Source organism: Dioscorea cayenensis, chromosome 12 (genome assembly GCF_009730915.1).
Source record: "Dioscorea cayenensis subsp. rotundata cultivar TDr96_F1 chromosome 12, TDr96_F1_v2_PseudoChromosome.rev07_lg8_w22 25.fasta, whole genome shotgun sequence".
Classification (NCBI taxonomy): Eukaryota; Viridiplantae; Streptophyta; class Magnoliopsida; order Dioscoreales; family Dioscoreaceae; genus Dioscorea; species Dioscorea cayenensis.
In genome coordinates this window covers 15,332,207-15,404,295 of record NC_052482.1, presented here as the reverse complement: position 1 = coordinate 15,404,295, position 72,089 = coordinate 15,332,207, and the positions used below count along the sequence as shown (strand labels likewise).

The 72,089-nt window shown below is 35.4% G+C and overlaps 2 protein-coding genes and 1 non-coding gene across 12 annotated transcripts; 2 read left to right on the top strand and 1 right to left on the bottom strand.

The window, feature by feature from the left end:
• The first annotated feature begins 31,571 nt into the window (after window positions 1-31,571).
• Window positions 31,572-42,798, top strand: LOC120273674. 10 transcript variants are annotated; one of them, XM_039280359.1, is made up of 13 exons: window positions 31,572-31,910; window positions 32,854-33,044; window positions 33,737-33,875; window positions 34,084-34,193; window positions 34,275-34,374; window positions 34,972-35,034; window positions 36,673-36,745; window positions 39,858-40,695; window positions 40,828-41,157; window positions 41,242-41,368; window positions 41,749-42,042; window positions 42,139-42,243; window positions 42,362-42,798. In XM_039280359.1, exons 8-13 carry the CDS (start codon window positions 40,592-40,594, stop codon window positions 42,395-42,397), a joined length of 996 nt encoding a protein of 331 aa, XP_039136293.1. In that variant the 5' UTR covers window positions 31,572-31,910; window positions 32,854-33,044; window positions 33,737-33,875; window positions 34,084-34,193; window positions 34,275-34,374; window positions 34,972-35,034; window positions 36,673-36,745; window positions 39,858-40,591; the 3' UTR covers window positions 42,398-42,798. The 10 variants fall into 10 exon arrangements, with proteins under 10 accessions (XP_039136293.1, XP_039136294.1, XP_039136288.1 ...); XM_039280360.1 differs by lacking the exon at window positions 34,972-35,034 and having other exon boundaries at window positions 32,888-33,044; XM_039280354.1 differs by lacking the exon at window positions 34,972-35,034.
• Window positions 42,799-47,808: 5,010 nt separating this feature from the next.
• Window positions 47,809-48,799, top strand: LOC120273023 (probable calcium-binding protein CML10). Its single transcript, XM_039279661.1, has one exon. It carries the CDS (start codon window positions 48,088-48,090, stop codon window positions 48,631-48,633), a length of 546 nt encoding a protein of 181 aa, XP_039135595.1. The 5' UTR covers window positions 47,809-48,087; the 3' UTR covers window positions 48,634-48,799.
• A 14,274-nt stretch (window positions 48,800-63,073) lies between these two features.
• LOC120274311 lies at window positions 63,074-63,180 on the bottom strand. The gene has a single exon (XR_005540840.1). It is a non-coding gene; the product is annotated as a small nucleolar RNA R71 (small nucleolar RNA).
• Window positions 63,181-72,089: the final 8,909 nt, after the last annotated feature.

Sequence of the window (72,089 nt, the reverse complement as noted above, 5' to 3'; positions counted from 1 at the left end):
TATCATCTATCTCCTCACCGATTCACCATCTCATCCTAACTTCTCTAAAAGCCCTAGACTTTGGAGGGAAGAGGAGACAAGTCTAGAACCACACACAAGCTCTCCTTCAGCTCCTCTTGCTTCTCGCCCACTTTCTGCGAACCTGTTCAAGCACATTGTTCAAGCACCTCAAGCCCACCATCAAAACCTTGAAACCCACCGGCGGCAACACTTTCGCCATCAAGAACTTGATCCAGTTAAGAGTCTAGTACCTGAGGTTGCTACTCCTACTTTCCTTTATGTTTTCTGTTTTATTCCTTTATATTGGTTCAATTTGAAGGCATTTTATTATATGATGTTGTGTTTTTTTATTGTTCTTTCCTTCTTGCTTTTGATGATTGTTTAAAATGGTAGTCTTGTTGGTTCTTATTGGTAGATTGGATGATTTGAATGAAGTATGATGTACTTTGACTGATAATAATAATCCGAGATGAGCTCCATAAGGTGTGAGTAAATATGTCTTTTTAGGTTATTGATCTCCATAGATGTTAGAATTCTAGTTTTTTTTTAATTGTTTTATGAATATAATTTACTTTGAATGCTTTTCATATTGTTCATAATGATTAGTATATTTTATCTTTTTTTGGTTACTAATAAGTTCTAATTTAAACAATTAATTAACATATATGCATATATTTTCTATAGAGAAGTGATAACATCTCAAGGTGGTAATTCTTCTAGTCCGGTTGGTAGTAGTCAATCCGCTATAGGAATTGATGGCTTATTAACTCCACTTGATTCTCCTATGGAGTCACCAAATGAGTCACCTATAGACACTCCTACTCAAGTTAGTGAAGAAACAACACCAGTGGGTGAGAAGAGATTGAAATCAATTTGGTTGGCAACATTTTAAAAAGATCAAAGTTGGTGAATCCGATAAAGTGGAAAGCAATTATTGTAAGAAATTGCTTGGCGGATGAAGCAAAAATGGAACAAGACACTTGCATGACCATCATAAAGTTTGCAAAATGAGGCCTTTTAACAACATAAGACAAAAAATATTAGTGCAACAACAATGGAAGGCGGATGGGAAAATGTGTGTAAGCAATTACACATTTGACCAAGAATCTTCAAGAAACGATCTTGCTAGTATGATAATAATGCATGAATACCCAAATTCAATGGTTGAACATTATGGGTTCAAAAAATATTCTGCGAATCTTCAACCATTGTTCAAAATTCCTTCTCGGTATACAATTAGAAATGATATCATGAAGATATATGGCTATCATGGGACATTTTATTGACAACAATTGGAATTTACAAAGTTTGGTTTTGAGGTATGTTTAATTTATTGACATTCTAATAGTTTATTTTATTAAATTATTTTGCATTGTTATAATTATAAAAGTAAGCTTATATGCTATTTTATTTTTTATAGTTATGCAATTTTTCTTAACTTATTAGGTTTCTTTATGTGCCTTGTCCACATACATCGGCCGTTCTCTCTAAAGAATTGTTGAAATGCATATTTGATTGGAACATAGAAAGAAAGTTGTCCACTTTGACAGTTTATAATTGCACTACTAATAATGCTATGGTTGATATCCTAGTGTCTAAGCTCAACCCTAATAATCTCTTGTTGCATGGAAAATTGATTCATATTCATTGTTGTGCACATATTTTGAATTTAATTATTCAAGATGGGTTAAAGCTCATGGGTGATGGAATAGAGAGGGTGCTGCTTTTTGGATGGCCACACCAAAAAGGCTACAAACTTTCAAGGAAAATGTGCAAATTTTGAACAAAAACTATTCCAAACAATTGATGCTTGATTGCAAGACTTGAAGGAATTCTACATATTTGATGCTTAGGTTTTGCTTTGGAATATAAAAATATTTTTTATCGTTTCCAACAAATAGACCCTCATTTTATTTCTACACCAACCAAAGAAGATTGGATGTTAGCCGAGGAGATTTGTAAAAAGTTACATGTATTTTATACCGCTTCAAATGCATTTTCCGAAAGAAAATATCCCACATTCAATGTTTTCTTTCCATTGATGTGTGAGATTAAAGTTTCTTTGAGCACTTGGGTTAAATCTCCTATTGAAACTATTAGAAATATGGCCACAAGTATGTCAATAAAGTTTGATAAATATTGGGAAACAGTTTATGGAATCATGGGAGTAGCTACCGTACTTGATCCAAGATATAAGTTGAAATTAATGGAATATTTTTTTCCTCATCTTTATGGGCATTTGGCCGATTATGAAATTTAAAGGATTACAAGTTATTTTTATGACTTGTTACATGAATATGAAAGTTCTACATAAATTAACAAAATTACCCGGCGAACTTCATGTAATGGCCCAAAGGAGAATGATATTATTAATTCAAGCTTATTTAATGGTTTTGATTCCTATGTGAGTGATTCAAACAAAAATATAATGAAGTCGGAGTTAGATCATTATTTGGAGTAAAAATTCTTCCCAAGAACTCCGGATTTTGAAATTTTACCTTGGTGGAAAAGTTGTGGACTCCGTTATCCGATTTTGCAAATAATTGCTAAAGACATCTTGGCTATTCCAATTTATACAGTGGCTTCAGAATCAACTTTTAGTAGTGGTGATAGATTGGTGAGTCCTCATCGTAGTAGGCTTCATGCGAATACTTTGGAGGCATTGATGTGCACGAAAAATTAATTGTTGAAAGATATTGAAGGTAATCAAATTTACTTGCAAAAAATTATAACTTTCATATATTTTGTATTAAATGAATATTATTTTTTTTTATAGGTGAGTGTTCCAGAAAAGAAGATACATATGGCACTATTAATGAAGATTTTGAGAGTGAAGAAGAGATGGAATAAATAAAGGTATATTTTAATTATACTATGTGGTCATCATGGGAGTGCATTTAAATGATTGACCTTGAATTATAAGATCATGTATTATTACTAATATTGTACCTCATCACAATTTATTACTAATATATATAAATTTGTTCTTGTTGTTTACTACTACAACAGGAACTTGCATTACAACTGAAGAGTGTTCATTGAATCCAAATAGGAATATGCATTTTGAACTGGCTATCGTGGACCCATAGTGTTTCAAGTGCTTTGTTAAGTTTATGATTTAAGGTTTTGATTTATGTTTGCTTTTACCTTTTTCTGTTAACTATGTATGGGAGATGTTAAATTTAGCTTATTATCTGATGTTTTCAATACTCAGTTGGCCAGCTATATTGTTTCCATTCTCATGCTCTTGAAATTTGAAAAGTTAGGTTTCATTTTATTTCCATTCTCAATGTTCAGCTGAATGAAGAAATTAGATTTACATTTCTTTTATCAGATATTTTTATTGGTTCCTTTAAATTATTGAATGTTTTTTTTCTTTCAATTATTTGACTTGTCTAACATGATTTTTTCTTTTGCTTTTAAGGGTGCTTTTTTTTTATGTCAAGTAGAGTTGTTGAACTTTCATTGAGTTATGGGAAATTTATAATATAATATAAATTATATATTAAATAATAATAATATTTTAATTTATTAATCAGGGCCGAGGAATCACCGAAACCAAAAAATCCCCTCGGGGACAAGGACGGGGAAAAAATTCCCAGTATTCGGGTTCGGGGACGGGGTTTGGGATGGGAGTAGAAAATCGGGGCCGGGCCAGGGAATGTGTCCCTCAGTGAATCCCCGCCACATTGAAATCCCTACTTCTAATGGGAATATTTATAAGAAAACATCATATTGAATGGTTGAAAATTTATAAGAAAATATTTGCTTTTGTCATTTCCACCATAAAATGGGTCATTAAAACTTACGGAGAGTTTAGTATCAATGGAATTTCCTCTTATTTGTAAGAACATAATGTTAGTCAAATATGTCAGCTCACAAATCCCCATGCATCTAGCTAATTATGGTGGAAGTGAATGGCTAACAGGACAAAGCGTGAGCATTGTCGCCACCTAATTAAAGATTAATGGCTAATTATGGTTTAATTATTTTCTTTTCTTGCTTATAAATAGACATGAAGGTTGAAGTCTTTCTTTGCATCAATTCGGAGAAGTGAATGAGAGTGAGAGTGAAGAAGTGGGAGAGGAAAAATAGAAGAGTCGGAGGAGTGAGAAAGAATATTTTGAAAGTTAGTATATGTTATCTTAATATAAAAGAGAGTATTAGTTTTCTTCTTATTATTAGAGAGAATTTGTAACTTCTAAAATTTTCTCACTTGGTAAATTCTTTTATCTTTGTCTGTGGTTTTTTACCCTAATTATTTAGGGGATTTCCCTTTAATATTTGCGTATCTTTTATTCTTTTTAAGCATTATTTTTTTTTTTTTTGGTATGACCCTTGCTCTATTTTGTCCTACATTTTATAACACATAAGAGAATTTTAGTTTTGATTAATTGTAATGCCTTCCAATGCTCTCATTGTATTAAAATAAAACACTACAAAATTCACATTTATAGCAAGTGTTTTTGATATCCCAATCGTCTGCATAGAATTTATGAAGGTTCTTTACTATTACAATTGATGGGGACGCAAGCGTACATACTGATTAATTAGTAAAGTGTGCATAAGAGCAAGGTATCGATTCACAAGGAAGATTGAGATTACTAGTACTAACCCTAATCTCGAAAGTTAGCCTAATCAAAGTTGTGATGTTGTGCAAAAGAATTAGAATACAAAAGAAAGAAATATGAAATAAAGGAGTAGAGAAATAAAAGAAAGAAGCGATGTCCGGGCATAGCATCCCTCTAGGGTTTTGTTATCTCCTGGATAAAGGTTGTCTAGTCATGCAATTCTATTTGAACCAAGAGACTTCTTAAATTATACTAAACCCCTCTAGCAAGGGTAAATAGTAACTGAATCGGTACAGTGCTAATCTAGTCACCACACAATCGTTTTACACTCTATGGAAATCTCGATGTGAGTTAACAGAATTTCATAAGTAGGTAATTCTTCTTGCATAAGGATTACCCATAATCCGAATATAGAATAGAGATGCGATTTCTCCTAAAATCTATTCTACATGATTGCAAAGAGCAGGGAAATAACTTGTTAACCCATTATAGAGGATTGAGGGAGAAGGATTCTTCAAAGTACCATATTGCTAGGGTTACTCACAATCTCTTCTAATTGCGACATGTTTATGTTAGGTGGGTATTTCTACTCGCCACAAAGCATATCAAATACGATAACTAGGGCTTTCTCCACGATAGCAATCAAACAATATAAACATACAATTAGATTGAAATAACAGGGATTACAATTAAGAGACAACTAAATCATAAAGATCCACAACCAATGTCAAAAGATAAAACGGTAGAGTTTAGCTATGCCAAAACATCTACAAAATGAACCCTCCAGTAATGGAGGGTAGGCATTCAAATTATAAGATGTGAAGAGAATAAACATAAGAATTAAAAACCCATTCTCAATCGTGGCGAAGGTTGATCGTCGAAAAACTCCAAAGGATCTTCCGCGAACGCCACCAAGGTAATCTTGACAGCTATGATCTTCCTCTCCTCGATGATGAAACCAAATTTCCCTAAAAAATCACCTCTAAAACCCTGGAGATTCACCTCCTTTCTTCCCTAGCCTCGCCTCCAAAAATAGAGCAAAAGATGCCCTAAAATTCTCATCAGATTTATTTATACCTTGCTTCTTGCTGGCTTCTTAAGGGCATAAGGACATGGTCATAATGAGCTGGAGATGATGCGTCATGAGCCTTATAGGAACACTTACAGGCCTAAGTCCCATTAGTGAGGTCTTTTGTCTTATGCTACGGTCCATCTTATCACTGTAAACGCTGGACCGTAAGCTTTTTTGTATTGCCCTTGCGATCGCCCTTATGGGCGTAAGCTCTGCTCGTAAACTCCTCTGGATGATCCTTACTGGCCTCCTTATGGGCGTAAACCCTACTCATAAGGTCCTCTAGTTTTACTTTATACTCCTCTTTAATGGTATAAGTATGCCCACAATATTCTCTAGAAGAGGCTTATAGCACTAAGCTAGGTCGTAAGCTGCCTGTAAGCCATCTTATTTACCTTGTTCTTAATCAATTGATACCGAGAGAGTTCCATCTTCTTTGTTTAGGGTCTAGAATGCTTCTTTTGGTTCTCTCTCATCTTTAAGTGTTGCCTGAAGCTTGAGAATACAAAACACACTATGTTTAACGTCGAATTCCACAATATACTTCTAATACATGCCTAATGAGTGTACAAAATGATATAAAATAATGGAACATTATACACTCATAAGAAATTCACATAGAAAAAAAATATAATTCTAAAATATTGATCAATTTAAAAAAATATATATACCTTTTTTCTAAAAGTTACTGAATTCTACTTCATGATCCAAAAAGGAAAAAAAAAAATAAAATAGTTAATGAATACTCAAATCATAAAATCATTTATGCTTCTGACAATTAGCATTTCATATATTAACATTAATAATAATTTTCCAATTATATTTGTATTAATCAAATCTTGCCAGATGGATTCTAAAAAATTTTGATTTTCTACAGCATTACAAACAAATTCAACAGGTTGATTAATCATATAGATTAAAAAATAAATAAATAAAGTAGTAAACTAATGAGTTTTTTTAATGTTAAACTCACTGAAATTGTTTAATTGCACTTAAATAACCAGTAACCCTTAGCATCGATAAACAGTTCTTAAATTATAACTCAACTTAAAAAAATATTATTAACAATAATGACAACAAGATATAATTTTTTAGAAAGTAAACTCACAATTTTTTAAATTGATATTATTTTCTAATAACACTTCACATACACGTGGATCTTATGAAACTTTTAAAATTGGATTAAAACCTTTAACAAATAATTTCATTACATCTGATGTTGTTTTCGTTGTATTACTACTATTACGACACTACACCAAAAGAGGATTTTATAGGTGGTTTTCAAGCCTTATAGAGGCGGTTTAAACCATTTCTATAGCTATAGCATTGGTTTTTTCATCTACCTCTAAACTGCCTTGTATCAAGCCACTCTACACTTTAGAGCCGGTTTGTACCAACCATTGGGGTAAATTTTATCTACGGAAGCGGTTTTTAATAACAAGTGTAAAGGCAGTTCTAATCGCTTCCATAGCTAATAGGTTTTATCCCTACTCAATAGTTTTACAGCTGGTTATTACCGCCTCTATAGCTAATAATTTCTTATTGGTTAGAACCGCCTTTATAGCAAATAATTTCTTATCCCTTTCCACTGATTTTAATTTTTATGACTCCTCAAAAGTTTTAGAGGTGGTTATAACTGCCTCTATAGCTAATAATTTTTATCACTACTCAAAACATTTAGAGGTGGTTATAACCGCCTCTATAGCTAATAATTATTATCCATCCTCAATAGTTTTGGAGGTGGATATAATCGCCTCTAAAACCATTATTTTTCTAACATGTTCATAACTTTTAAAGACGGTTGTAACCACCTCTAAATTTTTTCATTAGTTTAATTGAATTTTAATTTATTTTTCTACTGATAATAAATAAATTTGTTTAACCTGCTAATCAAAAACATGAATCTCTCAATATATTCAAAAGTATTCTAAATTCAATTTCATTGACTTTTATTGACAAGTAATGAGCTCAAGTGCAATGTATTTTGATTAATAAAAAAATGTAAAGAGTTTTACACTATTTGTCTACTTTTGTTACAAAATATTTTTTTTTGCTTAATTACACAGTAAAAGCTTCGTGCATCCTCTTAATCTTCAACCCTCTCGACCTTTAACCATGAATTCTCCTACATAAGAAAACAAATATTATCAAATAAAGAGCTATAATTGTAATTAAAATCAAATAAAGAACTATTAAATACTAAATTATAAAATCCACACCATGCATAGTTTGAAATATTTTTAAATGTAAAAGTGGGGAATAAAGAATATGCTCATATATGGCGCATTTATATACTTAAAGAAATTGAATGCACAAGAACAAACAAATTACTATTGGACTAGAAATCCGTATAATATGATCTAAATATATTTACTGTTACAAAAGGTTTACAAATCATTCTTTTGTAACGGTTTGTGGTAGTGAACAAACATATCCGACCATGCCTATAACAAAAAAATTTACATATCATTTTTTTCCCAAACTAAAAGTTGAGGGTTTAAATCCATGACCATACCACATTTAATTTCCAAAAAAAAAATAAAAAAATAAAATAAGAGCGAGAGAGACAGATCAAAGTTTGGTAAGCATATACATGCAAGTACACGGAAGGGTATTTTCTGTAATTCAGTAACATATAGGATATATACAAGAAAAATGAATAAATGAATAAATAAATAAGCAGTAACTTATTGGAGATTTTAAATATAAGCAATAGTTTTGTTTGACATAATCATTGCCCTGAATTAATTTGTCATCCTGACTGTAAACATTATTTATATGCTATCTTTCCATTGGTTAAAATAAAATTAAAAACTTTTGCATTGCCTTCATTCTTAATTTAACATAGGCTTAACAATATCTCTAAGCTGGACATAACTACTTTCATGCCTAGCTTGTATTAATTGTGAGCTAGGTTTAATGATACACTAGAAACTAAGTTTATTAAACTTTGTTTCAAATACCTATTTAGTCCATAAGTTGTACATCTTTATGAGCCACAGACTATAACAAATACTGCAGCTTGATTCCACCCATGAATCATTTTTAATAAACCATACGAAAGATAGGTGGAGCCTTAATTTGAAGAGACTTAAGCTGTGAAATTCTACCACAACTATTAAACACAACTTTTATTTTATATGCACCTTTTTTTAGTCTTAGTCGAAGCTTTTCTCCAATCATGGAATTGATTTAAAATCTCTCACACTTTGACACGACCGAATTACGTGTGTGTACCGCAAGTGTACGGGTGTTGAAGTAATAAAATACCCTGTGAGATGGGCAGTCGAATCCACAGGGAACTGAAATATTAATAGTAACCACTTCTCAGTTATCTAGTCGAAATCAAGATTTTGATGAATGAACTTAATTGCAAGAGTAAGAATATCGCAAGCAAGCAAAAGGGAAAGTAGAAAATAAGGGAGATCTTAATCAATAAAGGTGAGGTACCCGGGCAATGCTCCCCTTAGGATCTAGATATGAAGTGCAAAACTTACTAAATGTTCCTAAAGTGATTTAGATGAGTCGAGGTAATCTAAGAACAATCAGTCCCTATCTCCAGGCCATTGATACTAGTCCCCTATGAGGTCTCGGTGGAGAAATCGCTCAATCTCAACACCTCACACCACATATGACCGCAATAAGCTTTAGGGATACCTAGGAACGCAACCGATCCCTAAAGATAGACATAACCCTACTTCTAGGTGAAAGATCCCTAACCCCCTATAAGGTTCCGGAGTAGAAATCTCTCAATCTCACACCTCACACCAAATATAGTTAACGCTTAGGGAATACGGAGATCAGAAGCACTCATCGGAAGGAAAAGGAGACACTCCACTATCTCATAACTCACCCTCTCAACCCTCTTTAATCTTGGAGTTCTAACCCTAATGGTGACCTCTCTCTCACCAAGGAAATAGATCATGCATTACCAATCAATCACAAAGATCAATACGACATGCAAGCAATGAGAAAACAAGATTAAAACTCAAATAAACTCGGAATTAATAGAAAACATAAAGTAAGTCAATACAAAAGATAAGATCCTAGGGTTCACATGCCCAAATACCTACTAGGGTTTAGCCCTCCATAGGGCTAGTTATAAGGCAAAGAATAATGCAATAGAAAGCAATATAAACCATAGAGAAAACCCCCCCTCGAATTTGTGATGATGGCCTTAATGGCTCCCTCAACCTCTTAAAAAATACTTCTTCGAAGCTAAGTTGCCAAAGACCACCTCGATGATATGATGGAGGAAAGATCTATCAAAGTTGGTGAAGAACACCCCCAAATTCGCCAAACCAAAGACCTCCTCTTGAAACCCTAGCTATTTTGCCCTTCGAACGCTAGCAAAAAATCTCTATAGAATAGGGCAAAAAGGCTATTTATAGGCTTAAACCACGATTGTCACATGCGTCCATGTGCCCGAGTGAGATTTTCACGCATCCGCGTGAGCTGCAGAAATTCCCATGCGACAGCGTGAACAGTATTTTGCCATAGACGGCTACGGTAAAATGAACAATGTTTTTACTACAGTACTCTTTCTAAAAGCGGCTCACATACTCTTCTTTTGAGGCCACATGGTCAAGCACATGTCCACGTGCTAGGTTATAAAACTTTTCTTCGTTGACTCATCATTTGGAAGATCTTGCATTCTTCATAGAGTAGGGACATGGAAATGTGACTGCCTTTGTGCCCTTCTAACTAGCAAATCGGCTTGAATCCTCTTGGAAGTTGGCACACACCTCCATGTACATGAGCTCCTCTTGTGTCTTGATCCTTAGGTTGCACAAAACCTCCCAAAATGTGTCTTTATAACCTATCTTTACTTCTTTTTTTTTTCTTTCAAGGCATTCACAAGCTAATTGCACAAAAGAATGCCAAATACACTATATGAGACATAAACCATGGTAAAATGATGCTCAAAGCATGTAAAACATATAAAAAAATTATGTCTACTCATGTACTTATCACACTTCATATATATTGATTTAAAACTAGATGGGTATTTTCTCATTCAACAAGAGAAAGATAGTCAACATTTTTGTCCTCAACAGTACAATAAGAGTAACTTATTAGAATGCACCGTAAGAACTAAAAACAACAGCAAAAAAAAAGGTAAATAATACCTAATGAACTCTTCCTTCTGTACCATCCAAATGATCATAAAGCGCATACCAATCTGTTGATGATAGGATAGCTTCTTAGGTGGTTTGGTGAAATCAGCAATGTTTGTGATAGTAATGCCCCATTTTGAAGTTGGGGGCCCCAAAAATGAACTGAAGAAATAAAGAAATTAGCATGTTACATTTGGCAATATAAAAAAAATTTGCTAAATGTGCACTCCTTAAGACAAGCAGGAATCAAACCAACTAAGATTTTTTAACTAAATTGTTTGAGAATGATAAATCTAAAATTCGCATGCTTGTTCAATCAATTTTATTGATCACATTTACCATCTTAGTTCTTGAATTAATATCAGTAGGCTTATAAGAATTCTTAGAACTTCATATTAAAACAACACACTGACTAAGAAAAAAATTTTAAAAATCAACCTAAATTGTGACTATGTAAACTAAGAAAAAAGAAGCACAAAAAGACTGCTATTTGGTTAGAGAAATTGAAGGTCAGTGACACTGTTGGACCACAAATTAGTTGTTGTAGATGCTTAGCACCCTCGAATGTCCTTTACTAACTGAAAAGAGAAGCTCGTAGGTCTTCTATTTCTTAACCTAATTATTTTTTTTGCAAAATTGTTAAAACTGTAAAGCAACGCATTGAAACAAGAGAGAAAGAGGAATTAAAAGCAAGAGTATGACAATAATAAGAATAATCAAAATGTCATCTCTCTTAGGTTTTTGTTCAAGATAGAAACCAGAGATCAAGGAACTCATAAAAACACAGCATCATGCTCCATAGAATTCACTCAATGCTAACAGATTCTAAGTATATGAAGGAGAAAGAGAGAAGACACTGGCAATGGGAAACGTACCATATGTATAGCATAGAAGACACAGTTGCCAGAAACCTAGAACACAAAGACACCAAAAACAATGGGAAAGGTACTATATTTGACTTTGTAGGGACACTTGCTTGCTAATTTCGAGCATTCACTTTAATGTTCGCAATAATTGCTGTTGCAAGGAAGAGTCTTGCTTGTTGATGAATTTTTAGGGCTATATGTATCAACTACAAGATCCTGCATCAGTATGGATAAATTAGATAAAGTTCCCATCACATCTAAACCAAAAACTAAATCAAAATCACGAGCTAATTATATGTAGATGAACATATTAGTTTCACCATCCTATAGCACTCAGGCAAGAAAGAAGAGCATACATAATGTACAAAATAAGCTAATTAGAACTACAAAGCCAATCAAGCAGAAGTAGGATCACTTATAGAAACTGCAATTAGCATTCAATCCTTAACTCCTTTCACTATATACAAACAACAAATGAATAACTATGCTCACAATAGACCGCTTTCAACAACTTAAAAAAACACGCTACACACACACACACACACACACACACACAAGAAATGAGGCATCATATACAGAATCTTTAGATGATCATTTAAGAAAATCATTTGATTTGTATTCTTCCTCTTAATGAACCCATCTTTGTATTCTACATATTAATGTTATTGTTCCAACTTTAGATGGAGTTGATAAATTACATTATTGAGATTCATTTCAACTTTTGACTCTCTTTTGTGTGTCTGTTGGGGGGGGAGCTACAAGGTAGCTATTTATTAAAAGAAAAGGGGGCCACAAACAAAACAAACCCCACACAAACTGCTTACAAAGAAACAAAAGAACAAAAACAAAACGAGCAAGAAACCTGAGAAAAAAACTAGAGACCTACAACCAGTGAAAAGCATAGAACACAGAAAAACAAAGTTAGAGAGTAAAAAGCGAGCCCCATCTGATTCACAAGCTTCATTAACCATCACGGTTTTTCTAAACCCTGGTGGAACAAAGATAATTGTCTAACATTGATGCCCTGACTGCTAAGAGAGTTTGCAAGCTTATTCCAAGAGGTCTGGATGAGATCAATTTGAGGATTTCCATGAGTTGCTAGACCCCCTTCTAACTTCATTAATAATTTTGGAAGATCTCCATTGAAATGATGAGTCTAAGCTTTGAACGACCTCCACAAATCCTTGGAGCAGATGAAAATATTGGAACAATTTAACTTCATCTCTTTGAAATTCTTTAGAGCAATATTGAGGACATTAACCTCCATTTCCAGTTTGCCACATAACTCTAAAGGATAGAAACCTGTGCAAGCAATTGTAAAGTTAGAGTCCACACTAAAGAACCAAGCTCCAGCTTTACTTATCCCTTCAATCCAAACTATTGAGAAGAAAATTCCCATTGCTCCTTATCTGGGTCTGTTCTGCATATAAAAACTCAAAAAATTAAAATTATTCATTTGAAACAGAAATTCAATAACATGATTACAAGTATTGAAAACCATTTGAGGGAAATTCGGGTTGATCCTTCTGAAGATATAATCACATCTTGCTTTCCAAATGAACCAAATGGTAGCAGCAATTAAAGAAGCATAGTACTTGGAATGGCCATGCTGATTAAAAGCCAACCAATCACCATTGGCTATATGATCATTTAAAGTGAGGCTAATACCATAGAGCTCCTGCACCATACTCCAAACATACTGGCTGATGCGGGGTGTATTGAGGAGCGAGCCAGTGTCTTTCAAAACAAATGGGACATGGCCTAACAAGGGTATTCTGGTAATTTTTCAAGTGATGGATTTTAGTTTTTAAGAGTCTCACTTGAAGGAAAATGGGTCAACGAGCAATTTTCGGCCGAATTCTATCATCTTGGCCTCGAAAACTGTAATTTTCTCATTTTTGGAAAGATTTGATTTCATTATATATTAGGCTAGAAATCTCTTATTTGTAACCCATTTGTGGCAATAGTCTTTATTTTGTTAAACCTTTTATTTCTTGCTGATATTTGAGAATTTACTATTTTTGATAAATTTTAAAATTATCCTCTTTCCTATTGCTATTTTTGCCTATTTATTGTAAGCCTACGAGTAAGAGAAAATCAGTTTTGTAATCATCATTTTCATTGACTAATAAGATTTTACTCTTTCCCAATCCTGGTTATCGTTGATCAACAGGTGTTGGATGGCTTGTTATAGGGTATTCGTGCGTGAATCAACGATCTCAAGTACACTGCTGCATCAGTTTGGTATCAGAGCCGAATCGATCATGCCATCACAAGGATGAGGTGCAGGTCGGCCTACACAAAGGCTGGAGGAGATCTACGATCGGGATAACAATGCTAGATTTGTACAGCGAGTTGGCCGCCTCTTCGACCATAGAATGCAGCGGATGATGGAGGAGTTGACTGAATGGTTTACCCAAATGATGGGTAATGTCAATCAAAGGCGTGTCTCTAAAAGTTGGAGCGACGGCACCATTGAGGAAGACAATGGCTACTTTGCTGACGTTGCCCTTGCAGGGAAATGAGGAGGGCAAGATTGTGGGGGTAACACTTGATGCCACAACGATGAAGATAGGCGTTGGGAATTTGGTATACAGGTCGATATTCCATAATTCCATGGTGGACTACAAGCGGAGGAGTTTCTTGATTGGCTGACCACTGTCGAGGAGGTCTTGGAGTTTAAAGGGGTCCCGGACGATAGAAGAGTGATGCTAGTGGCAATGTGGCTGTGTGGGCGCGTAACAGCATGGTGGCAACAACTAAAGCTCAACCGTAGCAGGTTGGGGAAGGACAAGATCAACACTTGGGAAAAGATGAAGAAACACATGCGCTCCAATTTCCTACCGCACAATTACCAGCACATGATTTTCAGTCGATTGCATAATCTACGCTAAGGAACTCGCTTCTTGGATGAGTACACCACGAAGTTCTATCAGTTGGTGGCTCAGAACGAAGTTCAAGAATCAACAGATCAGTTAGTGGCAAGGTGCATTGGCGGCTTGCGGACCCAGATCCAGGAGACCGTCAACCTGTTTGACCCAGTCTCCATCTCGACGGCCTATCAACAAGCTTTGATTATTAAGCGGCAACAATGGTGTTTAGTCCCATTAAGTTTTGGGGGGATACCTGGAGGAGTCCATCCAATTCCCTCTACTACGGGTGGGTCGGCCGAAAGGGGAGTCACTTTTACGCGTTCCATGGGAACTAGCATGACCAGAGAAATCAATAGCACCATTCAGTGTTTCATTTGTGGAGAAAAGGGGCATCGCCAAACGGATTGCAGGAAGGCAGGGAAGAGAGTTATACTTGCCGAGGTGGAAGAGGAAACGGGAGACATTCTTCCACCTGTATTTGACGAAGATGTCCTTAATGAGGAGATTGTTGAGGGTGACGTTGGTACAACATCGGTTGTACGAAGGTCCTACTTGACACCCAAGGCTACTGAAGACGATTGGCGATGATCTAACATCTTCCAGTCCACTTGTCCTATCCTTGGGAAGATATGCAAGTTTGTGATTGATGCAGGTATTTGTGCAATTAAAGAGGCAATCCCAGATATTGTGAAGCTAATTGTAGCTGAATTCAAAGATGTATATCCTGAAGAACTACTTGATAAGCTACCACCATTAAGTGATGTTCATCATCAGATTGGTGTGGGTCTTCCAAATTAAGGTCAAATTCGAGGGCGAATTCTGTTCAACCTAGGGAGAATGATGCGGGGCGTATTGAGGAGCAAGCTAGTATCTTTCTGGACAAATGGGACATTGCCTAACAAGGGTATTCTGGTAATTTTCAAGGGGTGGATTTTTGGTTTTTAAAGGTCTCACTTGAAGGAAAACGGGTCAACAAGCAAATTCCATCATCTTGGCCTCGAAAACTGCAATTTTGCCATTTTTGAAAAGTTTTGATTTCATTATATATTAGGCTAGAAATCTCTTAGTTGTAAGCCGTTTGTGACAATAGTCTTTATTTTGTTAAACCTTTTATTTCTTGCTAATATTTGAGAATTTAACATTTTTGGTAAATTTTCAAATTATCTCCTTTCTTATTGCTATTTTCCCCTATTTATTGTAAGCCTACGGGTAAGAGAAAATCAATTTTGTGATCATCATTTTCATTGAGTAATAAGATTTTACTCTTTCCCAATCCTAGTTATCATTGATCAATAGGTGTTGGAAGGCTTGTTATCGGGTATTTGTGTGCGAATCAACGGTCTCAATTATACCGCTGCATCACTGGCTTTTTGCACAGACTCTGAAGAGATAATCAGCATATTTCATAACCAAAGCACACCAAACACACTGTTAGGAGGACCCAAGTTAGTATAATAGTGAAAATCATAAGTCTTAACAATTCCATACAGCAACAACCACACAAAGGTTTTAGTTTTAGGAGCAACGTTAAGATGCCAAACATGCCTCTAGAGTGATCTTCATATGATTAATGATAAGTGCTTGTACGATATGAATGCGAACCGTTCTTTCCTTATGTTGAGCATTACTTTTCTCGGGTTTTACACTAATATGTGAGTTTTCATGTTACTTTTATGCATGTAGGGTTGTGAAACCAATTATGAAGGAAAGAAGCCAATGTGGATCACAATGCACCGATTTTGGAGGAAATCTTGCTAAAGTTTAAACGCGAAGATATAAGTCGGGTGCGAGATGCTAGAGTGTGTGCCAACCTCCCCGTATTTGAGTTTGCACAACCATTTGGAGGGGCACAAGGGCAGTCACACTCAAGCATTCCGACTTATGCACATAGAACAAGATCTCCATCAACTTATCTGTCATTGAAGAAGCAAAGTGATCCACGGCATAAACGTGTGCCCGTTTATGTTACCTCGATGAAAAGTGGATTCGGGAGTATTTTTGGCAGAGTACTGTAGGAGGTTACTTTACTAAATCACTGTAGCAAATGGCTGTAGTAGTTACTGTTCACAGCCGGCCAAAAATCACAATTCAAGAGAATCCACACGGGCGTGTGGAAATTACCCACGCCCATGTGGAAATTTCATAGGGGCGTGTGAAAAATCCACAGGACTATGTGGATGCCCGATTCCAGCCCTATTTAAAGCCGAATTCAGCCCGATTTCAGCATTCTTTTCTCCATTTTTTCTCCAACTTGAGAGAGGGTTTCGGCTAGGGTTTTGAGAGGTATTGGCTAAGGTTTTGGAGAGGTTCTACGGCTCCGACATCGTCATTCCTTTGGAAGAAGGTTGGTAGGGGAGCTTCAGTCGAGGCGTATCCTATACCGGACAAGGGAATCCTTAGACGACGAGTAGAGGACTTTCCACAAGACCATCAACATGACTATCGAGGGGGTTTCTCTATGGATTCATTGCTTTTACATTCTATTTCTTTGATTGTGCTTAGCTCCATGGAGAGCTAAACCCCTAGTGGGTACTTGGGTATTTGTGAACCCTAGGATGTATTTGTTTCATTAAATCTCTTTATTATGCTTTCAATTAATTGATGTTTGTTGTGAGTTCCAGCCTTGAATGCTTGATTGTATGAACATTTCCCCTAGAGTGACACTAGGGTTGACAATTCATGTTGGTAACCTTGTGAGTGAGTGACACACCACGAGCGTTAGACAAAGCTAGGTTGGAGAGGGTTGAGAGGGTGAGTCTAGAGGTATAGGAGCATCCCCTTTCCCCTCCGATGTGATAGATTCTACCTCCGTTCCTCGAGTTCTTTGCGGCCATAATAGAGTGAATGGTCTAAGGGATGACCCTCCGATGGGGCTTAGTTGCGTGTGCAACGGAGTGAAGCGTTGAGGCGATCTTAGTATCTAGGGCTTAATCGTGGTTAGGGACCTTCCACCTGGACCAAAGGGTTAGGTCTATAATTAGGAAGAGATTTATCACTTGGAATCCCTAGAGCTCATTGCAACTCTATTCGAGTGCGAGGTTGAGAGGTTACCTAATCTCTCCTTCGGGACATGTATAGAGTTAGGCATAGTTGACCTTAGATTTGGGACTATGTATTTAAGGATCTCCACGACTCACCATTGCATTGATTAGGAAGCATAATAGAGGGTTCTTGCACTTGTAACGATTATCCTAGGCGGAGCATTATCCGAGTACCCCATCTTTATCGATTGTCTTACCTCCTCCTTTACTCGTGCTCTCTTACTTGTTGCTTTTACTTTTGAGAATTGAATCCTTGTCACACTTATCACTACTGATCTTTCACATAGCTAAGAAGTGGATTAAGTGTTTTTATTTCCTACTCCTTGTGGATTCCATACCCGCTCATCTGGGATTATTACTTCGCCAAACACGTGCACTTGCGGGATATACGCAAGGGGACCTTGTAAATTAATGATAGGGGAATTCCAAATAGGACCCATGACTTAATTAAGCCTTTCAATATTCCACATAGAATTTTCAAAAAAATCACAAACTTGGAGATTATTAAAGTCCTAATCCATGTTGAAAAAAATAGCCTTATAAAGGATGGGAATTTCAAAAAGCCAGGGATGAAGTAAAGCCGAAGTGACCGAGAATGTCAACAGATTTGCATATGCCCCTGAAGAAAACAGAACAATGATGGGGAGGTTAATCCTATCAGAAATTATGGTTGCCATATTTCAAGTGAAGGATATCAACCCATATGGACTCATGAGAGTTAAGATAATTAAAAGGACTCTTAGCCATCAGGGAATGCTTGACTTTGAGCAAGTCACAAATACCCAAACCCTCTCACTTTTACTCAAAATAATAGACTTCCAATTTATACCAGAGATGCCACTACAATTGTTGTTATTAGCCCAGAGAAATTTCCTAGCTATAAGAGAACCTATTTTGGACAGTATCAGAAATTGGGTACACAGAGAGATAGTAAATAGGGGTGGCTATTAAGGTGCTATTAATGAGCATCACTTTACCAGCCTTAGAAATGTGAGCCTTATGCTAATTAGCCAGAACAGCATTAGTAGAATCAATCATATGCTGGAAGTGGACTAAAGCAAGGTCCTTGTGAGAAATTAGGACCCCCAGATACTTGAAAAGAGTTTTACCATATTTGAATTGGAGAATTAAGCAAATATAGGCAACCACTTTTTGTTAAACCAAATAGGAAAAAAAAATTTTGATTTGTCAATATTGCGCTTTAGGCCAGTCAAATGATAAAAAATATTAAGGCAGAGCTTGACATTATGGGCCACTTTCCTAGAGGCAATTGTAATAATGAGAAGGTCATTGGCATGGCTGATAAAATTTAACCAACTAGGATGCATAGGTAAGGGGACAGAGGATCCCCTTGCCTGACCCCCCCAAAAGGACTAAATCATATCGAAGGCTTGCCATTAATGATAAGAGAGAAAGGGGTTGCTTTGAGGCAAGCTTCAATATAGGAAACCCAAATGCTAGGAAAGTTCATCTTACCTAATGTGGCGAGAATAACATCCCAGTGGATAGTGTCATAGGCTTTCTTAATGTCAACTTTAAGTAACACCCTTGGGGGAAGTATCTATCCTTGTTAATAGAGTGCACAACCTCATGGGTAGTAATAATATTATCCATAAGGGATCTACCAGGAACAAAACCACATTGCTCTCTATTAACCAGGACCCCAATAATCATCTTGAGACAATTGGCTAAGATCTTAGTAATAATATTATAGGAAATATTGCACTGAGAAATAGGACGATAGTCCTTGACTAAATTAGGGTGCTCTTTCTTTAGAATTAAAATGATGTAAGTCCTACCCCAGGCTTTGGGCATCACAGCCTTCACGAAAAAAAAATGATTGATGGCAAAGAAAAGCTGGTTACCCAAATCATCCCAGAAAAATTTATAAATATTCCACATTTAAACCATCCAGGCCAGGAGATTTCCTATCAGATAAAGAAAAAAGGGTTCAGTGAATCTCATCCTTGGTAATAGGTTTGGTTAACAGATCTCTCTAGGGAGGGGGACAGAGAATAAAGATCATTAGGGAGGTCATTAACAATGTATGAAAAATTTCTTTAATCAAAAGACGTCCACAGAGAAGAGAAATAGTCGACAAAGGTCTTTTCTATTTGGTTTCCATCCTGAAAAGTGTTGCCCTCAGAATCTCTGATGGAAGAAATAAGGTTAATGTGTCTTCTCACTCTCACAATTCAATGGAAAAAGGAGGTGTTCAAGTCTCCACCATCAATCCAATTCAATCTACTCCTCTGAGCCCATCTCCTATGGTTTTTCCTAAGTAAAGCTCTATACTTGTTTTGGAGAGATCTAAAAATAGAGGAATTCACCTGCCCATTAAAGGAATCATTTGCTTCTAAATCCCCGGCAACAACACCAAAAACTTGACACGCGACTGAATTGCGTGTGAACCGCAAGTGCACGGGTGTCGAAGTAATAATTACCCTGGTGAGTGGGTAGTCAAATCTACAAGGAACAGGGTTACTAGTACTAACTGCTTCTCAGCTATCTAGCCTAATGATAAATGGGACATGTGATGATCTAATGTGCAGAGAAATGAATACCGAAGATGAATATGCAAGGGTAAAATGGAGGGAGATCTCAAATCAATAAAGATGAGGTACCTGGGCAATGCTCCCCTAGAATCTAACATGAAGTTCAAGACTTACTAAATGCTTCTAAACTGAGTCTAATGAGTCGAGGTAATCCAAGAACAACTAGTCCTTTTTTCCAAGTCACCGGTACTAGTCCCCTACAAGGTCCCGGTGGAGAAATCGCTAAATCTCAACACCTCACACCCCCATATGACCGCAATAAGCTCTAGGGATACCTAAGAGTGAAACTGATTCCTAAAGATAGATCCAACCCTGTTTCCCAGAGAAGGATCCCTAACCCCCTACAAGGTCCCAGCGGAAAAATCTCTCAATCTCACGCCTCATACCAAATATGGTTGCATAGAGTATAGGGAATACGGAGATAGAAAACACTCATTGGAGGAGAAAGGGGACACTCCAATATCTCATGACTCACCCTCTCAACCCTCTTTAACCTTGGAGTTCTAACTCTAATGGAGACCTCTCTCATCAAAATAACAAATCATGCATAGAGAATCAACCACAAGGATCAATAAAACATGCAAGTAATGGGAACACAAGATTAAAACTCAAATCAACTCGGATTTAATAGAAAACATAAAGCAAATTAATTCAAAAGACAAGATCCTAGGGTTCACATGGCCAAATATCCACTAGGGTTTAGCCCTCCATGGAGCAAGTTACAAAACAAAAATAAATACAATGAATAGTAATGTAAACCATAGAGAAAAACCCTCTTAAATTCATGATGATTGGCCTTGATGGGTAGTTCAACGTCTTGAAGGATTCCTCTCTGAAGCTAGGTCGCCGGTGGCTTCCCAAGTGCTATGATGGCAAAGAAAACTATCAAAGTTGGTGAAGAACATCCTCCAAATTGGTAAAGACCTCCTCTCCAAACTCTAGCCGTCTCACCCCTTAAGAGTCGCATAAAAGATATCAAAGAATAGGGCAAAATGACTAAACCACGTCTATCACGTGCCCCCACGCGCCCATGTGGATGTTTCGCCTGCCCGCGTGGGCTGCATGAATTTTCATGTGGTCACGTGAACAGTAATTTTGCTACAGTGCTTCTGTAGTAAAATACTACATCATTTTACTGCAGTACTTTGCTACATTACTCTTCAGAAATGTGGTCCAAACACTTTTCTCTTGAGGACACATGGCCAAGCACACGTCCATGTGGTAGGTTATAAGACTTTTCTTCATCGACGCATCCTTGAAAGGTCTTGCAATCTTCACAAAGAAAAGGAACATGAAGATGTGACTGCCTTTATGCCCTTCCAACTAGTAAATTGGTTTGAATATCCTTGGAAGTTGACACACATTTCCACGTTTATGAACTCCTCTTGTATCTTGGTCTTTGAATTGAACAAGAACTCTCAACATTGTGTCTTTATAGCCTATCTTTGCTTCCTTTTGATTCTTCAAGGCATTCACAACCTAATTGCACAAAAGAACACCAAATACACAATATGAGACATAAACCATGGTAAAAATGATGCTCAATGCATGTAAAACATATATAAAAATATGTCTACTCAAGCACTTATCAAACTCCCCCACACTTAAGTCTTTGCTTGTCCTCAAGCAAAATTAAAAATTAAACTCATGGAAAGAAAAAGAGAAGTGCTTGGCCTTAGGTTCACCAAGAGGGTACAAGAATAAAATTCTAAAGTTATGGAGATAATAAAACACTAGACAAAACAATCAATGCTCTAGCAAACAATCCAATCAAAAATAAATGTGATGAAGTCCGAAAGCATGTGTGTGTGTGAAAAACTCAACTCATGTCAACACTATGTCCTCTACTAACTTCTTATTAACACGGGACTTATTTATAAACCAAAAAAATAGGTAGTAGCTTCACACAATTCTCTAAGGTAGCCCTTTCCCAAGATGCTTCCCGAGTGGCTTTCACACTTTAGAGGTGGTAGCTCTTTCTACCAAGGGTAGTAGCTTTTACACATCCCATGAGATAGCTCTTTCTCTCATTAGTATGCCAATTTTTTCAATTTTTTTTTTTTTGATTTTTGTTTAGAATAAAACTAGCACACTAAAGTCCCAAAAATAATGAACTAGAGTCTTCATAGATCTAATGATTGAGAAAAGTGCATAAAGAGCATTCGGACAAAAATATTCAAGAAAATTGGATGAAAACTAGAGCATGATAAAAGCTAATGTTTACAACCTCCAAAAACTAAGAGTTAAACTCTTAACCCTAAGGTGAACCTTCATTGGCAACAAGAGCATGCACATGAAAACACAAGTAAAAGCCATGTATAAGGTGAACCCCAACCCCCCCCTCTCCAAGACTTAAGATGTACATTGTCCTCAATGCACGCATGTAAACACAATAAAAATAGCATCAATGGAAGCATAATGTGTGTGGGAATGCAATTAAAATAATACTCCCTTGAACTCCTCATTCATTGTTTGGTGAAGTCTAACTCATGAATGTGTTGTATTCATCGGGTTTTGAAGCTCACATGATCATGGAACAAGGTTACGGGGTCCTGTCCATGACAAAAACATCATCAACATCACTCTCAAGGCCATCTGCACATATACAAGGGGTTCAGTGAAGCTCAACAGAGTTCTTATAAATGAGAAAAATAAAGTACAACCCGCACAATCAAAACAAAGTATAAAGATAACTAAAGTCCAAAACAAAAAATAAAGTAAAGAAACTAGAAAGAAAAACATAAGTAAAGAAAACTAAAGTCCCATGAATGGGATGCTTCAAGCATAGGTATCATCTTCTGGTGCTGTTAGTGTGTCAAAAAGAATGTTCTCATCCAAGGTTAGCTGTATATGATCAAGGTGTTTCGGAGCAAGATTTTTGGTCCTTGGTGTCATACCTTCATATAAAACTTCAAAAGAAGTCAGTTGAGCATGAATTAGATGAGTACAGGGGTCCACGCGGTTGTGGAAGGCAAGCCACCCGCTTTTCTGGCACTGTGTGCCAAGATAACAATTCTTGGGACTTGAATGGAGCTCGGCTCCTACTCCTACTCACGGACGTTGGTGGATAGGAGAGAATCGGCGGTGTCCGGTGTTGAGGAAGAGATATGCAGTGACAAACCATGGAGGTATGTGGAGGGCATACGAAGCGAGTAGACTCTGGCAGGAAGATGTCGGTGGGCAGATCTGGGCACGGCAGCAGGATGGAGAGGTATGAGGCTCGGCTAGTGAGAGGTGATGGCTAGCGCGGGAGATAAGATAGAGAAGGCGGTGGCCGGGAGAGAGGGGAGAAAAAGAGACCAGTGGAGAGAAACGACCGGCCAAGAGAACCAGCGCAGAGGTCAGGCAATGATTTTTGTTTTGTTTTGTTTTGTTTTATTTTTTTGGTTTTAGAGAGGTCCGACGAGAAATAAAGGATAGAGAGAGAGAGAGAGAGAGAGAGAGAGAGAGAGAGGGCCGGCGTGGAAAGGAGATGGCTGGCCAGTGATAGAGAAGGAGAGAGAGAGGGCCAACACTACAAAAGAGAGAGGACCGGTCGAGACAAGAAAAAGGAGAACCGGTGGCGGCGATCAACAATAATGGTAGGAAAAACCTAAGCGTCTGATACCATGTTAGAAGAGAAGGAGAGAAGTGGAACAAGTCTATTAGGCCTTAACAACATACATGAGTGACCCTTTGGGTCTACATATAGAACATGATAAGTATACATATATGTCTATACATACATATATATGAATACATACATATATAATACAACAATACATCTAACAAGATCCATATTAATGCGAAAGTTCTTTCTCCATCATCCCTCAAGTATCTCCAAACACAAAACCCATGGGAATCATAAATAAATAAATACATAAATATTAAAAAATTAATTACAGACAGAACATGGCAAGAGAGAAACAATTACTAATAAACTTTTTTCCTAGAAGCCTACCACCTTGATTTCCTCAAATACAATAGGATGCTCAAAATTAATTATTTGAATGTGCTTCAATCTGATTATTTTTATTATCCACATTGCCCAAATTTATAAGGCTATGCTTGGATAATTAAGAAACCTACAAGAATAACTCCTTTTACATTAATAGTTTTATTTTGAAATGAATGATCTAATTTCAGTACAAGATAATATTATCCACTAGTTAGACTTCCTTGATGATGCATTTGATCAAAATTCTTACTCTAATGATTATCGGAATTAGGGTTGTAGTTCATGTATCCCATTTAAAAAAAATTGTCTGACAAAGCCATAGGCCCATAACGCAAGCTACCCTTTATCTTTTGCCTTTTTTTCTTTTTGTAAGCATGACCTAATCAAGTCATTAGCTCAATAACTGGATAATCCAAAATGAATAACAACAAATGAATAGGAGACCACATGAATCACTCATTAACAATAGAAACACCAGTCCATTAAACTTAAATCATTCATAAAACTTAAACAAAGATGATGGGATCAATCATCAAACGATCAAATCACAATCCAAGGACTCAAAGTCAAATGATCAATCCTCAAACTCTCATATAACAATCAACCATGTATAATTCCATCAAAACAAACTCAAGAATGACCAAAATCAATGTCGAAAGGATCAAGAACAATCATCATAGCAGCATTCACATTCGACACAAGCCAAATGACTCTAATCACTAAATCAGAACACAGATAATAATACAATGGATCAAAATGCCAACTAAATCGAGAATACCAAATAAGGGATTGTCCAAAGGCAAACGGACCTAACCCATGGATCTCTCCGTCAAAACCCAAGGTAGAAGCAAGAGATCGGTTGCCAAAGAGTGCAAGAGTGGGGATCGCGAGTTGGGACAACGAGTGATGGAGGAGAAACCCTAATCAGGCGATATGGGGGAGCCTTGTTTGTCACACTCGGAGGAATGGTGGGTTGGGATGGCCGCGAGACGCTGGAGTTTGTCCGAAATGTCTGAGTTAAAGCTGGAAAAGTTGGACAAGTCTTGAAAAAAATCGAGGAGGTCAATAGTAGTAAGAGTGTGTGTGAGTATATGCTGGGGAGAGAGAGAGAGAGAGAGAGAGTGATTTATTTTTTTAATTTAAAAATAGTGTGGTTTTGTTAAACCGGCTCACTAGATTAGTATAAAAAAGAGATTTACATGATTATTGAGGTGAATTTTTAAAACCCCCACTAAATATATGTTTCTAAAAATAAAAATGATGTAGTGCGTCTTGAACTCCCATGAACAATGTTGCCAATAAATGACAAATGAGTAACTTTGCATCATCTTTGCAAAACAATCACAAAAATTATTTTTTTAATAGTTGCTTTTCATTTTATGAATGACAAATACTACATTACAACTTTTCATCATATAAAGTTGATTTTTTATTTTGTTTATATAAATATAATACATGTTAATATTTGATGTTCACGCTAAAGATATTGATGATTATCACAATTATGATTCTCAATAATTCCATTAATAGATGAATTATATCTAACCAAAAGATATTCATCTATTATGCTTGTATAATAATTTTTTTACATTATATTTTATTTATGCAAAAAAAAAAATTTAAAAAATAAACTACTCTTTTAATAAACAATAAGTTCTATGACGTTTTTTAAGTCTAATCATTATTCTTCACCATCAGTACTCATTCTTAGACCGGAATGCATAGTAATTTTTATTGCAATGTTTGTTACCAAAAGGTTGAATAGACATAAATGCACTAGCAAGAGTTTTGGATTCAAATACTGCGACTATCTAATATGATTTTTAAAACCAATTAATTAAATAATTTTATAAGCTTGACTTTACTTAAAATTACTTGTTTTCAAATTGTATGTTATCGTTAAAGATAAAAGTTTTCAAATCCTTAAATTTAATTTAAGAAAATTACATTTAAATAAAAATTGTAATAATTTTTCATCTTTTATTTTGCAATTCATTTTTAAAAAGTAAACTAATGTTTCTAAAGCTTTTAAATCATTACCCTTCAATTAGTAGCTTATAATAATTTAAAAACAATATATAAAAGAGATTTCAGATAAAACTCTTTGGATAAGTTTTTTTTTAATTTTAAAATTATTTACATTAGCCATCGATACTAATGTTTTTTTCTAAAATTAACGTATGGTTTATTATCTCAACTCAAAATAAATTTTAGGATAAAAAAATCAATTTTTAAAAAATTAACAAAGTTCTTCTCATCATTTTTTCTTCATTCCAAACTGTCTGTCGATGTATATTGTATTTAATATTAGTTATTGTACCGTGATTTAATGATGAAATCATTGTATACCAAAAAAAAAGTTTGAAATTATTTCAAAAAGATTAAAAAAAAAATTTGATATAGAGAAATCCAAGAACAAGAAAATTTTAATAAGGATGACAAGAAGACAATGGGGAGAGAAAGAACCAACACCACAGAACATCGTTCAATTTATTCATTCATTCATAGTTCTTTCATTACATTGTGTTTCTTCATTTAAAAAGAAATAAATGGCTAGGATTAGAGAAGGGCACCGGCTGACTTTTGGCCCGGTTTGGCCAGACCCGTCAATTCATCTAACATGGCTTGCCGGGCCGTTAACCCTTAACCGGCCCACATTGTAAAAGACCCGATTATAGGTTGGACTCCTCCCAACCTTTGACCGAAGGATTAACCCGCTGAGTCACCCTGGTCAGCTCGCCGGGTTGACCTGATAAACCCCGCAAGTTAGATATATTTTAAGATTTTTAAGAAAAATTTTACTAAAAAACATAAGATTGCTTCTATGGGATTTGAAATCATGACCTTATCATTGTTATTAAAAAAAAAATAACAACCTCCCCACTTGGACTTTTATGCTTCTTAGGTATTATATATACATATATATTATTTCGAATAACAATAATAATTACCAGAATCTTAAACCATAATTATCTAGTTTGTATAATCGTATAGGGTGGTTAAGGAAATATAATCTTTTCTATGACAATTTTATATATTTCTTTTCTAATGTAATCTCTAAAATTCTTAAATATATTATTAACTTAAAATCATAATATTCTCTACAATATTAATCAATAAATAATTAAATTAAAAATTTTTATTGGATTAGTAAGGAAATTTTCACTCCAACATAATTTTTAAAAAAAAATATTTTAACTATAAATTATTCATAATCTTCATATTAATAATATATTTTAATCAAAAAATCTAAATTAGGATAAAAAGCAATCATTATAAGTTTATATGAACAATTTTTCATAATAAACAACCATTCATATTTTAAAATTTCTTAGTTTTATTATTTCTATATTTAAATATAAAAAAAAATTTAGTATATTTTTTTAATTTTTGCTATCTAACGACTCTCTTTAATTAAAAGGAAAAATTGTTATTTACCCCCTCGTGAATTTCAAATATTTCTAAACAGTCCTTCCAACTTTGGCAAACTCCGGACAACCTTTCCGTTATTCTTTAAGTTCCCTTTTACCCCTACCGTTCACTTCAAATGGGTCCATATTATGAAATTCCATTGTTTCCCTTGAAAATGGTAGGGAAAAAAATCACCCAATTACATTATGTCCGACCTTTATACATACAATTTTGCATTTTTTTTTTGCCTTTCTGCTTGTTTTTTTGTCAAACAAAGTTTAGAAGGCTCATCACATCTTCTTCTTCTCCTCCTCATTTGGTTTGTTCGATTTAAATTCTGTCGATTTCCTGATAAGGTGAGAAGTTTTTCGATTCGAGTGCTAATGTTCACGGTGCTGACTTCTTGGGAATCAGTGTTAGCTGAGATATGTGAGCGATGAGGTCTCGATGTTTCCCGTGTAAGGGTGAAGTTTATAACACCCAATGGATATAAAACGGTTTGTCCGGTTGACTTCCAGATGTGTCACGTGTACTCCATCTTCTAGTCGATGTCGAGACAGACAATGTGCTATAAAATATTAAAAAAAATATATTATAATAATTAATAATTATAAAAAACAATAAAATTTATATTTTAATAATAAAAACAAAATTAATTAAATATATTATTTTAAAAAATAATTATATATTTTTTTATTTTTAAAATATTTAAAATATCATTAAATTTAATATTAAAAATTTTAGTTTTATATCATAATAATATTATTGATTTTTAAAAAATATAAAAATATTAGAAAAAAAAACCCATCCACTCAGCCTCTCTTTGGGGATTCACAAAACAATAAAAATCAACTGTCTTGGGACTCTCTTTCTTTCTCTTCTTTGGCTCAAGGCTCTCTCTGGCTCTTGTCCACTCTTCCCAGCTATCTCTCTTGCTGTCGCTTCTCCTCATGTTTTTCCGACAGCCCCCCTCACCTCCTCTCATCATCGGGTCAACTGGTTTCTGGGGTTTTAGATAAACCGGCTGATCATCCGGTTTTTGGCCTAATTACTATATGGCCGAGTCAAGTTTGGTAGCTAGACCGGCCGCAATGTCGGTTCTCAGTTTTTCCAGTCAAATTGGCCAGATCAGTCCGGGTTTAACTACCTCAATATATATAGATGCTTAAAGTTTTTCACATTATAGCTTAGTGTTCTTTCATTTACTGTTTGTGTTTTTTTACTTAAGTGTTTAGATCAACTATTGTGTGACTAAATCTCTTAGAAGTGTTTCGATTTTTACACACAAGTATTTTGGCTTTTAAGCGATAATGCTTGGAATTTTGGTATACACGTATCTAGAGTTCTACATATTATTAGCTTGTCTTATTTACTTATACAGCTACAAGAATCAGTAAAATTAAAAATGGAGATTTAAAAGCTGACTTTTTCAGATTCTAATTGAAATGAATTAGAAACAAAATCAAAATCTGTTTTTAATTTAGGGAAAAAATGAATTCTATTTTTAATTTCAAAACAATATACTTTTTTTTGTTTTTAAACCTTTTTCATGGGAAACACATTATAAATAGATTTAAAATAGGGTATCCTGTGGCATTTACAATATTTGTTTCTAATCCATTTCTATTAGAAAAGGATTAGAATATAAATGGATTAGAAATTATCATTTACTAATATATTGCTAATAAATTATTAACAAATATTCATTTTCAAGCCACATATAATACGAACTAGTTTAGGAATTGATAGTTAAAATGTTTGTTACTTTTTCAAATAACAATGGATTAGAAATGCCATTCACAAATATATATTTTTTAAAATATTATAACATATATAATATGTTTATTTTTTGAAAGAGAGCTAAAGCTCAAGAAAAAGGAAAACAGGAAAAAAATTACGTAGTAATGCTCATGTTAGCACAAGAATCAAAAAGCCAAAAGAGCAGTTGCATCCCTTTTGCAAACAGAGAAAATTCCGGGTTTTGGCGAGCTTTCTTTGAGAGAATGTCTGCATAGCATTTTCTTCTCGATATATGAGTTCAAGTCGATGAAGTAGAAATATGAGATGACGAGCTTCATTCTGAAGACGCCAAGCCACTGGGATTTGAAAATCCTTCACGAGATTAATGAGGCCAATACAATCAGTGAAAAGTTGGATAGGCCACCAGTTTCTCTTGATACACTCCTCCAAAGCTAAGATCATGGCTGCCACCTCTGCCTGAATTGGAGAGTCCAAGTGGCTACATTAGAACTTGCTAACAAAAAGTTGCTTTTCATTAAAAGTAATAATAAAACCTAGTTTCTAGTTAAGATGGATTAGCAAAGATGAAGAACCAAAGCCAAAGTAGACAATGTTCTCCTCCACAATGTCTCCAGCGAGGCAGCTATCTTGAATGCCTCCATCTCCATCCACAACCCTTACAGCAACAATCTCCCAATCTGTGAGATCGCCCACACTCTCAAATGCACCGAAAGGTGGTCTTTCTCTTTAATTCTTCTCTTCTTTCTCTATATCATCCTCTCAAAACCAAGTAAAGAAGATGATTGTTGGATGGTGAACAGTGGTATTGTTTAAGAAGATGGAGGATCCTAAATCTGTAAAAGCAAATAACTTGAAGATGAATGTACCAATGAAGATGATTGGCCTATGATTTCTTGATCAGCCTTATGTAACATATAAGTGGAGGGGAGAACCAACCTCAAATGATGAGCCTAGTAGGGAAGGTTGCCTTTTTTTTTTGGAAGAGGAGCGGGGCGAACCCACTAGAGACCCAGAGATGTGCACAAGCCTCGGTGAAACAAGTGGGGACGAGGCCGCGCTCATGGGCGCTGGAACCACTCCTACAAAACTACTATTCACAACTCTCAAAAATGTGCCCTCAGCCGAGAAAAGAACTCTCACCACTCGGCAACCCGTATACCAATAGACCCGCAGGCACCTACAAGAAAGTTATAATTTAAAAACAAAATATTAGAAACGGAATTTATTCTTTGAACTTGCAACAGATTAGCAACGGAATAACAATCGTTTTAAATATGATTTTAATAATAACGGCTTACAAACGGGCATTTAAAAAATATAATTTATTAAAATTTTAAAAACTATCGGTTTCTAATCCGTTTCTAATAGAAAGTGACTAGAAACGGATTTAAAAATTAATATATTATTTAAATATTATTAAATATTAAAAAATATCCGTTTCTAATCTGTTTCTAATAAAAAGGGACTAGAAACGGATTTAAAAATTAATATATTATTTAAATATCATTAAATATTAAAAAATATCTGTTTCTAATAGAAAGGGACTAGAAACGGATTTTAAAATTAATATATTATTTAAATATCATTAAATATTAAAAAATATCCGTTGCTAATCCGTTTCTAATAGAAAGGGACTAGAAACGGATTTTAAAATTGATATATTATTTAAATATCATTAAATATTAAAAATATCCGTTTCTAATAGAAAGGGACTAGAAACGGATTTAAAAAATAATATATTATTTAAATATCATTAAATATTAAAAAATACCCGTTTCTAATCCGTTTCTAATAGAAAGGGATTAGAAACGGATTTAAAAATTAATATAATATTTAAATATCATTAAATATTAAAAAATATCCGTTTCTAATCCGTTTCTAATAGAAACGAATTAGAAATGGATTTAAAAATTAATATATTATTTAAATATCATTAAATATTAAAAAATGATTAAACTAACTCTATTAACAATGTTTAGTATGAAAAATAATTACAGATTAAAGGGTGACATATAAACTCCAAACACAAATGAACAAAATAAGATTAATAAAGATAAACATGAATTAGAAAAACTAAAAAAATTGGGAAATAAAAAAACAAAAAGCAAGAAATCCTTAAACCTTGGTCCTTGATCAATAATTAATAAGAACATATCACAAAAGTCTCATAAAAACAGTTCAGCTAAATGAGAACAAAAGACAAAAAAACAAACAACATGGAATTAATCAAATCAATAGTGGAAGCACAAAACCCACAAGTAAACCCTGACCGGGGGCCCACAACGTGGTCCGACCAAACCAATTAAGCGCACTCAACTCGAACCAAAAGGCCAAACGATTCATGCGCCTGGTCTCTCGGGCTGGATCCACGATCAGGTCCAATTCCACACTTACCCTTCCCAACATTAAACTAAGGACCGGAAGAGCACTACCTCTCCTTGCTTATCTCCAGCATGTTCTTCTTTGTCGGTGCCATCGGGATCGTCTTCGCCATTGTCGTGCTCCTTCTCCCCCCGCGGACTGTGCAGGTTTCGGTGTTCCGGTGTGGGAGAGCTGAGGACACGCTTAGGAACTTCCGGTCGAGATCTAGCGTTGGTGGCGGTGCTGGGTTGGAGGATCGGCCGAAGCTGCTGGGCTTGGATCCACTGATCGTCGGGCTGCGCTTCGGAGCACTTGGTTCCCTTCCGATCCGGAGGCTCTAGCTCGGTACTTATTCTTCTTATTCTTCTTCTTCAATGCTTTGATTTTGATTTTGATTTTTCGAGTTAGAGATCTCAGCGAATTTAATGCGAATACATCGTTTGATTTTGATTTTTCGAGTTAGGCACTAGCTCTAGTATCTTTGAGGAGTTCGATCATTATGGGAATTTTAGGGTTCTCATTCCTAGTGCTTGATTTCTCTATTGAAGAGCTGAGAATCCTAGTTCCCACCCTGCCTTTTTTTTCCTCTCAAGTTGTTTGATGGATTGAAAACCTAATTAGATACCAGTTTCTCTAAGCTTAAATGGCTATAGAAAGCTAGAGTTGATGTGATTAGTACTATTGTAGAATTCTTGGTTGCTGGTTTGTTTCTTACTTTTTAAAACTTTCAATGTGGAGTGCATTGTAGAGAATGGCCCTTTTTATCAACCAAAGTGAGGTTTGATTTGATTTTTTTCACAAGCATATCACATTCTTTGGAACATCATGAAAAAGAGAGAAAAAGAAAGGAAGAAATATGATAAATAATTCACCTTCAATCAATTCAGTAAGTGAAAGGATGATTCAGATTTTGGTCATGTAGTCATCTGCAACAATGAAAAACCTTTATATTGATAGCCGAGTTTGTTGGAGTATTCATTGTGTTTCAATGTGATAATTTAGTAGTTTCTATAGTTCATTTACTTATCAAGATTATGATTTCCTGTCTCATTTGCAAGTCACATGTAGAGACAAATAGTGAGGACCGTGAGGTACATGTATTTTATATTGTATTATGACTTGATGACTGTGAATTTCTTGTGTTGGCTTCTTTTCTTTTGTCATTACTTAGCATGTGATGGTTATCATATAAATTTTAATATCTTTCTTGATTTATAGGATATAGATTCCTTTGTGATTATTTTCACTTTGATTATTTCAGATAGTTTTCAATCTAATTCTTAAATAGACATTTTTCACTTGCTCGCCGGAGATGATAGCAGTAGCGAGGACGATGGCCGGACGTCTTCCCTGCGGGTCTTCGTCATGCTCAGCACTTTCGTCGTCACCCTTGTTTGCATCCAGTTTGGCTTCACTTCTGGCTTCTCGTCCCTGACCCAAGAGGACATCATTCGAGACCTCGGCATCGCTCTTTCTAAGGTCTGGAACCTCGCGCTCTTCTTTTCAATTTGTTGTTCTTATTGGTTTGTTTGATTCGTGAACGCGGATTTGCTTGTTGGTTTTTGGTATTTGGATTATTGTCGAATGTTGGAGATATGTTTGGGGCGATTGCAAGCTGGTAGATTGCGGACTATATTGGGCGAAAAGGAGTATCTTTTGCTTTGAATTGAGTGTCTTATGCTATTTTATTTCCTATGTTTTTTTTTTACTAATATTATTTTTGTGATTTTTCTAGGTTTTTGGAGTTTTGGTGATATCTTGTGTTGTGTGGTTTTTTATGTTTGTCATATTTTGATTTTCATTCAATCCATCATTTCATAGAATATAGTGGGTGTTTAAGTGAGGATCAAGCCTCGAAACTTGAGAATAGCTCTTTGTTCTATGAATCAGGTCTGCTGCATTGATCCATAACCCTATGGTTCTCTAGCTGCACTTTCTCCCGAGTGTTCATGATTTGTTGTGGTTTGCAGCTCTCCGTCACAATTGGAGTTATGATTGCTTATGTCTTGGGTTTGTTTTTTCAGTGGGAATCCTAGCTTGTCTTCCCACATTGGGATGCTACTTGTCTTGTTTTCATGGTGTGAATGTGGAATAGTCATCAATTTTAATATCTTGAAACTTTGATATCTTGTGCCATGCTAATAATAATTCTAACATACACCATATTCTAGGATCAAGCCAAGACTAGGGAATCCATCTTTCAAGCCACAAAAACATCACATCCTTGCTGCAGTTGAGAATTTTGTCGACTTGTTAAAAATTAGATACTCTTCGCCACTTTTCCGATTGAGGACTGCAAATGCCATTCAGGTAAACATTTTAGGAGAAACTAAAGAGTAACTTTTAGAGGTTATGCATGAAGTATCAATACTTCCTTTCCATTTTATTTGGCTGTATGTAGTTACTGCTCAAGCATAGATAGGCATCTGACAAGACCAGAAACTATTGGATCTTTTTTTGACTAAATTGGATGATAAACAGTTAATTTAGTGTTATTCGTCGATTATTTTTCTGCCAGGAAAGGGTACGTTTCCATAACGTAGGACCTTCATCGATCCTCAGATTGGTTGTTATGAGTATTGAAGATGGACACGAAGGAGTGCCTGGCATAGCTCAACTTGATCCATTGTTAGTGAACTCTCTCCTCTCTATATCTTTTGTATTCCTGTGAATTATGGATACTCATGTAGTTGCACATTGCTGTTGCAGATACTCTTTTATCGCCGTCGTATTCAATGCAAGGCCAACTGATGTTTTATTGTCAATCCCTGCGTTAATTGCTAAACGACTTCAGTTGCATCCTGTTCAGGTAGCTTCTCAATACCTTGATATAAACAAAAGTCATTCTATCTGCAATTCCTAATAGAAAGTAGAAGCATTGTGTTGGTTAATGTCCACAGATTAGCTTAAGGTTTTTTTACATGTATACCCCTCCAACTGAAAATGGATTCTTGTTTTGTATGAACTGGATGTTTTGCAGTTATGATTTTGGGCACGCAACAAGTTTGAAGAGACACATAAGAAATAACAAAACATAATGAGGAGAACAAAACGAAGGGTAGCTCTAGTATAAAAATACATTGGAAAGTGAAAATAAAACTTGTAGCAATTTCAAAAAGTCATGTGGTACTAAAAATGTCTTGTTTTGGTTTTGATTGAAAGTAAGAGCAAAGAAGAGAGAATTAATTAGCCAAATGTCTTGGGAGACATGACCTCTGGAGAAGACTGTGATAGCCCCGAAGACTTTTGGACACAAGAATAATGTGAGATTTTGTAGGCCAAATCTTAAAAGTGTGGATTTGAGATTGAGTTGTTCAATCTTGATGGACGTCTCATTGATTTACTGAAGTTCCTCTAATATTTTGAATTAATTTTCTCAAACTGATAGTTATTTTTTATGCATTAGTTTTAACCGGACCTGGTAAACTCGATCATGAATGGAAGTATAAACTAAGAAAACAAGTTTGAGGTACAAACTTAATTCTTTTGTACTGTATTCCCAGTTTGCTCTTTTATTGTGAAATGTTTATCTTAATATCTCATTTACGTTTATAAGGATGTGTTTATCTCTCTATTATGGATACTTGTTGTCTCCGGTAGCAGCCTTTCTCTTTTTTTTTTTGCTGTGAATTTGCTCTCATTTGAATATTTAATAGATTCATTTGTTAATGCCTGCTAGCTCCAATAAATAATGCAAAATTTTTAACTACAAAAGTAACAACGAGAGCCCCCACAAAAATAAATGCCATCTCATAACTAATGTAGTTATTAAAGAAATAAATTTTGCATTGCACAATGAATGCAACTGAAAATGGATTCTTGTTTTGTATGAACTGGATGTTTTGCAGTTATGATTTTGGGCACACAACAAGTTTGAAGAGACACATAAGAAATAACAAAACATAATGAGGAGAACTAAACGAAGGGTAGCTCTAGTATATAAATACATTTGAATGTGAAAATAAAATTTGTAGCAATTTCAAAAAGTCATGTGGTACTAAAAAACTAAAAATTTATGAATGTTGATGGCCATTGTGATAAGAGTTGTTTCTATGCTTTTACACCAACCCGGAGTAAAATATCATTAAAAATACACCAACAGTTTTTTATATATCTGAATTTCTTCCAAGTTGTTTCTATGCTTTTACTTCTGTTTATATATTAACATTAAATTGATGCTAAAAAAATTAGGTTTATCATATTTTAGAAATATTATCTGTTTTAATTTTTCTGTCTATTAAAAAAACAAGTAATATTCGTAATAAATAAATAATTTTTTAAGAGAAAATAAAATCCCATTTCATCAAAAGTAAAATAACGCACGAAACAAAGTCAATAACATGACCTAAATCAATTAAAAGTAAAAATTTTATTAGTCACTTTAAAGAACCATTTGTCTTTTTAAAACAAGATATTTATAAGGACATATGAGCAACAACCTCTGTGTCTTGTTTGGTATTTGTATATTGCATGCTCCAGTTTGCAACAATTTAATTATATCATCATCCATCCCTTATCTGGGTGTGTCACTGCCTTAAGCAAGTGGACCTTGGCTATAATTGTGTAGAAAATTAATGAAGGGTCACTCTGACTTGTGGTTGACACCTCTGCTAGAGATCAGCCAAACAACAGTCCAAATTAATGATGCATTTGCATTGTTTCATTTTTAAAATTTATCTGTAGATCTAAATATAGCAGAATTATTTTATTTTATAGTGAGCATATGTGCAATTATGCTCGTTGACAATTGACTTGAATAAATATCTTTGTTAGTAGTTACTTTGATTTCAAACCAAGTTTTGAGTGCCACATGTATCCAATATGAATTTTGTTTATTCATTCTTGGGGCCTATCGTTAGTTTGCCCCTCCAAGTGTCCTAATATGTAGCCTGATGATGTGCTCATTGCTTATGGTTTGATCATGGTATTGTGCCATCTATTTTTCCTAAATGTTAACTCAATCATCTTTATAGAAAGACTATCTACTTTATACTTTGGAGCTCTGGAGCTTTTTGGATTTTTTTTTTTTTACTTTTATGGTGGTTTTGTGGTTAAGTTACAGCTACATGAATTGAGAATTTTTTTTTGCATTTCCTTTGTGCTACAGTTTTATTTGCATTTCGTGCGATTTGATGGGGCGAAAGTAGTTGAGTTCTCCATTGTTTGTTGGTAAAAAGAAGGTATCACCTCTTTCCTGTAAAAATCATATTTGTTTTTTGCTTTCTTAATTGCTAAATTGCATGATGTATTTCTTAAAAGGATCTTGTTAACAAATTATTGCACAAGTAAGCTATATAAATGGACCAATTATTGATGTTTGAAATAGTTATTCTAATGGGTAAATTGTACATGTTTAGTTGATGTTAGCTAACAACTTAGCTTTTATATGACCATTTTATTCTCATTTTTTGTTTGCTTTTTAGTTAATGAATTTAAGGGCTAATGATATAATGAGTGTGTTGACTGATTTTACATTTTTTGACACAGAACTATTAGTAACATGTCTGCAAATAGGAGTTAGATGTATGCTAGGCTTAAGGATAGACTTTTGAATCCCAATTTCTTGCAAGGAATAAATGAGTTCATCGATTTCGCAAAAATGCATCCCAAATGTATGGATGGTATCAAAATTTAGTGCCCATGTAATCATCGCAAGTGCCAAAATTGAGCTTTTCACATGGAAGACACCGTTAGATATCATCTTATGAAGTATTGATTTGTACCGTACTACTATTTGTGGGTTCTCCATGGAGAACCTTCTATGTCTAATAGTAGTACTCATGAACAACATGTGGGAAATGAATCAGTTTTAGGTGTTGAACCACTATCGCAAAATCTATGCCAACAAATGGTCATGGACATTGCAAGTCCTGATTTCTCTCATACTAACACAGAGGAACCTCCAAATGTAGCGGCTCAAAAATTTTTTGAAATGCTAAGAGTTACTAATCAGGAGGCGTGGCTAGGTTGTGAAAATCATTCACAATTATCGGCTGTTGCAAGAATGTTAAAAATAAAAGCAGAACATCGTTTGATAGAGAGATGCTTTGATGACTTTTGCCAGTTTTTGAAAGAATTATTACCGACTGATAATGTAATGCCGGATAACTTCTACAACACAGAAGTTAGTTCAAGGATTGGGCCTACCAGTTGAGAAGATTCATTGTTGTCCTAATGGGTGCACGATATAATCGGGAGAAGATAGTGAATTAATGAGTTGCAAAACTTTGTGAGTTTCCTAGATATAAGCAAACGTAAGAGTTGGTTCATCTAAAAAAAAAAAAAATATCCCATACAAGAAGATGTACTACTTTCCTTTAACCCCAAGGCTACAAAGATTGTATGCATCAAATGTGACAGAGAAAAGAAATGAGATGGCATGCGAAAAATGAGCCGGAAGAAGCGGGTTATGCGTCATTGTTCGATAGCCCTCACGTGGAAGCATTTCAATAGTACCCATCCTTCATTTGCATCGAAAAAAATCGAAATGTAAGATTGGGATTGTGTACTGATGGATTTCAACCTTTTGGGCAGTCATGTCAACAATATTCTTCTTGGCCAGTAATACTCACTCCATACAATTTACCCCTTTCTATATGTGTGAAAGAGGAGTATATGTTTTTGACTATAATAGTTCCTGGCCCTAGAAATCCGAAGGATATGTTGGATGTGTATTTGCAACCCCTAATTGTAGAATTAAAGCATTTGTGGGAAGTTGGTGTTGAGACTTATGATGCATCAAAGAAAAATAATTTTCAGATGCGTGCTGCTTTTATGTGGACCATAAGTGATTTTCCAGCAGATTCAATGTTGTCTGGTGGAGCACTCGGGTAGGGACTGCTTTGTCCGTGATGCAAACAAGATTTAGATGCATTCACTCTAACAAAAGGTGGGAAAAAATCTTGGTTTGATAATCACCGTAAGTTCTTACCTCATAATCATCCGTTCAGAAAAAACAAAACAGCTTTCCGGAAAAATAGAACAGTAACAAAGATAGCTCCAACTATTCCATCTGGTGATGAGATCTTGAAAGAAATATAAGATTTGGGCTTGAGGAGTGTTGTAGATTCTGGTGCACGTGAGATTAATAGCCGCATTGCTAGGATCAGTGGTTGGAGAAAACGGAGCATTTTTTGGGAGTTACCTTATTGGCAGACAAATCTCATTCGACACAATCTTGATGTTATGCACATTGAAAAAAATGCCTTTGATAATATATTCAACACTGTTATGAATGTGGAAGGGAGGAGTAAAGATAATACTAAATCTAGGGAAGATTTGAAGGAATTCTGTTATCGACATGCCTTAGAAAAAGATGATGCTACCAGAAAATATCCGAAAGCATGCTACACTCTTAATAGACAATCAAAAATTGTGCTTTATGAATGGCTTCGCAATCTTAAATTTTCGGATGGATATGTGTCGAATATAGGCCGATGTGTTGATATGCGAAAGCTAAAGCTTTTTGGTATGAAAAGCCATGACTGTCATGTCTTTATTCAGAGATTACTCCCAATAGCATTTCGGGAATTGCTTCCATCAAATGTTTGGCAGGCATTAACAGAAATGAGTAATTTTTTTAGAGAGCTCACTTCGACTGTACTCCAAGAAGAAAACATGTTAAGGCTTAATGAAGAATTCCTCTAATTATTTGCAAATTAGAGCGTATATTTCCCCCAAGCTTTTTTGATTCAATGGAGCATCTTCCGGTGCATTTGGCTTATGAAGCATGGATTGCGGGTCCAGTACAATATGGATGGATATATCCATTTGAGAGGTAAAACCTTTAAATTGTTGTTGTACACTCTCTACTTGAATTATATCAATTGACTCATTAAATATATATATATATATATATATATATATATATATATATATATAAATTTGTAGATATCTTAGAAAATTGAAAAAGAATGTGAGAAATAAAGCAAGAGTTGAAGGCTCCATATGCAATGCCTATTTAGTTGAGGAAGCAACATCATTTTGCGCACATTATTTTGAACCACATGTAAGGACAAGACATCGAAAGATACCCCATAATGATGATGGTGGAGAAGATGCAGAAGAACATTTTGGCAACTTATCAATTTTCATACGTCCCGGTAGAACATTGGGAAAAGGAAAAATTAAATATCTTAATGAAGATGAATATGCAGCAGCACAAATGTACATTTTATTAAATTGTCCAGAAGTGCAACCATTCACCAAGAATGACTATTTTTTTTTATTAAGAAGATTATATACTTCACCTCTGCCTATATACTAATATAAAGTTCTATTTCAATGTATTAGGATCTTTGTTGATGAGTTAATTGCGAAGAATCAGCACATTAATGATAGACATGTTGATGAAAGAATAAAACATGAATTTGCAATATGGTTTCACCAGTTTGCTCATGATCCTTGCAAAAGCATTTCCAACCAATTCTTGAAGGACTTATCAAAAGGTCCATTAAGGAGCTATAAGTCTTATAATGGGTGCATTGTAAATGGCTACAAATTTCACACAAAAACTCATTCCTCAAATACTGCAACAATAAATAGTGGTGTATGTGTAAAGGGCACGAATTATACTACAGATGAAAATGACTACTATGGCCAATTAGTTGAGGTTTTATGCTTGGAGTACCCGGGATTACCAATTAAGCGAAAAATCTTGTTTAAATGTGATTGGTTTGGTCCAACACCGAAAGTGGGTACAAAATGTCATCAACAATATAAACTCGTGGATGTCAATCATAAGCGGTTCTTCAACAAATATGAACCATTTGTTCTTGCCTCACAAGCAATTCAAGTTAATTATGTAACATATCCTAGTTTAAAATGTGACAAGGGCGACTGGTGGGCAGTGTTCAAAGTAAAAGCTAGATATGGTGTAGAGCTTCCTAAACAAGTTCAACTGAAGATATCGACAACATGTGAAGAAACTTTTCAGCAAGATGAAAAGGAAGTTTCATCTATACAAATCAATGTTGATGATGAAGAACAATCTCTAAATGATCCAAGTGGAGAATTGATTGAAATTGATGATGAAGACGTTGAGGTTGAAGATGATCCTAGATTTGAATCCGAAAGCAATGATGAAGATGATGAGTTTGATGAAATTGAAAGTGATAGTGAATAAATTAAGGTAATATATTTTATAAAACCCCTAAAAGTAATGAAATGAATAATATGAAACGAATAATAATAATAATAATAATAGCATAAGTTGCTTTTTAGTTCCTTTTGATATGTATTTGTATATTTTCTTATATAACAGTACTTGTTCAAGCAAAATGAGAGGGAAGGGTTGTAAAGGAGGTCCAAGTTACAGAGGTTCATCCGATAGTTTACATTCGATAGCACGTGATGCTCCAGCTCTAGTTACTTCTGCACCGAATGTATTGTCACGACCATTACCTCCATCTGTTGCTAATGCTTGTGCGGGATTATCATCGTCTTCTGCTTCTACTCCTTGTGCTAGTGGAGGGGTTACCCCTAATGGCGAGCCTACTATGCATGCTAGAGATACCCCAACATCATCCATGGATTGCTTGCCCCTTACTATTGATGAGTCAAGAAGACCACGCATAAAGCTAGTGAATGGAATGTAAGTATTAAAATTGCTATATTTTTATGTACAATTGGTAATGATGAGGTATTTAATTTATTCATTATCTTTGTATATTTGTAGGTTACTTTCCTCAGATGTCTGTGCTCGAAAAATTACATTCATCTTTAAGGAAAGAATGGATGAGAATGGATACAGTTGGAAGAATGTCTCTAAGGAGACAAAAGACTTCTATTGGAATGAATTTCAGGTAAATTTATATAATATTTAAAATAAATTTGTTTGCTTATATTTGTAATATTTATTGAATTTGTAAATCCTTAACATGTTGGTAACAATAAATAATTGATGTTTGTGAGGATAAATAAATTGTAACGTTAATTTATCCTCACAAACCTAGAGATTATTTGTGCATAAGTATTGTGGCATCTACATCATTCAAATATTATTGCTTAGTTAGTACTTAAATTGGTAATTGTTAGTGAATTTAAAAATCATTATCATGATTGTTTGGATGTTGGCAAAGCACGTAATTAATGTTGCTTGTGGGAGTAAATTTTATTGAATTATTAATTATATAGTGTCGTTTTCCATAATATAATATGTATGTTTGTTTATGTTAAACTATAGAAATTCTTTGTGTGGGATGAATCAATGCTATCTGCTATTAAGATGGCATGGCAGCGTAAAGCTGCGGAACGATATAGAGCATTGATGTGTAGTTTGAGAAAGAGGAAAGAAAAAACAATGCATGTGTCTGACTCTGCATGGAAGACATGGACCGAGGCATGGAATTCCCCGGAATTTAAAACTCGGTGTGAGAAAGCTACCGCAAACCGACTCACTGAGATTACAGGACCTGGATCTGGTATATCCCGACACACGGGAGGTTCCATTTCTCATGCTTCCCATGCGGATAGATTGGTAATTTGTTTAATATTTATATAAATGTGCTTTTAAATTATAAAGAATTTGTTTAGTGCTAATTGTAACAAAATTCAATTTGTATTATTATTCTAGCGATCGAGGCTTGGACGTGATCCTCGCTCTTTTGAGCTTTTTGAAGTAACTAATACAAATAAGGGTATCTACATGCTTGTTGATGCATGTGCTCAATCTGTTAAGGTAAGCGGAACAATTTTTTGTGAGGTTTTTAATTATAAACTTTCTCTACAATGTTATTGTGAGTTTATATTTGGTTGGTTTAAGAATAATATTTAATGAGTTGAGTTAATTGATGTAGGATCGCTATCTGGAGCTTGTGGAGCAAGCATCTTAAACACAAGAAGGGCATGACGTGCTTCCTATTGTGGATGAAATAGCTTTGTACTATGAGGCTGTTGGGGGAGGAAAGAAAAGTCGGGTTTATGGAATAAGGTCCCAGGCGTGTATCTTTTATCCACATTCATCTTCGAGTTTATCCACAGGTTCATCATCTGAGGCACTACATGCTGAGGTTAGAGAATTGCGTCAAACTCTTAGTCAAGTCCAAGATCGTGAGAAGAGGCTTCAATAGACGCTTGACTAAGTCCAAGATCGTGAGGAGAGGCTTCAACAGACACTTGACCAAGTCCAAGATCGTGAGGAGAGGCTTCAACAGATGCTTGGCCAAGTACAAGATAATAACAAGGAGCTTCAACAAAGTTTGCTTGAAATGAAAGAGGAGAGGGACCAATATCGTATGGGAGATGATCGTCAAATGAAGGACATAATGATGAGTTTTTGAGAGGAGGATTCTTCAAGATCATGATTTACTACACAGGGACTCACAACCGCATTCTGACGATCGTGATGTTGATTTATAGTTGTATTTGCCGTATACTTATTATTTTGTGTTGAACATATATACTTAAATATTTCTTTTTGTATGAATTGATGAGTTTATTTTATTTGTTGGTGTTTTAGGTTAAAAATTTATGTAGCAGGTTTTTAAAAAAAAATTAGGGATATAATTTTTATTTTATTTTATTGACTTAAATGTTAGAAACGGATTAGAAACAGATTTATTTGTTTGAATATTGTTTTTAATTTAAAAAAAAAAACTTTAGGAACGAATTAGGAACAAAAAAGCTATTGTTTCTAATAAGGGGAACAAAAATAAAACAGAAAATATTCCGTTTGGAATCCGTTTTCTATTTTTTTGTAACTTAGAATGGATTAGCAACACATCTTATTCTGTTTTAATTTTTCAAAAATTAGAAATATGATGCTTTCCGTTTCCAATCCGTTTCTAAATGTAGAAACAAAATATTTTCCCGTTTATATTTAAATTAGAAACAAGGGTATTCGAAACAGATAAATTCCGTTTCTAATCCGTTGCTAATTCACTTTAGCAACAGATTAGAAACGGAAAATACTGCTTCTAAATAGTAATTTTCTTGTAGTGAGGCCCTTCATAATAAAACCCCTTTAGTTCCGCATCTGCTATTAGATGAACTCCATGTGTGGATATAAGTGAGGGACAATCTTCCCTAATAGGCATGTCTTTGGGGTCCACTCTCACCTCCACTTGTATATATGTTACATTGGTTCTTTCATTGAGAGCCGGTATGTAGACACGGTTGGGACTGTGTCTGCTTCATGCCCGGGCAAATACTCAGAGCGGTGCTTGGAGTGGGTGAAAACTCTGGTAGGTCTCAAAGTCTGACCTAGGATTTGGCACTTAGATTAACCAAGACTAACAAGAGCGTCAATTTTTAATCGGTGGGGTAATGTAATAGAACCCCTTTAGTCCCACATCAGATGGACTCCATGTGTGCATATAAGCGGGGGTTCCACTCTCCCCTCCACCTGTAAGTTACACCTCATGAAGGACTTCCGGGGAATGATTGGGATATTGACTATCAGCTTTGGTTGGGACTAACAGTTCATATCCATATCTTTGGGAACTTCACCGTCCCTCTCTCTAAATGGGGAGAGGTCAGGCTCCCCCTTTTGATATCTTTGAAGCTTTATATCTTGGTGACTTAAGTTTAATTACATACTTTGTGAGATCACTATGATCAAATGTTCTATGATAACCGTGCAAATATAAATTAATAAAATTATTATTTATCAGTATTTTTTTTGAAAAAATATTTATAGAAACAACTATTATTTGTATGGATGTAATATTAATTTAATTCTTTTTAGTTTGAGATTTAGTAAATCATTAAAAATAGATTATTTTGTTTTAAAATATAAATTACTTTTTAGAATAATTAAAAACGAATTATAAACTAAATGAATATAATTATGTATGTAATCCGGATTTGCGGTGGATTTGCATAGAATATATTAGAAACAAAATGTAGATATTTTTCCAAATTTTGTAACGGACAATCACTTCTATTACGGATAGAATTAGAAAGAAAATAGTAAACTAAAATTTTGTTGCAATTGTAAATATTTTTGCTTTTAAATTAAATTGCTTTTGATTTTTTTTTACCAAAACACTTAGGTGTGTTTAGTTCGGAGAAATCCATCAAGGTGGAAGCGTCATTTTGATCGTAAATAAAAATTAAAAAAACCAAAAGATAAAAAAAAATAAATAGAATAATAGAATAATATGTTAAAGATTAAAAAAAATTATAAATAAAAGATAAAAAAAATAATAATAAAAGTGAGTGATTATAATTACTCACAGGGTATCACATGGTTGAACTAGAACGCCGAAAGTCCCCCTTCGGACTTCCACATTTTAGCCAAATTTTTCCCAAAATTAAACAACAAAAGTGTGGGAGAGTTTTGAAAGTAACCACTTGGTCCACTTCTCCACATCAGTTTCTACTTTAATTGATGAACTAAACAACTGATAATGTTACATCGGTTATCATTTTTGTCACTTCAGTCCCTACTTAGGTAAATCAAACATATTTTTAATATCTTTGTACATAGTTACTTGCATCTAAATCTTCTCTAAGGATTTAGGCCTTATTTGGGTTAGCTTTTGGGAAAAGTGCTTTTTTTTTAATTTGTAGAAACACTTTTTTTAAAAGTGCTTTTAAGAGTAAATTAAGTGCTTTTGAGTATTTTATGTTTGGATAACTTAAAACAAAAGTACTTTTATATATATAAAGTTGTTTGGATGGGGATTTTTAAAAGGGTTTTTAGAGGTGCCAAATTACTAAAATAGACATTCATATAGTTTTCATTAAGTTACTATTAGACATTGATATTAATTATAATGAAAGCACTACTAATAATAATAATAAAAAATTAATATGTTATGATATTAATTATAATTACAATTATTATTATATTAATTATAATTACATTGGAGAAGTCAAGGCTATGAAGGGTGGGGAAATTTTATAAAAAGACATGGGTATTTTAGTAATCTTACAATCCATAAAAGAGCTTTTAAAAAGTGCTTGTGAGAAAAGCACATCCTCAGCAGCTTCTGAAAAAAAGCTGTATTACAGCTTTTTTCACATCTTCAGCTTTTACCAAAAAGCTAATACAAACATAATTTTCAAAGCCCAGAAGTGCTTAACTTATAACAAAACGCTTCTGGGCTTTAAAAAAGCCAACCCAAACATGCCCTTAGATATCTGAACCTAATTAAGTGCTTAGTTTTTGGCATTAAAAGTATTTGGATTTTTGAAATACAAACCTTGTTCATACAAGTGGTTAGTTTTTCAAAGATATTGTCTTTTTTTTCCCAATAAAATTTGTTGGTCTTTTATAATTAAATGTCTGTGTATTTTTGATCCAGTGCTAAATCTTTATTTCCTTATACGTTTTCAAGCTTTTTTCCCCTTCCAATAGATATAAACAACTCTTTCACATTAGACATGATATTTTCTTCTCTCTCTCAGGATCTTCCTTCACAGAACCAAACATCCACTCATAAAAGAAAGTAGAACCAAGACGGACACACACATTCCTCATGATATAGTCTTCTTTTGTGATTTAAAGACAAAGAAAGTTACTAATAATACAAAGCTTGCTCTTTCACTGACGTGAACTATCACCTTTCAAAGCTCTTATTCCCTCTCCGGAGAGAATAACACCACTTGTAAATCCATTATCTTTTTATCTATTCTAAACCCTAGACAAAAAGAAAATCCACAGAATCATCATTGAACACATGTATTTATTAGTTAACGTATTAGTTTAAAATTCTTTACAAAGTAGCCAAGTTGGGAACTCCTTAAACAACTGCATGCAGATGTATGAGAATCTGCAAGCCACTTGTAAATAAGTCACAGATAATAAGGTCCTCAGTATTCTTCTCATGTTGACACACTACTTCGAATATATATTAAGCAGTAATTTACATGTTCTAAGTATCAATTCCATTGCTCTTTCTCAAAGTCATATTCTTGACTTTCTTTTTCATATTCTTGTTGAGTTTTGAAGCAAACAAGTTGTGTGCCTTCTTTCTTTTAAAGGCGTGAAGGAAAAACATAACTCAAACGCCAACGTTTTCCGTTACTTTAGCGTGTCCTTAAATTGGAGTCCCCATGTTCACGCGCCAAGCATGAATATCTAGATAATTTGTGATTCATTGACAGTTATGTCCACCCGTTTTTCTTTTATTATAATTTTTTTTTCCTTATAATTAATTAAGTAATTAATTCCACCGCGTTGTTCATTATTATCTCTCTTTGTTTTTTTTGTTTATTTAATTTTTAATTATCATTATATTTCTTGATAATGACTGCTTGGTCTAGAGAGTCTTTTTCTTAGTATTATTTAATATGGTCTTATACGTCAGTTTGTGGTGACCAGATTGTGGCACATATTTAATTTTGAAAATAATTAAATGGGTCAAGTATGGTACAGCAGCCAGTCGTTGAAAAATATTAATATGAATAATTTATTATTTTCTCAAATAATTTACTATGGTTTTTATTATTAAAAATTAATCAAGATATGAACCTTTACAAATAAAAAAAGACTAAGAAATCTGAATTTACTTGAAAATTTTAAAATAACTAAATCGATCAGTTATAGCACATCAAGTTGTTGAAAAATATTAAACAAGGATAATTTATTATTTTTTTAACAAATTAATCATGGGTTTTCTTAAATTAAAAAGTTAACTAAGGTACCTAATCTAAAAAAACAAAAATAACTAAGAATAGCTCCAAAAATCAATGTGATTTTTCATTATACTAAAAATAATTCGCTACTTAATTATATCTGAAATAAAAAAACCAACAATAAAAGAAAATATTAAGAAATATTATAAATTAAAATAAAAACAAAATCTAAAGCTAAGTTAAATGTAAATTTAGATTTAATCTTTTTTTTCTTATATTTTATAAAATAATTTTTTTGAAAATGACAACAAACTCTACTCCATATATAAAAGATTATGATTATGATGGTTTTAGAGATTTATCATATGAGGTAAATTAACACAGGATCTGTTGCATGTAGTCAACATGACAGTTCTTCTGTGGCTCAAAAAAATTCAGCTTTACCTCCGTCATATGACTTTAATTAGATAGTGACTTCCACGGGCTAATCTAGTGGTTGTAATAATATATCATAATAATAATTATTATATATATATATATATATATATCAAAACAAGGTTACACCAATCAATACATATAAATAAATAAATTAATTAATTAATTAATTAATAAAACGTCTCAAGTGAGTGAACAAGACTGACCGAGGTCGTGCGAGCCCACTACTGAAAAAGAATAAGATCTGATCGCAGCTGAAGAAGCAACAGCGGCCAATCGAACGGAACACCATCATCACGCGGCTATCAACGCGGTTTTAGCATCTTAAATCTTAACCAATCACAGCTCAAACCTCCTCATCCACCGTTCATTCCATATCAATAATCCATCCGAATCTCAACCGATCTCCATATCAACGGCTATGATCTCTCTCATCTTAAAGATCACCCCGAAGCGTAATGCCTAACAGAATCACCCCGCCTCATCCGCCGTACCCCACGCTCCCTTATATAAACCCTTTCCCACCTCTTCTCCAACAACCTTTGCTCCTCGCGATCCCGATCCGATGGGAATCATCCGCTCTCTTCTCCGCCATCGCCGGAGCTCCAAATCCAAGGCCGCCTCTCCTTCTTCTCCTTCCTCCCCCTCAACCAACCGCCCTGCTGGCAGCGACCTCGAGCTCGTCTTCAGAAAGTTTGACTCCAACGGCGATGGCCAGATCTCAACCCCGGAACTCGCTAACATCCTTGAATCGCTCGGTCAGAAGGCTTCTGAAGAAGAGCTCTCCCGTATGATGGCCGTCGCCGATGCCGATGGAGATGGGTTTATTAGCCTAAACGAGTTCCTCGACCTGATGGCCGCTGATGATGCCTCCGCCCTGGAGGACCTCCGCCACGCCTTTGCCGTCTTTGATACCGATCGCAGTGGGTCGATCTCGGCTGAGGAGCTGGCCACGGTGTTGAGGAGCCTTGGTGAGGGCGCGTCGGTAGCGCAATGCCGGAGGATGATTGATAGCGTTGATCGTGACGGCGATGGCATGGTGAGCTTTGAAGAGTTCAGGATTATGATGACTTCTCGCTCGGCCTCTCTCACCGCCTCACACAAGATCTGAAGGTCCTTTCCCACGCTTTCCTTTTCTTTCGATCTTCTTTTTCTTCTTCGATCTTTCTAGCAAGAAGAATGGAATTCATCAAGGTGTAAATAGGGTTTACCTTTTCTTGATACGATGGGATCGAGATCGGAGTCTTTTCAAATCGAATTCGTTTCGTTTGTTGGGATTCTCGTCTTCGCTTTTGATTTTCTTTGTCGTTTAGCCCGATTTAGAAGAAGGAAAACGACTTAACACTTTTAATGATCTCGGATTTATATGTTTTTCTAGGTTTTTACTTCTGTTTTTAGTTCTGATTCTGTTTTCAAAATTAAGGACATGTTGATGATTTCACCGAATATCAATGGAATTACTAAATAGTTAGCATTTGGAAATTTTATAATTTTCATTATTATTATTATTTTTCCGATAATTAGATGGATGGAGATTTGGTTTAGTAGATGTATGCTTTTAGCCCTTATAATAAAATTAAAAAAAAAAATCCGTAAATCATGGTGTTTGAATGATTTAACGGGATTCTCTTGTTATATGTGGTTAAATATATAAACAAATTTTAAAAATAGTTTTTAAATTAAACTTCAATATCTTAAACATATATTCCCTGCATAGTGCGCCATGGGGAAGTCAATTTGAAGAGTATTTTTTTAGGGCTAATAAAAAAATAATATTAGAATAAACAATAAAGTGAATAAATTAGAATAATCAAGACGGCTATAATTGTCCTTTGGATATTTTTAACTTGCTTAGAAAGTTTTGGAATTATTTTTCTTTCTTCATTTAATTTTATTTTTTTTAAGGGTGAATAGATGCATGGACATTTGGTTTAGTGGAGTTAATGGTTTTATGAGAATTATGTCAAGATGAAGCTCAGATGTATGCTTTTATTCCCTCGTAATGCATAATTTTTTTTTTGATAAATATGTACCAAGCCTTTTATAGTAGGCTTGAGCATAGTACATAAATTTTTAATAGAATTTTTTTGTAAAATTGTTTTTAAATTGAATTCATTATATTAATACAAACTTCTCGGAAGCATAGTGGGCATGTGGGAGTCGATGTGAAATATTTTTAGGCCCAAAATAAATTGTATTGGAATAAACAATGCAGTGAATAAAAAATAAGCAAGAGGAGTTTCACTTTCTTTTGAATTTTAATTTGCCTAGAAAATTATGAAATTAGTTTTTCATTTGTAATTTTTCAAATAATATTTTTTTGTTATGTTTTTATAATTTATATAAATTTATGTTATTCGATATCATTACTTATATTAAATATGTAGTTAAGTTTTTCTATCCTTATGTAAATAAATAGTAATATTTTATTTTAATCCAAATCAAAATATCCCTAGTTGTTTCAAAGAAGAAAAAAAGTTTAAAAACCAACTGCGGTAGAAGTAGCTTAGATTTAGTCTTTGGGTAAGCTATGAAGGAAATACTATCAACATTGGGTCTTAGTGAAACTGGAAACCTAAGTAAAATCATAATAGTTTTTTCAATAATTTTTATTAAATAATAGATTTCATAATAAAAATAAAAAAATATAGAAATCATTATTAATAATTACACTAAATAAAATATTAGTTAATATTATGTGGATAGGATAATAGTAAATCAGAATTTTAAATATAATTTTTTTAGAAAAGTATTGTGTGGGGCCTGTTATGAGACCAAATTTGTTGTGTATTAATATTATTATAAAATTTTTTTATAATTTAAAAAAAACTTAAAATTTTTGAGGTTATACTATTATGTGGCTGTGATAATAATAAATACAAATTTTAAATATAATTTTTGTGATAAGCGAAAATATAAATTGTGAAGCTCTAGAAAATTGTGGGGCTCTATTATAAGATCAAACTTATTACATATTCACATTATCATAAATTGAGTTGTATAATTTTAAAAATATTTAAAAGTTTCAAGATTATAATTACTTTTATATGATAGGATAATAGTAAATAAAAATTTTAAATATATTTAAAAAAAATGATTTGTGGGGATTAGAAAATTGTGGGGCAGATATTGATATTATTAAATTTTATATTTAAAAAATAATTAAAATTTTAATATTATAATTATGTGGATAAGATAATATTAAAAAAATAAATATAATTTTTAAAAAATAAAAAATATGGGGCCTAGAAAATGTGGGGCTCTATAGACATAGGCATTGGTCTTCTAGACCTAGGGTTGACCCATAATTATTATAGTCCAACAATAAGGTACAAGGTCCTATGGGGTAGGTTGGTGAATGGTATAAACAGTGATTTGTCTATTTTGTCCAATAAAAAAGATGGATCAAATATTAAAAGAAATTTTAAAATTAACAAACAATATTTAAGGAATAAGGAATGGATATTTCAGTTAGTCATGATGTGTGTCACAACAGTAAGCTACAATGTTATCCTTGGAGGAACTCTCTTATCGCCTATTTTCCCAAATCGGGGACTTCACCAGGGCTGTCCATTATCACCGTACTTATTTCTTATTGCAACTGAAGACCTCAGTTGTCACGCCCCGAACCCGGCTCGCCGGACCCAGTGCGCAAACAAACGGCCGCAGATCCACAAGGCGTGAACCAAGTAGACCTGCAAGGCCTCAGAACCTGATTTAGGACAAACAAAACTATAACAAGCCAACTGGGTTACAGGATTACAGACTCTACAAAGTACACAATGCAGGATACGAGAAGTCCATAAATACAAGATACAGGAACATAGTGATATACAATGACAAGGACTACAATTTTACAACAGGACAAGCAACATCTACAGGCAGTCTTTCAAGATCCACCACGGTCTACCACTCTTGATCTGAAAAGGATTTAAAACAAATCCATGAGCTAACTAGCCCAGTAAGTAATCCAGAAATTGTTTTAAAACAACAGGGTTTATAAATCTCGAATTCAGATATAAAGAATAATTCAAAGTTTAAACATAGTTTAAACTAATACAAAATAGATAATTCAACAGAGGTATAGTTCTCAAGTAATACCGCTATTTAAGAATACTGTAATCAAAAGAATACTAGATTCTAAGTTTTAAATCAAAAATATAGAAAATTTTCTAAATATGAGCATAAGTTTCCAAACCATAGTTAGACTAAATCAGAAATCACAAAAGTAACTTTTCAAGTATACCGGATTTTCAGAATAGCACAAGTCTCTGAATTCACAATTTAACAAAATACAGAGTATAATATTCTAATAAAAGAATATTTCCAACTAAGTCGTTCACCAAAATTTTGAAAACCAGGAATGCGAATATGAAATTTGTACAAAAGTCAATAGCACCAAATAGAATTATCAAAACCTAAGGATAAAGCATAGATAACAAAATCGAGAGTATGTCTCCAAATTCACTGTAAGTGCCAAAGGTCATTTGTTTATCCTCGGTGACAGACCCGAGCCCAAAATAACAGAAATCATTTATTTACCCTCGGTGACCCGAGACTGAATACCAGGTGGCCGTTGATTATTTCACCGAACGGACACGGTGCGAAACTGCAGTCTCATTTTCCCAAAATTACTTGTCGACAAGGTCAGGGTTTAACCCCCCACTGACAGGGTTGCATATCGTTCATTTGGAGACCAAAACATTCAGATACAAAATATTTGCAGAGTACAAGTTCAAAATTTTCTAAAATTTCTCAGGCTCACATATACTTAGAAATATTGATAAAATTCAAAATTCCGCTTCAGGGACAATAAAAAGATAAACAAAAATTAACCATAAATTAAATAAACAAAATTTAAAACCTTCAAACATCCATTGTTAACCAAAGCAAAAATAATAATTTAAAATACTGAGTATAAAATCAATGGTAATCAAATAATCAATAAAAAATTAAATAAGGAAATACTTATATTCCTCAAATAATTAAGCATAGCTAGGAAATAATTAAAATCTAAATAAGGCCCTTACAAAATTTCAGAAATTTTATAATCTCAAAATACGAAGTTTTACCAATGGATTTCTTACAATATTCATAACAAATTGTTTTGTAGGCTAAGTTCAGATTTTTCGACATATCCATAATTCGAAAATCAAGAATCACTGAAATAATAATGTAAAGTTTCCAAACATACCCAACTTGATAATCCAAACAATATCAGAAATTTTGCAATTAAAGCTTGTCACAATAATGGGTGTGGATTACTTACATGCTACTCATCAAACTCCAACTCATCCAAACTCCAACTCAAACCTCATCAAAATCCTAGGGACATGAAACCAATTCTAAAGTCTCAATAAATACTCCTAAATGAAGTTCCAACATACATGAAATTCTCATCAAGTGTAACAAAACTGATCATCATAATCCAAGAGTTTCAAAAATACACTCCTTTGTTGGGATGTGGTAACATAAGGCATGCATGTTTATAAAGGTTCACTACCATGAAAGAGAACTTCAAATTGAACATGACTAATGAGAACCAAAGATCATGATTCCAAAATAATAAAGGACATGATAACACCAGTGAGAGTATATATATATACATATATGTTTAAAGTACCATACTACAACACCAAAACAAGCCAAATATAAAGAGGATGCCTTTAACCCACTCTCAAATTTAAGGCTTAAAACTTAAGCATGCCCATACATAAACATTAGCTATAAACCCATGAATGGTTGGAACTTGGGATTTACACATAAGTTTAAGAGTGTAGAAAGATTTAAGGTTGCACCACCAAATTTTGAGCATGTGTACCAACAAGCTAGCATGGAAACCAACCATCATAAGGATATTGTCATCACTTAAAATACCAACCTGAAAACTTAACACTTTCCAACATATATGCAAGAAATGAAAGGGCACTAAAAATAAGAGCAACAACATGTTAAAGGGCAATACAATCAAGTAGAAGGAAGACTTACTTGGTGAGATGAGTAAGAGGAACTACACTATCATGGTGGCAGAAATTAAGGAGAGAAGCAAGGTTTCTCTTGAAGGTAGGTTTAAAGAGAAAAGTGGCAACCAACTCCGGGCTATTCGGGTCACAAGCTTTCAAGAAACCCAAGCATTCTTTTACATTCCCCATCTTGAGAAGATCTCTTGCCAAAGTTTAACTTCCGGCGATAGAAATACTCATGTAGAAAAGCATCTCACTAGATCACCAATGGATTTGCATCTTGAGAGAAAGAATGCCTTAGTTTAGAACAAGACATGCACTCCATCTACTCTCTCTCTCTCTCTCTCTCTCTCTCCTCTAGAAAATGGGTAAAAGATGGGGAGTGGGGCGGCTAATGTCTTTGCTCAACATGCAACCAACAAGATGGCAACAAAAATTCCACCAAACAAGGCTTAATACAAGGGTTAATTAAAGGGTTTTGCTTGGGATAAAGAAGGCCAGGAATCCGGTTGAGATGTTTTTTTTTTTACAAATAAATGGGGACAAAAAAGCTGGGGCCCACATCAGTGTTCTCATTCACAGAGAGAAAATATCTGGTGAGTGGCGTGGTTGTCGTGTATCTTGAAATGCACCTATCCTAACACATTTATTTTTTTGCTAATGACAGTCTCTTATTCATGCGTGCATCTCGGCGAGATGTTACCTCTCTTCGGCGAGTGCTTCAGGCGTATGGTGATGAATTTGGACAAGGAGGCTGCATCTGCATGCCATTACTTGGGCCTTCCTTTAATGATTGGTTGTAAACGACATGAAATCTTCTCTTTTATCAAAGGCCGAGTCAGGAAGCAGCTTCATGGCTGGAACAGAGGTTTGTTATCTCGAGCTGGAAAAAAGGTTCTGCTTAAATCTATCGCGCACGCTATTCCCAACTATGCCATGCAAAATATATCGTATTCCGATTAGGACTTGCACTAACATAGAGCGTATGCTCAATTCCTTCTGGTGTTGTTCAAATGATGGAGAGGGTCGGGGAATCCACTGGACTACGTGGGATAAATTATGCACTAGCAAAGGTAATGGTGGTTTTGGGTTCAAGAAGATGGAATCAATGAATCTTGCTCTCCTCGCCAAATTTCCCTGAGAAATCTTTCATGGAGGCATCTCGTGGACACAGGCCTAGCTTTGTTTGGCGGAGCTTGCTTGCAGCATAAGCATTGGTCCGTCAATGTGCGCTTCGTCGGATTGGCGATGGTACCTCTATCCGAGTATATTTTGATCCTTGGTAGCTTGACCAAAATCCTTTTGTTTCTTCATCGATGCCACCCGGGTTGGGAGGATTTGCGTGTCTCTGCACTTTTGCATCCAGAGTCACGGCAATGGGATTATGGAAAGCTTACTACTTTGTTCAACTCCAAATATTGTAACCAAATCTTGGTGATTCCTTTATCTAAAACACGACAACAGGATGCATGGATTTGGTATTTTATGAAGAACGGGATATTCTCTGTCAAAAGTGTTTATCGAGAGCTTCAGCATGGGCAACCTACCCGTCTGGGTGATCACTCTTGGAGCTCTATATGGAACGTGGGAGTGCCTTTCAAAGTCCAACATGTAGTCTAGAAAGCTGCAAAAAACCTCCTGGCTACCATGACAAACCTTGTCCAATGGCGGGTTGATGTAGTGGATCTATGCCCGTTCTGCAGTTCTTATAAAGGAGAGTACCAACCATCTTTTTCTCGGGTGCCTTTTCACTCAGCATGTGTGGCTATGGCAGGGCTTCCCAAACACCCAGCTCCTGAGACTCTCCTTCAAGGACTGGTTGTCCTCCCAACTAGACAGATGCTCCTTGGTCAAAAAGGACATTCTTTTCTACACTATATGGGCCATCTGGACTCACCGTAATGAGATTGTTTAGAAACAAGCACAAGCGTCTACTTTTCGTGTGGTTTCCCTTTACAATTTCATGGTTGCACAATGGTTGTGTACACTCCCAGGCCAGAGAGATGAGATCGGGTTGCATCCACTGTGACAGAACAACGAATCGCAACGACCTGGATATGGCCCATTGCCAATACTTTGAAAGTAAATTGAGATGCTGCAATCTTCTCAAGTAACGGGCGAAGTGGCCTTGGGTGGGTGGTTTGGGATCATGCTGGAAAGCTTCTTAGAGCTTCAACCCGATTATTGCTTGGAATTCTCGCGCCTGATACTGCAAAGGCGATGTCGGTCCGTGAGGCATTACAGGGATTGTGTCCTGTGATCCATTCGCATTCTATCATGTGGAAACTGAAGCGCTGCTTGTCTCTCAGGCCATTGCATCAACAGCTGATGATGCTTTCCATTTCGGATCTATTGTTGCTGACTGCCGAAATATCATGCTTCAATGTCCTCACACATCGGTGAACTTTATCCCACGATCTGCTAACAACGTCGTCCACTATATTGCTCGGGCTTCTCTCTCTATCACCAGAACTAATGGTTTGGGTTTTTCCCCTCCCTATATAGTAACTCTCCTCTTAAGGCAAGACTTAATATAAGCTTTTCAAGTTTAAAAAAAAAGGAATAAGGAATAGATAAATAATTTTTTTATTTTTTCTCAAATGGGAGGGAAGAATAAACCCTGCTTAAAAGATAATTATTATATAAGAAGGTGTCTGAGGGACTATTGACTTTTACTTGGAAATTGGGATAGTATTGCTTCATCTTCCATAATTTTATTCCACTTCACATTCAAGTTTCAAACTCATTTTTTAACTGATCACCAATTATTCCAACCATAATCAATTGACATTTAAATTGGGTTAAATTTGGATCTCAATATTGTCAAAAATCTATAAATGGCAGCTTGATGCTTGTTAGAAAAAATATTATTCTATTGGAGAACACATGTATGATTTACTTAATTTTTTTTTTTTGGATATATATGTTTAACTCACAAACATTTCAATCCTCAACTTTTAATTTAGAAAAAAATATATGTTTGATTCTATTTTTGTTTTTATGTATTTTGAATAGATTTTTAAACTTGCTTTTTAGAATAAGATTTGGAATTTAAAAAAATTGTCTGGGTCTAAAAATAAAAAACAAAAAACCTCATTTGGACAAAAGTTTTAAAGACAGATTTTTAAAATAAAAAATACAAAAACTTGTTTGATTCATTTGATTTATGTAATTAATATTGTTGTATGTTTTTACAATAATTTAATAATTATATGATTTCAAATGAACTAATATAATAATGTATTTTATGAAAAATAAATATAAAACGAATATAAATAGAACTCAAGATAAGATTATAATGCATGTATTTAATATTTAATAACATTTATATAAATAGTTCAAGTATAAATTCAATGTTAAATTATTATAATGTAGCCATATCCAGTTTGTAATGTAATCATTGTGTCTTGCCGACATTTCCTTGAAGACTTGTATGGAGATATTAATTTTAGAAATTGGAAATATGGTTTTTAACACACCAAAATAAAGTTCGATTATTATCTTAGAAGGGAGTGTCTAAAAATAAAAGCTATTTCTATAATCTTGGTATTCTTAGATAGGATATCTTTCACCTTTATAAAGTAGTAAAAAAAACCTCCTATGCAAGAATATTTGTAGTTTGTAAGATAATATGATCCTAAAAATGAAACCTCAAATGATATTGGGATTGTTTTTATTTTTAATTGTTTGTATTTTTATAAGTTTAAAAATGGTATAATATCCAATTTAGTCCCTGTATTATACCCAAAGTGCCCTTTTAGTCCCTCTACTATTTTTTGTCTTGGTAGGATCCTTGTATTTTTCATTATATGTCAAACGAGTCCCTCCTCCTAATACCCGTCTGATTTTCCGTCTGCAAGTCAGACGTGGCATTTTCATAAGTAAAAAATTAAAGTATAATACCCAGTTTAGTCCCTATATTATTTTGAAATGATTCTTTAGTCCTCCTATTATTTTTGCAACTTGGTGAAGAAGAAGGAGGTCTAGATGATGGTTAGATCTTCACGGCGTGGGATCTAGGTTGACGAATAACTAGCTGCGAACAACTGGGGATGGATGCAACCCGTATGTTGGAGAGAGACGATCCAAAGCTTCAAGATCTTTGACTCGCTGTCTGATTAATTGTAGAACCACAAACCATACACAAAACGCCCGGAAGCATAGATCACGAATTAGGATAATGCCGAAACTTTCCTCTCGCTAATCCGGGAGAACTCACAAGAACAGTGGTAGTAAGACAACTCTTATTTCGTGAATAATAATCAAAGTTCTATCATTCAAAAGGAAATGTACAAGGCTATTTATTGTTCACGAAATAAGAGTTGTCTTACTAAAATTTTTATTTATAGCCAACTTAAACTTGGGATACAAGAAAACTATCTTATTAAAATTGGCTAGGGAATCAATCTAAAAATAAAAAATGAAAATTTACTAAGGAAAACAATCTAAAAATAGGAAAATAAAATTAGCTAGAAAATCAATCTAAATATGGGAATAGTATCCCGTGGGTACTGTAGCACATGAAGATGACAGGCGAATCTCTCCACTCTTAATTTTGGAATATTTGATTTGTTGGTTAATTGGGATTTGATTTTGTTTCCTTCCAGAAATTGAGTTGGTTTAGGAAACAGATATTTTTGGGATACTTTTTCATAAAAGGAAACCACATCTCCATTTGTTTGCATGCGGTTAGCGAAGATAGGCACAATTTTCTTCTTGGGCGTGCACGTGAGTGTCAAGCCCACATTTGACGTAGCTCTAAATGCTTCTCTCTTGCTATTCTCTTGTTTGACTAAGTCTGAAATTATGTCCTCACTTCTGGTACACCTAAGTATTATTAAGGTAGAAGAAATTGGAAACACCACTAAATCAATATAATTTAAGAATAAGCTTAAGTTAGCGTTCACATGGTTTTGGATTTGTTTAGCACGGTTTCGTGTAAATAGTCCTTGATATGCTTCCTCTTCTATACTAGCTGAAGTATTACCAAACGTAGGTAGTGTATTTGGCATGGGAGTGATGTCCTCATCACGTGGCTTTTTTCATAAGTAAAAAATTAAGGTATAATACCCGGTTTAGTCCCTCTATTATTTTGAAATGGCCCTTTTGTCCTCCTATTATTTTTGCCCTTAGGAAGTCTCTTTTTTTATTAATCTTTTAGGTATAATACCCAGTTTAGTCCCTCTATTATTTCAAAATGATCCTTTAGTCCCTAATTAGAGGGATTTCCTAAGAGTGAAAAATAATAAGGGGAACTAAAGAGTCAGTTTGCACTAATAGAGGGACTAAACTGGTTATTCTAACAATTTTTAGGCATAAAAATTGCCACATTATCCTCACAGATGGAAAATCAGACGGGCGTTAGGGGGAGGGACTTGTTTGACACGAAATGAAAAATACAGGGATCTTACGGGGACAAAAAATATTAGAGGGACTAAAAGGGCACTTTGGGTATAATATAGGAACTAAACTGTATATTCAACCTTTAAAAAACTTTAAAGTTTGTTCCCTTCTTTTGTCATTGTTTTTAAAAACAAAAATTTTGAATACATCACTTTGTAGTTTTTATTTTTTTCAAAACAATTTTAAAATAATACATTATCAAACAAGTTTTTTAATTTATATTTTCAAAAACAGAAAACTATTTTTAAAAACAACGATCAAACAAGTTTTAAATTACTACATTCTTTTGTTTTTGTTTTTTGTTTGTTTGTTTTTGTTTATTTTTGTTTTTGTTTTGAGAAAAGCAACAAGCGCTACACGATTAAAGGATTTTCAAGGGACAAATATGTATAATATATGATGCATTAATCAAGGTAGTTTATTGATCACGTAGGAATTTATTAACCTAGTCATGCGTCACATGGGGTGATGAAAGTTCAAATAAATTCCATTAGAAGGGAGGGATACAACACCTTTTATAAGAGACCCATCGGACCCATTTGAACAATACGTAAACAGTACTTAGGCTTGAGAACTGTGATAAATAGTTCTACAGTAGTATTTCAGTGCATAATCGAAGCCCTCCACCTATCACCCTGTACGCACCCCATTATTGCTTTGTGAAAAATGCCACTCGGCAACTAGTGGCTTGTCTAAATTACTATTTTTCCAATTTTTGGAGTTCGTAAAATTAAAAAAAACTCATTTTCTATGCCAAAAAGCATAATTTATTCAAAACACATGTGCCAAATAAAGTATTTAAAAACATTTTTTATGAAATTTTTTTATAAAAACTCAAAAGGGAAGCCTCCAATTATAGTTCAACAAATGGAAACCATGACCTTTAGGTAGGTCACCATACTTTGACCATTTTCCACTTTGGATACTGAATTTTGATTTGTATCTTTCTTGTTACTCCAACCAATTTAATCCTATGCGTTAACGGGAATGACACGTGAATTGGTGAACTAGAACTCATGGAGCCGACCTAGACATGACACTTCAAACTTTCTCCATGTCAAGAGTTATTTTAACCACGTGTGCATACCATGTCAAGTACACTCCCATGTCATCATCCCTTCCAACCTTCTCATGCTCCTCCATCCGAGAAAGCAAGAAACTAGAAACCCTTTTCTTCATGCAATAGGGGGTCTGTTAAGAGAAATTGCCTTTCTAATGGTGATGTTCATGGATGTCTTCTCTGCATAAAAGGATTTCAAAGAGGAAGAGGATTGCGAGACCTTGGTGTCAGCTTTCTGGAAAAGACTGCAGAGTAACCATTAAAAAGGCTAGAGAAGTTGCAGCTTATGAAGTCCAGCCTGCGCACACTTTTTTTCCCATATATGATTCATTGGTGTTCTTAATTCTTTTAAGATCCATATACTTCCTATGAATAAATGTCTATTTTCTCATCTAATGAATGCTTTTAATTTCCAATGATAGAATGCTACAATAGAATGTTTTTAATTTGCAATGAATGTGGGATGGGAATATTGTCAGTGTTTTTTGTTTTTGTTGATGTTGTTAAGTTTTTCAAAATCTATGAACATCTTCTTGTTGTATGTATACTTTATCATTATGCAATGAAATGTTTTAAATTTTCATTGAATGAAGGCTGGAAATTAATGTTTTTAGTTTGCAATGAATGTGTTAAGTTTTTGATGATTTGTGAACTCCTGTTAAATATCTGTTAATTTCACATATTCAATAAATGTTTTTAGTTTTTTAGTGACAGAATATGATGAGTGTACAATGTTCATATATTTCATATCAATTTGTACACTCACTGGCATGTATTAGAACCATAATATGGAATTCGATGCTAAATATTGTGTGTTTTGTATTAACATGCTTAGGGCAATGCTTAAAGATGAGAGAGAGCAAAAGGAATCATTCTAGACCCAAAAAGATGAGTTTAGAGCTCTCTTGACATCATTCGAATAAGGACAAAGCAAACTGGGTGGCTTACAGACAGCTTAAGGTCGTCCTTACGGCCGTAAATCTATTCCAGAAGACATTATGGGCATGCTTATGCCCGTAAGGGGAGTCATAGACAATCTAGAGGACCTTATGGGCAAGTTTTATGTCCCGTAAAGATTTCTGTAAGGACAATCTAGTGGAGCTTACAAACCGTAGCAGACGCCCGTAAGAGTAGTCGCAAGAAGCAGAACAGTGAAGCTTATGGTCTAGCTCTTATGGTCGTAAGCTGGACCATAAAAATATCAGAAGACCTTACAGAAGGATCTACGACCGTGAGCTTTCCAGTAAGGCTCGCGACAATCTTCTCCAGCTCCCTTACGGCCTAGTCCTTACACCTGTAAGTAGCCCATAAATAGTCGGGTATAAATAAAACTCATGAGGATTTCTAGGGCATTCCTCTCTATTTCTATTTTCTATCTTTTGGGGTGACTCTTAGAGGTGAAGTTGAGGAATAAAATGGTCAAATCTCTAGCACTCTAAGGGCAATTTAGAGAGGGATTTGGTCCTACATTCAAGGGGATTGAAGATTGTAGCCATCAAGCTCACCTTGACGGCGTGCATGGAAGCTTCATCGGCGACTCTTCATCCTAGGGATTGTAAAGGGAGTTTTCATGGATCTCATGTCTTCCTCTATTTTTTGTTTCTTGAATGCTTCCCCTCCATTAATGGAGAGCTAATTTGTAGATGTTTGGGTATAGTTGAACTCCAGGGTTTATTTATTTGACTTTGGTTGTTGGATCTTTCATGCTTTAATTGATTTCTTATTTGCATTATACTTATTTGAATCTAATTGCATGTTTGAATGCTTGGTTGCTAACGAGGTGAAAGCCCTAACTATCATCTTTGATGTGCTATGTGACGAGTAGAAATACCCGCCTAGCATAGACGTGTCATGATTAGAGGGAATTATGAGTAAGCCTGGATATAGGGTACTTTAGAGACTCCGTCTTCCTCAATTCTCCGAAGTGAGTAGTTGGCAATCTCTGCACTCTTTGCAATCATGTGGAGTGGATTTTAGGAGAAATCGCATTTCTGCTCTGTATTTGGATTATGGGTAGTCTCTCTCTCTCGGGGAGATTATCTACTTAAGAGATTATCATTAGCTCACAGTGAGGTTTTATAGAGTATTAATGAGATTGTGTGGATGTCTGTATCAGCTCTGTAACTATTTCAGTTACTTTCGCTTGAGAAATTGGGGTTTAGTATAATTATGAAAACCTTTCGGTTCAAATAAGATTGCATGTTTATATGACCATTGTCTTGTACTCAATAACCCTAGAGGGATGCTATGCCCTGGTATCGCTTTCTTCCTTAATTTGCCTCCTATTATTTCCCGTATTTTCTTATTTTCTTTTGCGCTAGTTCACATACAAAAACTTTACTATTCAGGCTATTTTTTGGACCTAGAGTTATTACTAGTACTCACTTTCTTCCCTGTGGACCAACACTCTGTGTTTACGCACATTTTATTACGTGATCGGCACTTACACCAGCGCCCCTATTAAGTTTTTAGCGCCATTACCGGGGAAGATTAGTAATATTAGGAATACTTAAATATCTATCACTTTAGCAAGTTCTTTTTTTTCCTATCTGCTTGTATTCCTTTTCTATTTTATTATTTTTTGATTTTTTATTTCAGTGTATGCCACTGAAGGGCAAAGCACCAAGACTGGCAGAAGGCGAGAGTAGTGTGGAAAGGGTTATTGGAACCAGATTGAGAACATCCTTACTGAATGAGGCAGGATCTTTAATGCTAAGTGTTAAGAGAGAGCAAATGGATACTATAGCAGATCAAGGGAACCGACACAGGACCCTTTCAGACTATGTTCGCCCTACTCTTGACGGTTCTCAGTCAAGTATAGTGCACCCACCATCTAAAGCAAACAATTTTTAGCTTAAACCTGCATTTATACATATGGTTCAGAATTCAGCCATGGATTACCAGACGAGGATCCCAATTGTCACATTGAGGGATTCCTCGAGGTATGTGACACTCTTAAGATCAATAACAATTTTGATGATGCCGTAAGACTCCGCTTATTCCAATTTTCACTGAAAGGAAGAGGTAAAAAGTGGCTTTAGTCTCTTTCTCAAGCATCTATCACTACTTGGAGATAACTTGTCGGAGCATTCTTGGCCTACTGTTTCTATCCAGGAAGAACCACCAAGTTGCGTCAAGAGATTACAACATATGTACAGTTGGACACTGAATCATTATTTGAGGCGTGGGAGAGATTTGAAGATTTGTTGAGGAAATTTCCGCATCATAACCTTCCTGAATGGATGAAAGTTTAGATTTTCTATCAAGGCCTCAATTAGAGAACCCGACAACTTATTGATTCGCCAGTAGGAGTATTGCTTGGCAGTAAGACCTCAGAGGCGGCTAACCAGTTGATAGAAGAGTTAGCCATGAACAATTATCAATGAAATTCGAGAGACAAGTCAATTATAAAGCCAGCTGGGAGTAAGAAGATTGACAACTTTTCTATTCGAGAGATCAGCTCTAGTCATGACGTGCGACACATGTGGAAGAGGACACACCTCGATAGATTGTTCTATTGTAGGAGTAGTGCATGGACCCACCGAGTAATTAGATTTCATTGGTAGTACCCTTCGACAATAAGGAAACCCCTATAGTAGCACTTACAACTCAAGTTGGCATAATCACCCCATTTTCTCTTGGAAAAATCAAAGGCAACAGCAGAAGCCCCCTCTAGGATTCCCTCATCACCAATACTACGATAAGAGACCCACATTAGAGGATGTCCTCACTCGGTTCATTCATAGTACAGATATTAAGTTCCATCAGTTGAGATAACCGGTTCCAAAGTATAGAAGCATCAATAAGAAACCAGCAGGCTTCAATTCAGAACTGGGAGAACCAGGTGGGGAAAATTGCCAAACTGATGGCCGAATGCCCTCAAGGAAGCTTACTGAGTAACACTGAAGCTAATCCCCATGAGCATCTCAAGGCAATTACTCTTCGGAGTGGTAAGGAAGTAGGGACGGGTAGTGAAAAGGTGATGGAAAAATAAAAGGAGAAAGAAATTAATTTCATTGAGAGTCCAGCAAAGGAAAAGCAAATCTACTTCGATTGTTAAGAAGAGAGCACCACCACCATTGAAGTTGTACGTTCCCCGCCTCCCTTATCCTTTAAGGATGAAGAATAATCGTACACACTAACAATTCCAGAGATTTCTGGACTTGTTGAAGCAATTGCACATCAATGTACCATTTGTGGAAGCCTTATCTCAAATGCCAAAGTATGCTAAGTTTCTTAATGACCTATTAACAAACAAGAGAAAATTTGAGGAGGTGCCAATGGTGTCATTGAGTAAAGGAAGTTCGGTGTTGCTCCAAAATCGACTATCGAGGAAGCAAAAAGATTAAGTAAGCTTTACTATTCCTTGTAACATTGTGATTTGGTTAATGAAAAAGCCCTCGCGGATCTTGGTTCTAGTTTTAATGTGATGCCCTACACCATGTTTAGGAGACTTGGACTTTGTGATCTTAAACCAACTAAGATGATATTGCAATTAGCTGACTACTCCATTAGACATCCTAGGGAAATCAAAGAAGTTGTTTTGGTTAAGGTTGACAAATTTATTTTCCCAGTAGATTTTGTGATTTTGGATGTAGACGAGGATGTTGAAGTTCCCCTAATTCTTTGTAGGTCATTCCTAGCCATCTCTGAAGCCCTCATTGACGTAAGTAATAGTAAAATGACACTTAGGGCTGGGGATGAGGAAGTTATGTTTGCTTTATCTGATGCAATAAAACATCCCTTTACTTCTAATGACACATGCTATTACATTGATAAAACTGACTCACTTGTGGATGAATGCGTGTAGGTCATTGCACAATGCACCTTTCGAGGAGTCATTGGATGACCCTCACATTGAAGAGACCACCTCATTACTTACATATACCATTGTTGAGGAAAGAACGTGAAAGAAGTAATGTTGTGAGGTCACTTTCCCTAAGAAAGGTAAGAGAAAACCTTCGCCCAAGGAGGTAGCACACGAGTCAGTCCACTATAATGGTAAGTTCTCTATTTTATCTAATCTTGCACTTAGGCATTATTTCGGAGACATTGGTTCTGGTTATGAGGAGTGTTTTTACTTTGAGCCTCCATGACATGCGCGTTTCAGGTATCTCAAGCTCATAACGTTAAACAAGCACTTCTTGGGAGGCAACCTAAGCAAGGTTTTTGTATTTTTGTTGAGTTTGAGTCTTTAGTAGTAGCCGCGTAGTTTTGTTTGAATTTGCAATAAATTGCTCAGCTTTCCATGATTTTCATGTGTTGGTTGGATGCTCAAGGTTATAGACACTCATTTTATGCTTCCTAGGTCATATATGTATTTAAGCTTAACAGCAGAAAACAGGGAAAACTCTGCTCAATTTTTCAGGACCCTTGACACACCCCTTGCGTGTGTGTACCACAAATGCACGGGTCATCGAAGTAATAAAATACCCCGGTGAGTGGGTGACAATGCCCCTTGCGTGTGAACCATAAGTGCACGGGTTTGTCGAAGTAATAAATTCCCAGGTGAGTGGGGTATCGTATCCACAGGGAATAGTGATCAGAAACACCAAAATTGTTATTAACCTATGATAAAGATAAATTAATGATAGTGTGAATAAAATTGATGTAAAAAGAACTAAAAGAAATAAGAAAAAAAGGCACGATAAAATGAGAGGAAAGCCAATCGATAGAAGTGGGGCACTCGGACATTGCTCCCACTAGGACTATTGCTTCAAGTGCAAGACCAACTATTATGTCTCCTAACTGATGCTTAATGAGTTGTGGAGATCCTAAAATACAGGGTCCAAAACCTAAGGTCAACCATGACTAGCTCTACACTATGCCCCGGCGAAGAAATCGCTAAGTCTCAACACCTCACACTGTGTACAGTTGTAAGAAGCTCTAGGGATTCCAAGTGATAGACCCTATTCTTATATATAGATCTAACCCTTTAGTCCAGGCAAAAGACCCTCTAGTCACAATTAAGCCCTAGATACTAAGGATTACTTTATCGCTTCACTCTATGTCTCGCGCAACTAAGACCCAAGCGGAGTTCCTCTCTTAGCACTTCACTCAATTGTGACTGCAAAGAACTCTAGGAACATGGAGGAAGGATAAATCACATCGGAGGGGAAAGGGGATGCTCCGCTACCTCTCGACTCACCTTCTAAACCCTCTCCAATCCAGCATTGTCTAACCCTCATGGTGTGTCACTCATCCACAAAGGTTACCACGATGGACTCTCAACCCTAGTGTCACTCTAAGGGAGAAATCATTCAACAAGCATTCAAGATTGGAACTCAATTAAAGACATCAAATTAAGAAAAGCATAATAAAAGGTCAATAAAACAATAACATCCTAGGGTTTACAAGTCCAAGTACCCACTAGGGGGTTTAGCTCTCCATGGAGCAAGATTTAATCAATAATAAAATCGAAAGTAAAAACATGTAATCCATAAGAAAACCCCCTCGTTATTCATGATGATGGTCTTGTGGAGTAGCCTCGTCGCTTTACAAAGGTCCCTTTGTCAAGCCTAGGGCACACCTCGCCGAATTGGTGCCGACGAAAACTCCCCTAATAACTATCTTTCAAGAGAAATGCGGTATCGAAGCCGTACAACCACTCAAAAAGCCTTGCTAAAGCCCCTCTAAACCCTAGCCGCAAGCCTCCCAAAAGATGGAGAAAAAGATGGAAAGAAGGATGTTGAAATCGGGCTGAATTACAGCTTAAATAGGGCTGGAATCGGGCATCCACACGGGCATGGGTAATTTCCACACGCCCGTGTGGATTTCTGGAAATCTGATTTTCTGCGGGCTGTGTACAGTAACTGCTACAACAATTGCTGTATTGATTTGTTACAATAACCTGCTATAGTACTCTGCCAAAAACATTCCCGAATCAACACTTTTCATCAAGGCAACATAAACAGTCACACGTCTATGCCGTAGATCGCATCGCTTCTTCAATCAAATGACATATTGGTGATGATATTGCTAACATTGCACAAGTTGGAATACGCAAATGTGATTGCCTTTGTGCCCCTCCAAACATTGTAATTGCTTGAGCGCATGGAGGTTGGCACACATTCACGTATCTTTCGATCACAACTTGTATCTTAACATTTGTTCACTCCAAGACTTCATCAACAAAGTACAATCACAATCTACTTTGGCTTCTTTCTTTCATTATTTGGCTCCACAACCCTTCATGCAAGAAAATTCATAAATACACATGTATTAGCGCTAAAATATGATAAAAGTAATGCTCATCGTAAGAAAAGAATACTTCGTATTACTAATACACAAGCACTTATCAGTGGGTAGTCGAATCCACAGGGAATAGGTTCTAAGAAACACAAGTATTGCTATTTAGCTAAAATTAAAACCAATTTGTGATGTTGAATTAAAGAAATCAATGCAAAGAAGATTAAAAGATCAGAGAAAGCAATAGAAGTAAGGAGAGGTAATCGATGGTAAAATTTGATACTCAGATAATGCTCATCCTAGGATTATTATTTCAAGTGCAAGACTAATGTTATGTCTTCTAATTGAGGTTTACTGAGTTGTGGAACTCCAAAGACACACGATTCCAAACCTAAGGTCAACCGTGACTAGTCTTTTACACTATGCCCCAGTGGAAAGAGATCTTCTTGACGCTTCACACTGTGTAGGAATGCTTGGAGCTCTAGGGATTCCAAGTGACAAAACCTATTCCCTAATAAAGATCTAACCCTTTAGACCAGGCGAAAGACACCTAGTCATGCTTAAGCCCAAGTATTGAGGATTACTTCAACACTTCACTCTATTGCGCGTGCAACTAAGCCCCAATGGAGTTTGTCTCTTAGCACTTCACTCTATCATGACCGCAAAGAACTCTTGGAACGAGGAGGTAGGATAAATCACGTCAGAAAGGAAAGGGGACGTTCCGCTACCTCTCGACTCACCCTCTTAACCCTCTTCAATCTTGCTAAGTCTAACCCTAATAAAGTTATCACCCCTTCAGAGGATTGCCTAGATAGTTTCTCAACCCTAGTGTCACTCTAAGGGAAAATCAATTCAACAAGCACACAAGATTGAAACTCAATTAAAAAATCAAGTGAAGGAAGCATAAAAGAAGTCAATGAAACAAAATCATCCTATGCTTTACAAGTCCAAGAACCCACTAAGGGTTTAGCTCTCCATGGAGCAATATAAAATCAATAATGAAATCAAAAGTAAGTGCAAGCAATCCATAGAGAAAACCCCCTTGTCGTTCGTGTCGATGCTCTTGAGTTGCCGCCTAGACTTCTCCAAAGGTTCCCTTATTAAACCTAGGGCACACCTCGCCGAATCAATATCGACGGAAGCTCCCCCAATAGCTCCCCTCCAAAGGAACTTGATGTCGAATGCCATAGAACCGCTCCTAAAACCTAGTAAAAGCATCTTAAAACCCTAGCCATGCTCACCCCAAAAGATGGGCAAAAGATAGGAAGAAGATCCCCAAATAAAACTCTGAAAGCGGTATTTATAAGGCTGAAATCGGGCATCCACACTGGCATGTGGAATTTCCACACGGCCTTTTCCTGCGCGCTATGAACAGTAACTGCGATAGTGATTTTGCTATAGTAGACTGGTATAGTACTTCACCGAAATACTCCCGAATTCACTTTCTTCATCAAGGCCGTATGATTGGACACACATCGATGCGATAGATCATGATGCGTCTTCAATTAAACCACATTGACAAAGCTCTTAACAATATTGCACAAGTCGGAACATATGAGTGTGACTACCTTTGTATTCCTCCACTTTGGGTATTCACTTGAGCATAATGGAGGGTAGCACACACCCACATGTCTATGAGCACAATTTGTGTCTTGACCCTTGTTCATCCAAGAATTTCATCAACAATCCCGTTCACGATCTACTTTTGCTTCTTTTCTTCCAAACTTGTCTCCACAACTCTAAATGCACAAAAAAACACAAATACACACGAATGAGCTATAAAATCTGATAAAAGTGATGCTCAATGTAAGAGAAGTATACTTTGTATTACTTATACCAAGCACTTATCAAACTCCCCCACACTTAAGCTTTTGCTTGTCCTTAAGCAAAAATAATACATTCAAGCATATAAGAAGCAAAATTGAAAGTGGTTGGCCTTAGGTTCACCAAAAGCATGCAAAAGAGACATTCTACAAGTAACGAAAAATTCAAACACAGAATCAGAGAAATCATTGCTCTAGCTAAAAAGTTGAATAAAAAAGGACAACAATCCGATATTGTGTAAGTGTGTGTAAACTCACTCAAGTCAACCCAACATGTACTCCTCAACGCTCTTATTAAGAGGGACTTATTTATAAACAAAAAGCGAAGGTAGTAGCTTCACACATCCTCTAAGGTAGCCCTTTCGAGGCACCCGCCAAGGTGGCTTTCACACTTTCAAGGTGGTAGCTCTTTCTACCGGGGTAGTAGCTTTCACTCATTGTATGAGATAGCTCTTTCTCTCATTAGGGTATAACTAGTATCTGACTTATGAAAGTAGCTTCATACTTCATATGTGGTAGCTCTTTCCACCCCCCCAGTACACAAACAAAACAAAAACAATTTTTTTTTCAAAGAAATTCAAACAAGAAACATGCTAAAATAGTTCCGTAAACATTGAACTTGAGTTTCCACAAGGTTTAATGAATGAGTAGTGCAACAAGTGATAATTGGGCAAAAATTCCTAAAAATTCAAGTAAAACTAGAGCATGATAGTACTCAATGTTAAAAATTTTCCTAAACTTAAGAACGCATGTAATGTGAACTCCCCCGACATTTAAGATGTACATTGTCCTCAATATATACATGCAAGCACGATAAAGAATAAAACAAGCAAAACATATGAGTGGAGATGGGCAATTGAAACAATACTTCCCTGATCGTGCAAAACATTTGATGGATCTATATTCATTGAGAGTTGAGTTCCAACGGGTTGTAGAGCACACATGGCCATGTGGAATTCCACATTGATCGTGCCAATGACTATTCCTCAATTCCAAGACTCATAAGACCATCTGCACATATACACAAGGGTGTTCAGTAAAGCTCAACAAACAAAACAAAATTGAGTTTATAAAGATACAAAAATGAAATACAACTCAATACATCTAAAAAACAAAAAGATAAACTCAGAAGGAAGGTCCTTTTCTGAGTGATACAAGTCCAAAATAAACTGCTAAAATAAAATAACAAAACATAAATAAAAAGAAATATAACGATGCCTCAAGCGTCGGTGCCCTACCCTGTTGGTGGTGGTGTTGCTGCAAGTGATGATGTTGGTGTTGCTAGTGATGTTGGAGGTGTCGGTGGAGCACTGTGTCTTATAAGGAAAGGTGATCTCATATCTTGTTCTAGAATCTGCTATAGTGTGTCAAGACGCACCATCACGTTGCCATGGTTCGCAGCCTGTGCTGCGCGAACCTCAGCCAAATTTGCCTGCAATATCCATACAGTGCTCTCGAGCCTCTCAAAGTGATTATGGGCTCGATATGGAGAACAGATCCACACCGGTGGTGGCTCTTGTGCTGCAAGGGATGCCTGTCTCCATCTGCTCCGGCAGTGGCTGAAGAGTAGGCTAAGACACCTCAGCTGCATCACCCTCACCCTCGGCCGTCTCTGGTGGTGGCATAATCATGACATAAACACCATCTCTATATCTGTGGACCATGCCCATCAATCACATCGTCTCTAGGATGAGGGAAGATGGTACAATGATCTTCTCAGCCCCTCTGATAGCGTCTAACAGATCCATCCCTATGATGAGTCGAGTGTTGTAGAGGCCTGACAAGAGCACTCCAAGCCGTCGCATACTATCCCTGATGTTGCAGGTACTTGCCGTGATGTATCCCAGGTGTAGTGGCTCTCTCTTTATCATCAAATACAGATAAAGCAGCTCCTAACGGCAAAAGGACTTCAGTACTGTCTCCACGTCCGTTCACTGATCGGCTAAGAATGGCGTGGATATATCTGTACGCTGGTCGGGAGAAACATGTGGCCTTCAAAACTCCCAGCTCATACTGTCCCTGGCCATACAGTGTCCTATAGGCGTACTGAGGAGTCAAGCTGCCAGGGTAATCTGTCGGGAGCTACTCGTACTCTTCTGTGTTAGTTTAAGCCTCGTCATAAAGCCCAAGTCGGATTGAAATCTAAGTCACACTCATGCTATGGTACTGTCCGAAGGCTCTGAACTGAATAGCATAAATACTATCAAAGCTGGAGTATGAATGGTCGAACTCGAACGACGCTAGCACCTCCGAAGTAAGCATATGGATAGCCAGCTCTCGAATGGACAATAATCGCCTCCAGCTACCCACGGAGATCAACTTCTCAACCTCGTCGGCATTTCATACCCCAATTGAATCTCTCTCAATGAGCTCAATTTGGGAAATCTCGACTGCCCAAACTTAAGCTTCGACAAGCGCTCAAACCGAACCTGATGTTCGGGGATCGCAAACTTCATGTGCTCAGGAGAGGGATCACAGAGACGCTTGCCGGTTGCTTTCTTCGATGTGGGCGGCATTCCTACAAGAATTGAAAAGAAAACGGTCAAATTCAACTAAAAAAATAGTTCTGCAAGAATCCACTCGGTCGTGTGGAAATTTCACACACCCGTGTGGATCTTCGGGGCGTGACAGCCATGTGGAAACTCTAACAAACTCAAAATACAACATAAAACCTTTGAAATTTCTTCTAAAAATATTCACCAAAAATTTAAACATGAAATCCATGCGAAATCGACCATATTGATCAAAAGAAACGAAGATTGGCGAAGATAAAGGGAAAAAGGAAGCTTACTGATGAAATGACAATAAAAAACTTTGAATACAACTGGAAAACAATGCAAAAACCCCTATAAATAGACAGAGAAGGTCAGGAAGAAGGAAATGATGCATTCCTTGAGTGTGGAAACGTTTATAAATGAAGAGGCGCAAAAAGATTTTAAAGAAAAGTCGCACCCCTTTGTGTTTAGTACATCTACACAGGTGTGTGGAAATTACCCACGCCCGTGTGTAAATCAAAAAATATACTTCTCTTTTTCCACAAATCTACTTCTTGTGATTTGTCTTCTTCCTTGTCCATGAGACTATCTTCTTGAAAATTGGATTCTTGCCTCTGTCTTTTCTTTGAGTTGCT

What these genes read in the sequence shown, in the direction of transcription:
- LOC120273674 (XM_039280360.1), top strand. Translation starts at nt 40,592, where the DNA reads ATGATGAAGACGTTGAGGTTGAAGATGATCCTAGATTTGAATCCGAAA. An exon ending in TCTATTGGAATGAATTTCAG is followed by an intron (nt 41,369 to 41,748) that starts GTAAATTTATAT and finishes GTTAAACTATAG; the next exon opens with AAATTCTTTGTGTGGGATGA. An exon ending in CATGTGCTCAATCTGTTAAG is followed by an intron (nt 42,244 to 42,361) that starts GTAAGCGGAACA and finishes TAATTGATGTAG; the next exon opens with GATCGCTATCTGGAGCTTGT.
- LOC120273023 (XM_039279661.1), top strand. Translation starts at nt 48,088, where the DNA reads ATGGGAATCATCCGCTCTCTTCTCCGCCATCGCCGGAGCTCCAAATCC.